We start from the raw sequence: 71,306 nt of genomic DNA on the forward strand, positions 1-71,306 counted from the left end.
CAATGTGATAAGCCTGGATAAATATTTGAACTGCTGATTGAATAATCGAGTTCACACAAAGCAAATTCATGTGCTTAGTTTTTTTTGTTCTTGTTCTGTATGAAGAGAATATTAGAGGTGGCTGCTTTAATATTTTATATAACATACCAAACTGATTCATTAACTATGGAGAAGGTATGTTTCACATAGATAAATTGGACAATGACTCCAGCGAGCTGCAGACGTACATCAGCTGCTGCAACTCAGAGTGGAGGAGGGATTTTGGTTAATCTACAGGAAGCCAAACTACGTGGGCTTCCAGTCTGTGCTGAGCCCGGGAGAGTGTCCAAGCTACCATCAATCACGCTGTGAGGCCTGACAGGAATGTAAGTGAAGAGAGATAAATAGGTCTTACAATAAATCATGTATAGTTCACAGTACTACTGTTTTCCAAAGCATACTATAGTGTTTCAGAACACTTTACTGAAGGTCCACTTATTTGCCAGGAACTGGTTTAGTTGATGATAATTTATTCATTCCTACTTATATGTTGTATACTGTGCAATTAAAAGTGCAATGCAAGATAAGAAATTTTGGACTTGCAGGTTAAAACTTCGTATTTCATGTTTTGGGGTCTTATATACCATCATGTACATGGATGTCTTAGAATATGTCTGTGAAAATTCTCAGTCATCCAGGTCATAGTTATTCCTTAGGAGTCAAGTCAACTGGACTTGTTGAAGGTACTTGAAGACGTTTCGCCTCCCATACAAAAGGGTTCTTCAGTTCTTCTTTACTTCAGTTCTGAATATGTGGTCTTAAATATCCTTTTGTCTCTATGGTCTCTCCAGAGATTCCTGGCTAGTTTTTTTTTTTATGCAAGACAAAATGTAATCAAATTAAACATTAAAGTATGAGGAAAAGTATGAGGACAAACCTCATGAAAACCTTAATGAAAACAGGAAGGCATGTTATTGTAAATAGTTAAAACTACAACAAAAAAAAAAAGAACCAATCACAGCTGACATAGTGCGAGAGGCAGGGTATATCCTGGACTGGGCCAACACATAGAGAGAGACAACCATTCACACTCATAATCACACCTACGAGTAATTTAGAGTCACCAATTAACCTAACCTGCATGTCTTTGGATGGTGGGAGGAAGCCGGATATATATATATGGGCTACCAGTACATCTTCATGAGAGGCGAGTGCCCCAGCTATCAGTGCTGGAATGGCTTCAATGACAACATCCTCTCCTGTTGTCTCATTAGATATGTAAGTCCTGGAAAATACCTTAATGGTACCTCACCAGATCCCAAAATGCAGTCCTACTTGTGGTTCCTAAACTCTTCAAAAGTAGTGTGGGAGACAGAGCTTTCAACTATCAACTTCTTCTCCTGTGGAATCTTTTTCCAGCCCTTTTAGTTAGGGCTGGGTCAGGTATTGGACCAGCCCCTAGTTATGCTGCTATAGGCTTAGACTGCCGGGGGACTGCCCATGACACTCCGGGCTCCTCTCTCCTTTTCTTCTCCATGTCCCTTTAATGTCTGTTACTAACTTGCTATCTTCCCCAGAGCCTTTTTGTGCTTTCTCATCTCTCAGGCTCCTGTGGATCCTGGTCCTGGTTCTCCTGGCTGTGGTTCTCTAGCCTCCATGGATCAGCTGCAGACACTATTAGTCATGCTATTAAAGAATATAACTAATAACGAAGAATATTGTTCTATCTATCTGTCTGTCTGTCTGTCTGTCTGTCTGTCTGTCTATCTGTCAGCACAAAAAGAGAATAAGTAGAATTTCATCATAGATTTTTGAACATGGACGGTAACCGTGCAATCTTATTGGATTCATCCTCTTGGGAGCATTACATTTCATGTAAATACCAGAAATTTTGAAATCTGTTTGAAATCCCTGAACATGAATTACTTATTAACATTCATAACTGCAGGCTTGATCGCTTGTCAAAAAGTGACAGTAGAGGAAGTATTCAGAAGCTTTACTACTTCAAGTAAAAGTAGCAATACTGAAATATGTGAGATGGCGGCTATTATTGCAAAAGAACCCCTTCAAGTTCTGCATCACCCTGTCAGGGTTTGTTTTACAATACTGACTGACTTACTGTACATTATCCAGCTTATTACGCAACTTCGTACAACAATTTGACACAAAATACTGACTTAAAATGCAATTTTGTCAATTTAAAAATGATTCAACTGCTGTTAAAATCGCATCCATACCAACAGTCTGTCATACATGGAAATGGTCTGCTGTACAGAAATAACAGTCTGTAGAATACCAGACTGGCCAATCACAAACAAGTATTCAACATAGCCATGTAATGAGAAAATACAAGTCCTGCGTATTAGCAAAATGTACTTTAAGCAGGAAAGGTGATAACTAATAATCAGAAAGTGTTTACAATTATTAGTTGTCAGTGAAACAGACATATAAGGTAACATCAAAAGGACATTATCACTCCACACTTCAAATTAAGTACATGTACTTAGTTAGTCAAGTGTCACTGTGCTGCGCATACTGTCACTGGTGCTCATAACAGAGCTTGTATTCTGTAAGAGAATGGGGAAGGAACATAAAATATTGGAGCAAAGGTAATTTAAATAACCCTGTATGAGTGCAGGAAACTGTCAGGATATAATGGATACAGCATGGAGGCGTAAGAGCAACCTTCTCACCAGAGTTAAATCAATACAGTTAAATCCACATTAAGATTTATATAAACATTGCTCTGGATTGGCATATTATCTTAAAGCCTAACAGTAGCTTTGTAACTTAAGTTCATCAGATTGTGTATTAACAATATCTTTGTAAGTCAATACCATCCCTAAGAAGTCAGATGTTTAGCATTAGTCAAAACTATTACTTGTGTTATTACGAACAAACTTACACTAACTGAGTCAAAGCTATGAGATCACATATTAATATTTCCCCCCTTTATATGCATTGGCTTTCCGTTTTTTCCTCTCCCTTGCTATTCTTTTATGGCAAGTATTGGGGCGCTTTATTAAAAGTCAAGGCAAGTAAAGTGAGACCATAAAAAGAAACAGAACTAGCATAGTTGTAAAAGAAAGACTATAATAAACACAACCTGCAAACATGTTTGATAAGAATTATAAGATGGCAGTATCTCATTTCCTGACACAGGAAATGCTATGATTATATCATGTTTGTTGATCTGCCAGAATAGAAAATAAAAAAATCAGTGATGTGATAGGGACACAGTATTAGACTCATGATGGCCGAGCAAACGGGAGAGGTTGCAAATGAGTAACAGAGCTGCTGAGCTCAGCTGATGTTTGAACTGGAACTTTATCATCACGCACAGATCTGTTCTGGCATCCCCTAGCGCTGATTAAGCAGTTTCTGAAGTAGAACACAAACAATCACCGCACCCTCCACCTGAACAGGTCATTCAGTCTGAAGTCATAAGATGGGACTTTTACTTTAAAGTAAGAACTACCAAATAGATTTCATCATTACCAACCACATTTTAAATTTCATATCATTCAATCATTGACGGCTCTGTGAATAAATCACATATTAACATCAACCCTTCTTTTGCCTTATTAAGCACAAACTCTTTAAGTGTATCAGTGCTATCCAAGAAAACACAATCATCCATCCATCCATCCATCCATCCATCCATCATCTATACCACTTATCCGGAGCCAATCCCAGCTGACTTCGGGCGAGAGGCAGGGTACACCCTGGACTGGTCACCAGCCAACACACAGAGACAAACAAACACTCACAGTCACACCTACGGGCAAATTAGAGTCACCAGTTAACCTAACCTGCATGTCTTTGGATTGTGGGAGGAAGCCGGAGCACCTGGGGAAAACCCACACAAGCACGGGGAGAACAACAACTCCACACAGAAAGACCCCAGGTTCAAACCTGGATTCGAACCTGGAACCTTCTTGCTGTGACGCAACAATCACATTTTTTCTAAATAATCCAGAAGATTCATGATAGATTTCATGAAAATTGAAAAAACAAATCATGCCTCTTTGCTTTTTCTGTTTACATTGCCTCTGTGTTAAGACAAGCTTTGTGATGGTCAAAAGTTAATGCAAGGTTACATACTTTTAGGTGTCGAGACAAAAATAAATGAATAAAAGGACCAAAATGATGATTGAATCTATTATTAGTGGGTGTTGCAGTCTGTAGAACTCGAGACAGTATAAGGATACAATAACCACACTATAAGTTGAGCATGTTTTAGGATATTGTGTCCTAATCATATCTGCTTGCACCCATGGTTTCATCGATTAGTTGCATGCTAAGGATGCTATACAGTTACCACTTTCAGCCTCACTGCTGTCCTATGAAAGCAGTAAATACTAAATGTAGCATATAATCAGGTGACACACTCAGAGATCTCTCTGCTGTGACTGCAAATGAGTTGGAGAAGGATCAAAGTAGAATTAAAAGCGGATAAACTGCTCTGCCACCCACTGAGATAAGAGACTTCATGTGTTGCTGCTACAAAATTGCAAACTATATCAGATCTCAGGAGATGTAGTACAGTATTTCTCCTCATTAAGTTCAAATGAAGTTCAAATTTAACTTTATTATCCAAAGAAAGCAAAAAGCAGTGGAAAATTGACAAAATATTGGGCTATAAAATAACATCCATAGTATTAGTGGCTGTAATAGCAGCTGTTCAATTATACTAACACAACATTATCAATAGAATTGGATGAATTCATGTCTTCTTTTATTTACTTACTATTTCAGTGGAATGGCAGCTCTGGCCCTTTAAGAGAGCCGCGGCTCCGTGAATGAATTGCAGCCATTCATAAAAAACACAAGGGGACGGACGTCAGAGCAACGTCGAAGACGATTGGCTCCGCTCTTTGACTGACGTCGCGTTGTGGCCAATGGGAGAGCAGTACGAGGCTCGGTTTAGATCCTGCGACTCTTCATTGAAAAAAAAAAAAAAATCCACAGCCGAGTTTTTATTCGAGGAGCTGCAGGGGATGTAGGGGAGGAAAATCTGCGTCTGAGTTCATTTTTCAAGAAACTTCACTTTCACAAGTGAGTACTAATTATTCCATCACTTAATAGAAACTAGCGTACTGCGTGGGCGTGTTTTGCTTTGTGGTTTTTGCGCTTTGTTACACTCACCGGAGCAGATACGGGTTAAGAGGCGATCGCCATTTTCCTGTAAATCAGAGGCAACATTGCGTCCATTTTTCCGCATCTGTCAGCTTTGCAGAGTGATGTTTCCGTCTGCAGCAGCTGTCTTTACGGCCTCCTGGCATCTTGAATCTTACTCTGCGCTCAAATTTCTCAATGGTGGACCTGGTCCCCCCCCCCACCCCACCTCTCCTCCTCCCTTCTGCTGCTCCTCTTTCCCTCCTCCTTCCTTTGGAGAGGATCAAGTTTCACTTCATTGAGAAAAACAAGGAGGTCTCACGACACATGCGTTTCTTTCTGTGCGTCACACTAAACTCCATCAAAACAATTTTTTTAATGTGCTTTTCTTGTGTTAACAGGCAACACCATGAACATGTCAGAAATATTGTTTCATTTTGTGTTAAAGCCAAACTTTAATTGCAACTTTTTCTTATTAACACAGTATTCTTCAAACAAAAGCAGTTGTAGGGAAGTTTGGGATAAAGAAGTATGAGATAAAGGTTTGAGACCATTTTATCTTCTGATAGTTTGCTCAGAATTTCACTCGTACAACGCTGGATTTAATTTGATCAACTTATTAGTAATAACTATAATATTAACAGAATTTTTTTCACAGCCTCACTTCAAACCAGCTTTTTTTTTAAGCTTTCAACTGCATGTATCATTCAATTTCTGCTCCATGTCTCACATGAAATCTGAGAGATGAACATATGCTTCCCTTATGTCCACCAGGGTGAAGATTCCTGCAACATGGACGGCTTTTACGACCAGCAGGTCCCTTTTGTTGTCCCAGAGAGTGTGAGTTTTGAAGCACTGTACACAACACATTCATCATCCTGGGTGAGGAGTCAACCAAGGGTTGGATTTACAGTCTCTGATCGCTGAACAGTTTTGTTGTTTAAACTTTTAGAAATGTCACATAGAGGAAGGAGAGAGATGTCTCAGTGACCGGAAAAGGAAGTTCATGGAGACAGAGCTGGCTCAGGACACAGAGGGTAGGTTGATTATGGCATCATATCCATATGTTAAAGTGTTTGCTCTGTTTATTAATAAAAGAAAAAATTTAGTTTAAGTCTTGCTAGCTTTTCCCAGGGCTTTCAACTGCATCTTATGGCCTTCCTCTGTGGAGGGAGTGTGCTGGACACGAGACAGAAATGTTATTCCCGTTACTAGGATCTTAATATAATAGTTTCTGTTATTTAATTTAAACTAATGGGTTAAATTACTTTTAAACATGGTGGTGCTTGTAAAAGTTATTTCACTTAAAGTAATATTAATTGAACATCTTGAATATTGTTATACTTGTGAAGCTGCTTTTTTGTGCTCATATGGTTACGTAACTTAAAATTCTAAAATGAACTTACAAATTACATGCATACAGTCTTTTTACTACTAATAATACTTTGGGAAAATGACGGTAAAAATGTGGTGTAACCTTAAAAACTTGGTAGCAAGGAATTAAACTTACTCAACATAAATACAAAATGTCTTTTAAAAGCATGCATCATGTTTGGTACAGATGTGTTCATTGCTCCTCATGCCAACCTTGTCATTGACCCTTTAATATAATTTCATAACCATTTTGTAGAGCTCTTCCAAGATCTGATTCAGCTCCAGGAAATATGGATTGCAGAAGGTGAGATCTGCAAGCATCATGAAACAAAAAACTCACTATTGAACACTGCATGCACTTCTCTGACTTAAATGCTCCCTCTATAGGGAAAAGGGTATTTGGCAAATGTAGGAAATAACTAAGGAATATGTAACTCTGGAAATGCACTGATACTGTAAATGTGATGAAATGAGTCATTTGATTCCCTGTCTTTTCCCCTCTGACAGCTCAGGTTCCTGATGACGAGCAGTTTGTCCCAGATTTCCAGTCAAATAACTGTAAGTAGCTGCTTTATAGCGCATTATAGCACAACAGGGAGTGAATAAAAGATAGAATAAAACATTCTTTATTCATGCTACAATGTCCTACTGACGCAAATGTGCTGTTTACTCGCTAAAAACTACCATGCCCAGCTATTTTAGGAAATGACCTAACCTTTTCTAGAAATGAAGCTATATTTGTGACCCAGAGACAGGAAGTCAGAATGTACTAAGAGATGAACTAACACATTGTTAGTTGCCACAAAAATACTTAGACATAAATCCTATCAACAGAATGTACTTAAGAACTTTTTGCATTATCTGGTAGATAATATAAATAGTATTCAATAGTTACATTAACAGGCAGGGTTTTGCTACTGTTGTCCTTAGATAATATTTTATATTATCATACATTCTTATGCAAACTCTGATAGTGGAGTAAAACTACAACATGGTGACCCTATTAAGACGTTCTACACGTTTTCCTGCTTTCTAACCAGCCAGCAGACAAACCTGGTGAATCTGAGAGTGAATGACTGAAACTGACCTGCTCTCCAGGGCCAAACGTGTAAATGCAATTGTGTTTACAGTTTTAATGTTGACTGGCAATGGAGCATGTGACCTTCACACTAGCAGTGGATCTGGGCCAACAGAATGACGGTAGTCATATACCACAGGAAATGGGGGTCTATAAAATGACCTCCGGCGGATCTACCTGTACCTTACAAATGATAACGTCACAGATAAGACCTGAGTTGGGGAAATGGTACATTCACTGCTGCTGCCAAACACATACTGCATGTATTTATTGCTGCTCAATAGCTACCTCAACAGAATAACTCCTGGTGTCGTCACTGCTGTTTGCTAGTGAGAATCTTGCTGCAGATTTCAGGAAGGCTGAGATCAGATAAAAGGTTTTATTCTCTTTGGTGCGACACCAAAAAAAAAGCACAAGACTTGAATGTGAGTCTCATGCTGGAAACCAAAGGCAGCAAAGAGTGCAAGATCATTGTTTAACCCTACTATCACATAAACGGAGAGGCTGCTTATCTTTCATAAGGCATTGATTTTATCTGTCAGAAAAAGTCTGTCAAATTATTTGTCGTAGTCAATTTCTGATGCTTTTATACACCACCCTAATTCTGTTCACCTCAGCTGTATTGCGGGAGGCAGAGGTCTCAGCAATAAATATTAAAAACCTCACATATAGGATAAAATAATAACTAAATATAATTTTTGAGTGGATCTAAATAAAAAAAACTGTCTGCATGGCCAGATGCTACTGTAGTCAGTGAAAAATGCTGGGCGAACTTATTAATCATCCCACATTTACAAAAATATAGAAAACTACTGAATGTTGGGTTCCCATTGTGTGTGTGTGTGTACGTTTGTGTTTGCAGTGATGTTTCAAGGACCGCCTGTCAAAGTGAAGCGAGAGCCCAGCCCGTCTAAAGACATGTCTCCCTGCAGAACACCTCAAGCTGACATGTGCCTTTATAGTTACAGGTACAAAATTAATGTTGTAGACCACTGCTATTAAGACGATCTCAATAAAATATTGGGTAAACCTTTTAATTCTTCTTCCTGTCAGCTCCTTTCTGTTTGCTCCTCTGTCCTCAGTGCCTGTAACAACACGCCAGCTGGACTCAAAGCTCTTTCTCCAGCCTCCACACCTGTACAGCCCAGTTCCATCCTTTCTGCTGGACTTCCACCCATACAAAGGCAGTTACAACCTCCTTCCCGGCAGCTGACCAATAATTGCCTCCCAAGCCTTGTACCTGCCGTGAGCCCCTCCCACCACCACAACATCCCACAGACTAACCAAGACCAGCAGTTTGCTCTGCCTCATCCCCCCATCATCTGCCCCAGTACATCCTTTAGCAGAGAAAAAAGGTTGGTTCTAATTCACTTTTATATGATGTAAGCTGAAAAAAAAGAGTTTAAATCCTCAAACCTCCACTCATCTTTGTCCACACTCCAGATTTCAGCGTCAGCTCTCCGAGCCCTGCTTGTCTTTCCTCCCTCTGGAGAAAACGATGAACACGCTGTACCAACCCTCAGACCATGATAGCCGACCGCTGTACCAGCGCCACCTTTCGGAGCCCCTGGTTCCCCATGGCCCCCAAGGTTTCAAACAGGAGCGGATCGATCCACGATACCCAGAGACGGGGCTCGCTGGACGAGTAGTGGCCCGGCCCCTGACTGCCTTCAACCAAGTCACAATCAAACAAGAGCCAAGAGACTTTGGCTTTGACTTAGGTGTGTATGTTATCTGCTACTTCTTTATGATAGTTAGTGTTGCCTGTGGCCTAAGACACTTCTGTAGCAGAGCTGCAGGCAGAGTAACTTTCTTTTTTCCAGCCTCCTTAATATTATGACTATGACTTACCGCGCAGCTTGGCCACAAGGAGGCAGCTAGGACATAAACGGGCAGTTGTGGTGGAGGTCTAATCTCCCTGGGAAGTTTCCAGTGCACCACCTTCACCACCTCAAAGGACCATTTATCATGGAGAGAAGATAACCTCCTGGATATTATATTTGGCCGGCTGAGTAATCCATCAGCATGGTAGAGAACAAAAGCACCAATGTTGAATGGAAATAACAGTCTGCAATAAACAGAAATTACAAGCAAAGTACAGTATGTAATTGTACAATAAGCCTTATGTGCTCTGCATAAACCTAGTATCAAATTAATTATTCTTATATGGTTTAAACATTTTAGCTCAGAGTGATGTGATTATATTCTACCACAACTGAAACAGCAGCCTGAAGTCGTGAGCACGATCTGACATTTCCATAATTTCACATGATATCTGAGTAGTAAGAATCAGAATCCTTGTGGTCAACTTACGTGAAAAAGTGTCTGATTTTCAGTGCACTGTTTGAAAAATTACATTTTCAATATGTCTCCAGTCGCTAACAAAGAAGTGGGCTAATCTAAGGTCCATAAAAGTCAAATCACTCATCAAAACATCTTAGCCAGAGAATGGCCACAGAATTAAGAGTCTGGGCCCAACTCTAACATTTTATTTGCTCCACAGGGTTTGGTCATGACAGAGAGCCACATTTGTACTATGACGACGCCTGTGTTGTGCCAGAAAGAGTGGAAGGTAAGTGAGGGAAAACTAGAATGTAAACTGTAAAACTGACTATTTTCATGCCCAGGAATAGAGAAAGATACAAGTTTTGTGTCCTATGACTCTTTAAGCAGGCAAAGTGAAGCAGGAGGGTTTGCCGTACCAGCGCCGAGGTTCTCTGCAGCTCTGGCAGTTCCTGCTCACACTGCTGGACAACCCAGCCAATGGACACCTGATTCTCTGGACAGGACGCAACATGGAGTTTAAATTAATTGATCCGGAAGAGGTCAGTTATTGGTGGACCCCACGCAGGTTCATTTAAAATGATATAAATCCAGGTGTATGCTTCACTGAGAGTTTTTTTCCTCCTGTCTTGTGTTCAGGTGGCTCGGCTCTGGGGGCTCCAAAAGAATCGACCAGCCATGAACTACGACAAACTGAGCCGCTCACTGAGGTACTACTACGAGAAGGGCATCATGCAGAAGGTAAAGGCAGGCCTTTCATCAGCTCTCTCCTCCAGTACTTTTATAGCATAGTATTACTTGATCAAGGCAAATTGAACTACAGGGCACTCATGTTTTAACAATCTTAATTCCATTGTGCCTACTCTTGCTATGACCCTATTAGTTAAGGCAATCAGAACATTATCGTAGTACAAGGTGGTAATCTGAATGTTGCAGTGTCTGTAAATAAAGTCACTAAATTATTGTGGCATGTGAGGATGAAAATGCTCAAATTATCATTCATTTTTCTCATCACTGACTGGCTTGTCCTGCAGGTGGCTGGAGAAAGGTATGTTTACAAGTTTGTATGCAACCCCGACGCACTTTTCTCCATGGCTTTCCCAGACAACCAGAGGCCAAGTCTGAAAGCTGACCCCGACACCCTCCTGCCTCCCAATGAGGAGGACACCCACACCCTTCCCAGCTATGAGGAGGAGGGCCCATATCTGGCTGAAGGAGGGGAGCAGTACATCCATGGACTGACTTTCCCTGACAGCTTCCCTTACTAGACCCCACAGCCTGGCACTTGGAGGCAACATGAGGAGGAGCCTGAAATACTGTTTTTCAGTACTTCAGTTTTTGAGATTTTCAACATTGGATTATGAATATCTCTTTTGACAAAAGCTCTGTTTGCAAAATTATGATTCAGCGTGAGGCTGAAAATCTCAGAGGATCTCTGAGGAAGATTCTGAGGAAATTACTGTAGCTCTTATTTGGTTATATTTATTATGATGGGTCTAGATAAAGTAATATTTTGAGAAAAAAAGTAATGAAGACAAAGTCATAATATTTCAAGTTCATTTCAAGTTGTAATTTCACTCCAAAATGTCTTAACAGCTTGAGGACATGGTGATATAAAGGTCAACAATTTGAGACTAAAGTTTACTCACAAGGAAGCTCAAAATATTCACTATTTAAACATTCAAGTTGTAATTCCATGAGAAAACAAGACATCATAAATGAGAACAACGTTGTACTTTGACACAAGCTAACAGGCATCTATAATGTTTCCAAAATTCACTTCCTCTATTTTTTTTTTCACAAAAATCCCAATTTTATTCTTGAAATATTACAGCTTTTTTCTCTGTCTCTCTAATATTTCAATTTCATTCTTCAAATCACAGGTTTTTGTCCTGTAACTGTACTCCTGTCAGTCGATATTCCGTAGCATGGCTGTCACTGTAGTCCTTGCATATATGAACTCTGGGATCAGTATTTCAACCAAAAAGTATCTCAAAGCCATGGCACTCTTTTACTAATTTACTTTACTGTTTTTTGGGTAAACGTATACTGCTTGAAAGGGACACTTGTACTTTCCAGATGTTATGGTCCATGTATATTGAAATGTCTTTTGTGTCCTGTTTTCAAAGTTAATATTTTTGGCATTACATGGACAACAGTACAGTTTTATGATAGAGGTACTGCTACTATTTTTAATTCTGTAATACTGCCACTATGATCCTAATAATGAGCATGGACTTTCTTATAAACAGCTCACCAGTTATTGTACTGAGATAGTTTTCTGCATTTTGTACAGTTGATTTGCTTCAATGTGTAGAAAGGGTTTATAATTCTATATGAATATATTTTTGCAAACGGCTGCATTTGTTTGACGCTGTACCATAAGCTGTAGAGTTTAGCCTGCTAATGTATTGCATTAATTTCAGCCTCTCAAAAGAGGAATGACTTCTACCCTTTGAGTCCTGCAGATAGAAACTGTATGTAATAATGGTATATTTTGCTGTATGATCACATGGAGAAAGATACTGACACCTGTGTGACCTCTACCCTTAGAGTCTGTATGTGTGCCTTATGTTGATCTGAACTGATACAATAAACTACTTTATTCTTCTGTTTTGCCTCCCTGTAGCTCATTTAAAGAGTATCTTCACAACCTCAGGGTTGTACAAAAAAAAACCAACTCCTTTGTTCCTCCACAGAGACCATTCACAGAATTTCTGATTCTTGTAAAGAGAAGCATTTTGCATTACAAAGATTTCTTTTTTTATAATAGAGAAATGATGTGTTGTGTTCTACACTTTCACTTCTCTTTACAAACAGCAGAGGATGCTGCTTCCCCTTCTGGAGTGACAGAGCTTTGGGAAACTGAACAGCTTGTCAGAGAAGTTGACCATCTGTATCCATAAACTCCATTTGGCACATCTGCACACAAAATAATTTACCAGTGAGTCTACAGTCTGTACTTTCCTCCTGCTTTCCTTTGTCTTGTTCATTGTCTATGTCCTTAAAGTTCATGGAAGTCTGGAGCCAATCCAAGCTGACACTGGACAAGAGGCAGGGTCCATCCTGGACAGTATATTATATGTAGTGTATTATATTTTGACAGTCAGTCCATCCACACATTCACATGTAAAGGCACATTTGGAGTTATGTGAGTTGCTTAACCTTTAGTACTGTGGGACGAAACTAGAGTTATATTAGTTAGAGTTAATTGGAGGAAACAAATGCCAGCAAAGGGAGCACATGCAAACAGACAGGCCCAAGCAGGCCAGCATGTTTGAGCCCAGAACCTTCTGTGCTGTGAGACGACAATGGTAACTAACTAATAGGTAGTTATCCTCCCTCCCATCTCCAAGCCAGGTTAGAAAACTTGCTCCAGTCCAGCAGACAGACGTAGAACAGAGATCAAGCAATAGCTCAGTAACTAGGGATGTGCATTTCAAGCAAAAATATAATTTGATAGTCATTGCAGAAGATTATCTGAATAATATGCACACAGGTGCAGAGACTAGATGTGCTCAGCACTGGTGCCTGGCAGTAGATTATACAAACTAAGTAACAAAAAAGCACGAATGCTTACTCAATCTGAGTCCTCCACTGAGAGCACATCACCTCATTTGCATCATGGACAGTAGCTGCCATGAGCCAGAGGTCCATCAGAGACATGAACAAGAGATTAGGAACTGACACTTCCAGCCCTGGAAAAAAGGGAGATTCAAACCAGCTCAGGTCGCTGACTCCTCTAATGACAAGGTACAAGTGGAAAGTTTTCCTGGAGCACAGTCCCACCATATAAGTAAGGTTCTAAAATCATCCTCCGAACAAAACATTAAAGATTGTGGTACTGTCATTGGGCCTCAACAACTGTCTTACACATCAACAACCTTTAACTATGACCAAATACTGAGAATAGCTTGGGTGAAGAGTAACAATGGTTAATCAAAACTAAACATTCACTTTCTTCAAATATATTAATGACAGATATGTGATTCGAACCATGTTAACCTTCTTTCATGTCCATATCTGGACAATGAAGAACTTGTATTTGACAGCTTATGTGAAAACGTTTCACCTAAAGTGTCGAAAATAGACTTAATCGCTCAAAATGAACATTTACAATCTCCAGACTAATCAGTCACAGAAACTTGATTCAAACCATTTTAACCTGTTGAACCTGAGCGGAGCCCAACTGGGCTCTGCAGGCGAGTCTTTTAAAACACAGCGGCCAGCAGCACACTCATCACGTACGAACATATACATGTCACTCGGGGTTGTTTCTTTACCTCATTGATGAGTCTTCGTTGTGCTCTTGGGGTCATGGGGTCTTGGGGCACCCACTTCTTGGAAGAGTAGCCACAGTCCCAAAGTGTCTCCATCTGTAGAGTGTTTGCCTAACTGTAGACTGGTGAATTTCTAAAGTCTTTGAAATCACTTTGTAACCCTTTCCAGCTTTATGTAAATCAACAATTCTTGATTGTAGATCCTCTGACAGCTCTTTTTGGCGAGGCATGGCTCACATAAGCGTATTGTTCTCGCGCGGAGCAAACTCAAAGTTTGAGTGTTTAAGTTAGCTCTAGTTCACACCTGACTCCAATTAGCTTTTTTGAGGTAATTAACTCAAAGGGTTCACATAGTTTTTCCACTAGCATTATGAGGTTTTTATGGTTGTTCTTAATGAAGACATGAAAGATCAGAATTTATTATTATTGTTGTTATTATTTTAGGCACATTATATTTGACTTAGATTACAATCAGATCACATTTTATGGCAAATTAATGCAGAAAACCATGAAATTCCAAAAGGTTCACATACTTTTTCTTGCCACTGTATATTGTTTGTTGTTAAAGATGGAATAAAGTGTTCAAAGGTGCGACTGAGTCACAGCCTCAGTTTGTACAGAGCCACGATGGAATGAGGACAGGACAGGACTTGCAGGAAACTTGTCTGTGGGCACCGCCTCGTGTGGATCCACACCGATGACGTCATGAAACACCATTAGTGTCTCAGACGGTCCTTTTTGCCTGAAACGTTAACAGCGGGCAGACTGGACTTCCATACACCCCCACACTGATACATAGCAGCTACTGTCCCCCCCACTGAATCAGGAGTGTGGTCACAGAGACGACATCTATGTTCCTCTGATGAAGTGCCCCCACAGATCTCTGGTTAAGACTCTGCATGCAAAGCTCATCCCCTCCGTCAGGATGAAGTCTGTTCCACAGCCCTGCTGTGTGTGATGTCAGACCCCATGACTTCCTGTGCTGCAAACCTTTCTCATGGGACGTGCACATAAAGCCCTGTGTAAACCTCAGCTCTGCAGCCCCCCCCCTCTCCTGATGGCTGTCTGATGTCCAGGGGGGTCCGTCACTCTGTTTTACCCTCCAAACGTGTATAAAGTATGAGCAGTGAGCTGGCCTGTCCTCACAGCAGATTACAGACACAAGGCTAAGAGGCTTTAGTGTCAGCTGTGTGTGTCTGTGTGTGTGTGTCTCTGTGTGTGTGTGTGTGTGGGGGGGGCTTACCTGTAGCAACCTGTCACATCTCATCTGTTTCCACATTCAGAGGGACTGAAACACAACGTGTCTGTCTGCTGGATCACAGTACACACTGTGTATACAATATGCACATACATGAAGTACCTGCTGTGTATAGTATATATAGTACATGCAGTATACAGAGTATATGAAAGGAAAGAAAACTAAAGACTAACTGCAGCCTGTTGTTCAGGACAGGTGGTGATCACTGATCCTAGACCAGCGATCTGATGTAGAATCCTGCACTGTCCCTGAAGAGATCTGACCTCCTTTGATCCACAGCGCTGTACATCCAGTGACGACATGTCAAAGTTAAGAGGCACTACATCCACACCTGATCTGCTCACAGAAACTCATGTGGATAAGAGCAGACATTGTTCAGGTCCAATGGAAGGAGAAAAGATATGCTCCAGTCTTAAGATACTGATTATGAACAACAGCACATCTGTGTGCTCTAACTGTTTCCTGCCCTGTAAATGCTAAATGCTCTGTATCATCTGTCATTTCAACCACTCAGAGCTCTTTTACATCACATCCTCATTCACGCATCATCCATTCAGGAGGAATCTAAGCAGGAGGAGACTGTTCTTTCACACACATTCACACACTGAAGCTGCTTCAGGAGCAGGTTGGTGTCTTGCCCAAGAACACTTCAACATGTTGACCTTCTGATCGAGGGACGACCCACTCTACCGCTGAGCCACAGCTCTGATCTCACCCAAACAAGTGGGTCTTGGGTCTGGACTTTAAGGAGCCCTCTGGGTCCTCTGGGTCACGGAACGATGTGCTGTGGACTATCTGTGACGTCCTCTCACGAAGTCTCTGCAGTTTGGGTTTCAACCTGCTGAGCGAGGACTTCCTCCTCAGGGGCTTCTCTCTGGGGCCGTCCGCCCCCTCCTCACAGTCACAGCTTCCGGGGTTGAGCAGCCTGCGGGGCCTCAGGTTAGACTGGAGAACCTTGGAGAACCTCCAGCGGCCTCCATCCCTGTGGTCTGCTCCCTCTGGGTCAGAACGCTCGTATGCTCCTATGATGTCCTGTATGTCCACACTCACACTGTCGGTGAGGTACTGGCAGGCCTTCCTCCCGCTGTAGTCTCTCATCTCCACGTCAGCGCTGTAGGCCCCCACCAGCAGCTTCACCACCTCCATGTGGTCGTGCATGGCAGCTACGTGCAGCGGCGTGTAGCCCGTGTTGGAGCGAACATCGACACTGATGGGAATGTTGTGCTGTTTGGAAAAGTTGATGATGAGTGCGATCAGCTCAGGCTTGCCGTGCTTGGCCGCCCAGTGCAGGCAGGTGAAGCCAGTGACGAAGTCCTTCCTCAGGACCAGGCTGGGCTCAGCGCTCAGGAGGGGGCACAAGCTGTCCCACTCCCCATCTGAAGCACACATCATCCACTCATGCTCCAGCGGGTCCAGGGTGGCTGAGGTCCTGTCATCATCCAGGTTGTAGGAGACCAGCGAGGCAGAGTCGCTGTCACTCCTGGAGGACAGGTGACCCGAGCTGCAGAACACCATGCTGCGCCTCACCTGGGGGGAGCTGTTCATCATGACCTCTATGAAGTGCTTGCGGCTGCCTTTTGGGGTGCCGTTTCCATCACTCCCAGACAAACTGTGCGTATCCAGACGCTCCTCGCCCCCCCTGTCATCTGACTGCAGCTGTGTGGGTCTGTGGCCACCCATCACACCCACCTGCTCCGTGTCCTTCGGGCCCTCTGGGACCAGAGCCTGTGTGTGTGTGTGAGCAGGCTCCGGCAGAGAGAACATGGATCCCTCTGCTGGCAGAGGCGAAGCTTCGATCACTGTGATTTGTGGTATGTGAGGCTCTGCTCCCAGCCGGCTCCTCCTGGACTCCCTGAGCTCTCTCCGGAAGCTCTGCCTGTTCCCCATCTCACCCTCGGCTGGACACCCAGTCCTGTCGTCTGTCCTGTCTGTCCCACACTGACAGCGGGAGAGAAAACATGCGGAACTCTCACCTGGCTGCTGTCACTTCCGTAACCTGAGCCGCCAGGTAGCGTCTGCTGCTGCGCCCCGCCCCCCGGCACGAGGTCAGGCCTCATCCTGTGCGTCATCACCTCTAACCTGTCCTCACTGTACCGGGTCCGGGTCAGGACCAGGACCAGGAACAGGAGCTGGTTCCTAACTGGGCCTGGTTCCGTTTCTTCGGAAGTCTCGTGTCGGACAGTGGAGCCTCAGGCAGACATATTTAACTCTCAAACAAAATGTTGTCCCCCCCCCCCCCCCCAGCTCTCCAACAGTCACAATCACGTGGACCCCCCCCTCCGAGTTCAACATGTAATTCATTCATGAAAACACAAGATATTACATCATGTAGAATAACCAGAGAGCATGCCATGTAATATAATAATGCTGTAATAATAATAATAGTATAATAATAATGAGTCTGATGTCTGATGTCATTGTAGCACCTTCATCTGATCAGTGGGAAGAAGCAGGTGAACACTGAATTCTCTGGAGGTAGTTCCAGCTAAGCCCCACAGTGAGAGCACGTGAAGGCCTGGGCCCACAGCGTGCTCCTGTCCTAGTGGTTCAGGCTCCAGCACTGAAGCACACTTTCACTCTGGAGCATTTATTTAGCAAGTATTCACTTTTTATTAAAAAGCACAGATCACACTCCACAGTCATCATGCTGAACAAGCACGGCTCTCAGCTCGGTCAGGACGCCACTTCTTTCAAAGACGTCAGCGCTGGAAGGATGTCATCAAGGCGACTCACTCCTAAAACACACACACATATCAATAAGTCTGACTTATTTCAGGAAATTCAGTTTCATAAAGTAAGTGTTTCTAAGTAAGTGACCACAGAAATGGCTCCAGACCAACGTGGTCCTGGTAAAGGGAGTCATGAGGTCCAGGTGTGAAAGTGTTCCCACCTTATGGCGGCCGCTCTGTTAGATCAAGCGACAACCACCAGAAGATGGTAATGCTCTCGTCTGTCTTGTTGAATGTGATCACGTCTTAGTCATCACATGGTCACAACCGAGTAGGCTTTATGAAACAGACTGATCCCAGTTTAGTTTGCTAGACTCATTAAAGATGGCTTCAGACAGTAAGCCCCCCCCCCCCCATCTGAGTCTGCTGGATGAAACACACCTCTGAGGCTATAAACAAGTCATTTGCAACAGATTTTTGACTCTCAATCTCTACGACAAGGCCTTTCTGGACTGGACGTACACTCATCTGTCACATGTGGTGCTCTGATGAAGACCTTAGAACCAGGAGTACGATGCAGCTGGCATGGTGTGTGTGTGTGTGTGTGTGTGCTGTCACGTGTACCCAGAGTGTGCAGGATGTCTGTGATGAGGCCGTGGAAAGCAGGGAAGAACTCCTCATGCTGCCTCACTTTGACAATGACACTGGAAAACAGAAGCATTGGGGTTACTCAAGCCCTGAGCGTCACTGGCCTCCAGCCGGCTCATATTCCAAACAATAGGGGTGAACCTGTCGATGTCAGCATCTCCCAGCAGAGTCTGGAGTCCAGGCGTGCCTTCAGTGGACGAGACCAGTCTGGCCACGTGGTTCACAAGCTGAGCGGGAGGAGCCCTGCTGTCTGACACAAAACCACAGCACTGTCACTTCATGTCATAGCCCAGACTGACTTAACAGCACAGAGTCTTCTAGCAGGAGGTTACCTAGCTCCAGGACGTCTCGGAGGTTCCTCATGGTGTTGGTCATCTCTCCCAGCCTGGTGTAGACCTCGTTCATACGTGGGTACACTCCGCTGAGGGAGCTCACGTCAAACAGCCTCTGGAAGTGAGACACCATGGAGCCCAGAGTGTGTGGAGTGGGGCTCCTGAGCACCTGGCAGGACCAACAACAGCACCCAAACACACGTTTAAAAGGAGAGCTTTCCCAGGAGACGACCCAGTCCTGGACCTGGATGACTCCGAGGACCAGCAGCCTGAACAGGCGGTGTGGCCTCAAGCAGTGTTGTACCTTGCCATCATCTGTCGAGGTGTTCTCCAGCATGCTGTCCACCAGCAGCATCATGTCCTCCACCTTCACAGCGTCTGCAGCACCTTGGCCACCATCACACGGCTGCCAGGGCATCAGTCTGGCAGCCAGTTTATGTAAACCCTGCTGCAGATCCTACACACACACACACACACACACACGCACACAGGATTGTCTTCAGTTAAAAGGGTGATTCAGGATGGACTTGGGCACTTCAAACTGTAACAGCATTACTTCCTGCTGCAGGCAGGTGGTGTTTACCTTCAGCAGGTGGAGCTGCTGGGCCCAGACCTCCAGGGTGGGGAGGAGGGAGTGAAACTGAGCCTGCTGTGAGCCAACACAGGAGGGTTTCTGTCTGTGCAGACCTAACGGAGCACTGGACCCGGTCACAGCAGTGCTGATCTCATTCAACAGCTGGCATTCAGGGGAAGACATTTTAAAGAAAAACCCTGCTAATCAGATTTCACAACACAACAAGGACTGAAGCACAGAGGAACGAAGGCAGCACATATTGAGCTGAAAAGCTATCAGGCCTCGTGGAATCACGGCGTGCTTACATGGCGATAGTGGGCACACACAGCAGCTCGCTCACTGATGCTCTCACTCGTCTCACTTGTGTCGCCCTCAGCAGGCCACCTGTAAACACAGTTAGTACTGGGAGTGGGTGCTGTGTTCCTGACAGGGTGACCTCAGAGACCTGACCTGGGACTGGGGACACACTGTCACACTCTACAAGCAGGTGGATGTCACATGATGCGTGATGATGATGTGTACGGACTGTTTGACTGACAGTGGATCTTCATCTCAGAGAGTCTACAGGACTCACAGCCACCACTAGCTGACTAAAGGCTCCCCGTGTCCTGCTGATGCTCCTTCCCTGCAAGCAGAGCTCACCTCACCTGGCTCACCATTGGGGCCAAAACAAACCAAAGGAGCAGACACACAGGCACACGTCCCCCATCAGAAGACACTTCCTCGTCTAACGGGGTTAACATGGTGCACACAAGCACACTTCAAGGCCCCATCCGATACACTGTCTCATCCCAGTGTGGGTGGTGTGAGCAGCGGGGGCCTCAGTGGTCTCCTACCTTGTGCTGTGGTGTTTGCTGAAGCCCTCCAAACGGTGCAGTTTGTGCTTGCAGGACTTGACTTCTCTTAGTGTGGGCCTGCACAGAGGAGCAGTCAGCATCAGTGCCCACATGGCAGCGCGCTTTAGTTTTAAGCTGCATCAGCACACACCTGCTTTCCAGCTCTTGCTTCAGACGCTCCACCTCCCTCTTTAGCTCCTCTATATGACTTTTACTCTCCCTCTGCTGCTCCTGGAACGCCTGGGGGGGAATGCAGGGGTGTTAGCTACTGCAGCAGGGGACAGTCATCTGAAAATGAACGAACGCTCATCAGGTTACCTTGAGAATGGTTCTGAAAGATGGAGTAACACTGCTGGGGGCCTCCTTGACTTGTGTCTGAGGAGCCATTGGAGATGCTTGTGGTCGTCCTCTGACAGATCTGAGGTGAGATGAAGAGCTTAGTACAAGCAGAGGAGACTGTGTTCACTGTACGCTCTGCTCTACACACATACTGTGTGCCTAACATTAAAGGAACAGTCCAAAACTGGGCTGATGTGCTTGGCTGTTGTCAAACCCAGCTCTCGATGAGGTCAGAGTGTGTGCACATCCAGCAGGGGGGTGTCCATGTGTCTCTTTTTGCTTTTTAACACAAACAAATGTTTCCCCTTTGGACATGACTTATTTCAGAGCCCTGACAGGGTGAAACTATGCTACTCCTAAAGAAGAAAAATTACACTAAGGGTATCACGTCAGGTGTGTGTGTGAGTGTGTGTGTGTGTGTGTGTGTGTGTTGGGGGAGGGAAACAAAGCAAAAACGGAATGAAACTGAAATGATTAAAGAGGCACTGGATTATTTACATGCTAGCACTTTGAGATGTGCTAATGTAAAGTGCACTACAAATAAAATGCATCATTATTATTAGCAACTGTATATTTTTTAGATGATTTTTTTTCTTTAAATATCACGTAATCAACACATGCACAACGATACCTTGCTGGACTGTCACCCCCCAGGCTGGGGGTCTGTGCTCTAGTATACTAGTCACCAACACATCCCAGAGTCTCCCTGACAGACAGCATTCACTCGTTCCATTTTCAGCACACAGTAATGAGTGTTTAAAGTCAGAATGGATTTCACAGAGCATGCTGCTCTCTGTGCTTTATCCATGCACTAAGGAGACACTGCATTATCCTTTGAAGTGTGTCAGCGGTCAGTAAGAAGACACACGTCGCATGTTACCTGAGCTCTTCCAGCAGCTGAGTCATTCTAGTTTCATAGAAGTCGATGACAGCCAGCACCCTGCAGACACAAGCAGCAGTCAGCAGACACACGACTCAGACCACGGTCATTCATGTTATTTCACTTCCTTTGGTCCAGAAGACCAAAGGAGCCTCTGTCAGTCAGACAGCTTCTCACTGCTGCTCGGCTGCATAGCTCTGCCGGCCCACTTGGTTGCAGATGTGCTGGAACGTCTGATTCTGACGAGCCAAACGTCGCTCTTCTTCTTTGATGGTGAAATAAAGCTTCCTCTGAAACTGAGCTGCTTCCTCCCTCTGCAGAGACAGCTTCTGCTCCAGAGCCTCACAGCGTTTCTACACACAAACAACAGATTGGATGCTGATCATTATATTCACCATCTATCAGCGTAACAAACCGATTCAGCGCTCAGCGTCCTCCTGACAAACACACTGTTATCCAGGCTGACTTTTTAAAGCTATGCAATCCTTAAACATTTAGAAAACGAGGTCATGGATGAGCGGAGAAAGCTTACTGTGGGGGTGTGCTGACATACCAGTGCTTCCTGTTTCTCCTGCTGCAGCTGCTGTGTGTGGTTGTGCTGTTGGACGGCCTTGCCGAGGCAGCGGTCCTCCAGGTCCTGGACTCTGATCTTCACCACATCCAGCAGCCCCTCCAGCTCCGTGGCCCTCTCAGACTGCTGCGCCGCTCGACTCATGTGCTCACCAGCCTCCTCTCTACACACACAAAAGGTTCATTCTCGCAGTGCTTCATTCCTCTCATGGGGGCTTATGGGGTCCAAGCATGCTACATTTGAAGGAAGGGAAAGGTTCAGGACCGCTCACCAAAAGTCATCCAGGATTTGGATGGTCACATGTGTGTAGGAGGAGTGTCAGTCACTCATCTGATGCTGATGAGATTAGATGACAGGAGGACAGGTGGTCCACACACACTGCACATACATTATTAAACAGGTACAGAGGCATAATGGCCACAGTGAGACAGACTGCAGGCATGTGGACACTGACAGACGCTCAGCTGGGCCTCTCCAGGGCAGGAGGAAGCCTCCTCTGATGGATGTCACTAAGTGATAGACAGGATGACTATACTGAAGCCTTGATGCTGCTATTAAACTTCATCACAGTTTGACTGAGCATATCTCAGAATGTCAGGTTATCCAGGAGATAGTTGTGATAATGATGCAACAACACATCCAGAAATAAAAGATATACTATATTTCCAGGAACTGTACAGTGACATCACTGAGGTGGTTAAGCATAGATCCACAGAACGTGTGAAACCACACTAGTGTCTTATTGCTGTGGCAGTAAACTAATATACCTGCAAAAGCTTCTCTGTTGGCATCAAAACCCACATTTATAAAGGGAATGAGTGACTGCTTCATTGCTCGACTTACTTAAGTTGGTTGTTGGACTTGATGAGCTCCTGGATGAGGGTCTGTCTTCTCTCGGAGTCTGTGAGCATCGTCCTCAGAGTCATCCTTATCTCTCCAGCTGACTTCTTGTCCAGCAGAACCAAATCTAAGAACACACGGACAGTCAGAGGCTTCACTGATGACGACTGTTCATATTTTATCAAGAAACTGGGACCACTAACTCTTACCTGAAAGGTTCTTATTCTCTGTGGGATCTGCAAAACACACTGGCTTAAAGCCATGATGCTGCAGAAGTTTATTCACACCATCCCATTCTACCTGCTCCTGCTGCAGCACAGACAAACAACCAGTGAGAAAAAGGCAGAATGGAGGTCCAACAAACATCAGACCAATGTTGGAGAGACTGGAGGTCTACCTGGAACTGCCTGCAAGTCCACAGATAAACATAGGTCTTATTTCTTGATTGGGAAAAATGAGCCCTCCTGCTGTCCGTATCCATTCTAGAAAGTTGTGCACTCGGTGCAAACGTAGCTCCCTCACAGCATCACTAACCTGTGCACGACTTGAGTGGCTCCTCAATGAGTTGCTCACTCTGATCAGGCTCAGCTTAGAGGAGCTGCCCCTACTGCACCACAGCAACGAATGAAACACACACACCACACCACACCCCCCCCACCACCACCACACATACACACATACATACATACACACACACACACACACACACACACACTTTCTTCTTGTTGACTCACCTGCTCCATCGTTCCACTCTGCTGCAAGAAATAAAACCATATATATGTTAGTCTTCAGAGAGATAAAGTAAGCTTTACCTTAAGTATCTTCCTCACAATGACCGAATGGACGCAGAACTCTATTCAAAAATCTGTCCATTTAAAGCTCCTGAGCTGTTGGCAACAACACACATCTACAAACTAAGGAAATAATATCGTGTAGGAACGATGAGGTGATTCTGGTGAATTCGGCGAACAAGGGACCAACTTTTAAATTCCTTTAAATAACAAAAAACTGCCACATTTTGATCATCAAGCTCCCTGCACATGAACACAAATGTCCACAAACAGTTTTATACATGAGGTCATCATTAGCTCTGAACGTTAGGCTGATACTCTGCACAGCTCGGTTAGCTTGTGATGCTAACAAGTCAGCTGGGACTGGTTGCTGTTAGCAACGTGAAACATACAGTATTGATTACCAGGTAAGTTACCAGTTGTGAGGGTGGCTGTGCTCAGCTGGCGAGTTTTCCGATACAGTAAAAGTGCAGAGAGTTTAAGTAAGTTACTATTTAGTCCCCATTTACTTCACCGTCCGCCTCTTCCGCCTTTCAAACAAGGGCGCCCTGACGTCATCGTAGCGAACCAATAGGAAGGGGCTGCCCTTTCTTTTTGACGAGTGACTGTCCTGCGGTCAGTTATTATGAGCATGTGGTGGTGAGCAGGTCAGAGGTCAGCAGCTGTTCACATTCAGTCCCAGGAGGTTTACAGCACAAAGAAGACTAAATCTTAAAGGACAAGATGTTTTTGGGACTCTGGGGACTTAACATGTACGTTTGTTTCAGATAGGTGCTGCATCACTCATTCATTTGACTGCACTGCATGCACCTCTGCAAGAATATGTTTAAGACTATGTCTGATGGAAGCAGACTTCTTACAGCTGCCTCAAAGCTCAGAGAATCACCAAATATAAAAAATAGCACTTTGGAAAATGGTTGGCAATGTGAAATATTACGTTTCACATACGCTTTTATTTACGCGTTTATCCTGCACATGTGATTACCATGTAAAACATGTATGACATGATGCTGTCAGTGCACATATAAAGTATTAGGTCTAAGTGCTGGAACCAGCCTATGAACTTCCCTCCATAATGTAAGTTGCACCACAGAATGTCACTCCCCCACACTGCTAAAGCCCCCAAAGCAGCAGAAAAACAACAACTGAAATGCTGAGTAGATTGTGAATGTACTCTCCTCTGTGCTCTGGAGGAGCCAGCAGGTCCCACTGACACTCTGCTGTAGTACACATTCACAACCACAAGATGGCACACATGTCCCAGCACTTCTCCACAGAGCACCAGTCTGCTCTAAACCAGTCACACACACACACACACACACACACACACACACACACACACACACACACACATGGCACCAGTAGTCATGCCATCATCAATCAGTCATCAATCAATGTCATCCGCTCACTTCAGGAGCTCGGCGGACTGGTGGCTGAGGGGAAGAGGTGTTTTCCCAGCTTCATGTGTTTCCTCCCATTAGACAGGAAGTCTGGGATCCACCTGCAGGTGGGCTCAGACACCCTCATCTGCAGGACAGTCGGGATGCACCAACTCAGACAGACCCACCTAAACAGTTCAGAAAAAGAGGACATAACAGGAGAAGCTACTGTAGCTTGTCAGCTGTTGGTTTTCAGTTGGTTTTGACCATGTAAACTTATTATCCTGATAGCGAGCTATTGAGCTTGGTAACATTTAACGCTGGCTCAGAGGGTCTCTCCCAGAGTTTATCTGTTCCCTTCATTCACACCAAAGAGCCTATTACCATGTAGAACCCATGAGAGTAGGTCTGAACGTGATCCGTGCTCACAGCTGCAGTAACAAATGACCAGTACAGTTTCAACTGAGCTTTAACATGCAGAGCCTCGCGTAATGGTCCTTTAACCCTAGAACACTAACGTCGGGTGATGCAGTTGTCAGTGATGTAGGGAGACTGGACCTTCACCGGATAAGGCTCACATGTCCCAGGAACAGGTGGCCCGAAGAATAACAGTTCTGACAACTGACAACTGTGTGAATGATAAAAAATAATGGAGCTGGGAACCACAATCATGTGGGTGAAAATCACCTGACGTTAGTGTTCTAGGGTTAAGTCTTCATTTAGAGCTAGAACTAAAAAGGCCAACACATACAGCCTCAAAGAGCAGACCTTAGACTGCAGCACTCGGTGACTGTCTGATGTCGCTGTGGGACACTAACCTACCTGTCTCCTCCTGTGAGAGAGTCGAGCTTTCATAGATCCACGAAGGAAAGGTCATTGTCTTTTAATAATGAAAGAAGGGAGTGAAGAGCCTGGCTACTCACTGTGTCCCTGCATACATCAACTCCACTAAGCAGAAAATTAAAATGGAAATGTACGCCTTGAACGGAGTCCAGGGTCCCATTGACCTGCGCTGTGTGATTTATGGCGGGTGACTACATCACCTCCATGCTGCCTGGACCGCTGAGCTCATTCCATGCTCCAACTCATACCCGTTCATCTCAAATAGAGTTCAGAATAGAGTGTTTAGAATATCACTTTGATCCTCTTTTATTGATAATCAGTCACTGACTCAATGTAAAAACCAGTATTCAACTGCCCCCTCAGAAGTTGTGTAAGGAACCTCATACTGTCTGCTGGATGTGATACAATTTGCATATTTACCACTGACTGACACCACATGGGATGTATATGGGGACATGAACTGATCTGTGTGCATCCATTTAATCAGATTTCACACATGCTTCCACAAACATGTTTTTTTGGGGCGCTGACTTTGGGGCAGCTGACTTTGGGCAAGAGGCAGGGTCACCCCGAAGTGGTCGCCAGTCAATCACAGGGCCACATACAGAGACAGACAAACACTCTCACACTCACGTCTACAGGCAATTTAGAGTCACCAATTAACCCAGCGTGCATGACTTTTGGATTGTGGGAGGAAGCTGGAGAGAACCCACACTAGCATGCAAAACTCCAAACAGAAAGATTTCAGGTTTGAACTGGGATTCAAATCTGAAACCTTCTTGCTGTGAGGCAGCAGTACTAACCACTGCACCACCATGCTGCCCACTGACATTATCAAATAATGAAATAGCTCAAAGTAATTTGCATGTGGCTAAGTTTCTTTCTTTTATATTTCTTTTCAAAGTGTCAGATTTCTCCACAGAGCCGTGGCTCAGGGCAGACGGGCTCTGGCACCAAGAACGAAAAAACAGTGAAAAAGAGAAAACGAGTGGAGGAACATTGATAAATAGTTACTCCTACAGGACACAGGGGGGCGCTGTCTACTCAAAAATGCAAAACACCTGAACCCAAACTTCTACCTGCTCTGTGGAATGAACTCCCTAAAAAGAATTGATTACATTTTGTTTATGATGAACACATCTATAGAGTTATTGCTAAACTTTCCTGGCTGGTTGTGTCACTACGCTGCCACGTTTCTCGGGTCGAGGAAATGACCAGTGTTGCCAACTCCTCAGTGAGGAAAGCAGCTACTGGCTGTCCTCAAAGTCGCCAAATGACTTCATCAACTAATTTGCTTCAGCCTGAAAACATGATTGTCAAAGAAGCATCTTTAAAGGTTAAAATAACTGTAATTCTGGTCGGGAGGAAGCCGGAGAGAACCTACGCTAGCACGTGGAGAACATGCAAACAGAAAGATTCCTGCAGGATGTCAACATACAAGAATGATGATGATGCACCTGAGATATTTGGTGGGATTATTTGACCTCTGCTCTCCAGAAACCTCATAAGGACCTTTGCTTCTTACATATCACTGCCAATGACCACATATATTAAAACAATGAACATAGTCTGCACATTATCACACAACGTTCTGAGACTCCATTGATGTATGTAAATAGAGATGTGATGGATGTAATGGAAAGAATAATTCAATGAAGTATGTTGCTACTAGATATAAAGCTATTATTCTTCCACCACTCATTGTAAACCAGTTCACTTGGCCTACATTGTACCTTTGAGACTGCTTTTACCATAAATCTGGTAACATTTACATTCATTACTATCACCTGTCCTTGTACACAGTTCTTACATTGGGTACGATAACTATCCAGAAAATGTGGAGTGGACATATGGAGCAGCATAAAGTCCTGCAGCCTGCTCAGATGGCAGCTGCACATGCACAGAGTCTCCTTGTCGTAACGGGAGTACAGCGCTGCCGGATGCCTGATCCAGCCCTTTTTGTATTCATCATGTGTGTACATTACTGGCTCATTGATCTTCATCAGGACCACCCACACATCACCTCCTTCGCAGTGGACATGGCAAAATAGTAGATCCCTGGTACGCTACAGGTGAAAATGCCAGTTTGTGGATTGTAGTCCTGGTTACTGTTGTGCAGGAGTTTGTCAAAGATGACAGGAGAGCTCACAGGAGGGGAGGGATCTGCGAGGCGTTACCACGGTGACAGCGTTTGATGAAACCTCAAGAGCTTCATAACTTTGTATCATCCACGTCTTGGGAATGTTTGGACCAAATTTGAGGTGGAGGTGGCTGACCTGCTGAGAGAGAGAATTTTGTGTGTGGTAGTCCCATCTGCTCTGTCCTTTGTTTGGGTTGTTGGGAAGGACGTGCATGCGTGTAGGCAGTGGAGGTGTGGGAGGGACATGGCTCACATTTGCTTTCTTAAAGAGAACCTTTAAAAATTTAGGCTTCTAGTGGGAACCATTGGGCTTGGAGCTTTTTCACCACTGCTGGGGCTATATAGCATGACATGACAGACCTGACTGGTGGCTTTCAAAGGTTTGTGGACCTTGTGATGGAGTGTGCTCAGCTGGGATTCAGTGGTTGAGCTGTGTTTGGAGCAGGAGGTGGGCCTTGTGGTGGAAACACATATCGACCTGCAGTAGGAGCATTTATTAGCAAGTATTTAACCATATTTTGGCACAAACATGAGTGTGTTGAACCAAATGATCATACACATGGACATGGAAGAAATTAAGTGCTGTGAGGAAAAAAGCAAACTGAAAGGCTCCTAACATCATTTTTGTCATAAGTAATTCTGTTAGTTATATTATTATATATATATTTATATATATATAATTATATTATTCTGTAAGTTATATGATTGCATGTTTAATTTGTTTATCTACACTGTATATGAAAAAAGACTTCAGAGCAGAAGAGGCAGATATAAAATACAGAACTGGTAAGACATTTTAAAAAGTGTTAGAAAGTGATTGAGGGAAGGGCTTAAAATTTGTTGAGGACAAGGTCTATCTCATGTGGCCCCCGTCAGAGACTAAGCCCAGGAACATCATTTGCAGATAAACTGGGGAAGGTGCAGAAGTATGAAGAGCTGTCCTCACTAATCCCACTTCACCTTGAAGCTGCTCGACTTCTCTGTTCTCTCATTTTTAGCCACACTCTATCAGCTCAAATCCCACAGCCTAGACGTCAGCTTCTAAACTTTGCTCTTGTCCATGGACCAGGAAGGGAAATGGAGCCAATGGGAAAAAACACTGTCAGGAAAGACAGGTGTGTGTTTTTGCAGGGGGACTGGCTGTCCCCTGGTGATGCACGGAGGACAGGTAATCCACTGTGAGATTATCTGGCTCTCTCATGTTGTACAGGTGCAGGTGGCTGATATGACACTCAGTAATAGGCCTCTAACAGCCCATGTGGAGATGGCGGCCAGGACAGCTTCAGATAAGAGCAGATAAACAGCGGCTGTCTGGCGTCACGTCAACAACAGAAGCAGTGCGGCATTCACCACGTTTTACACAACACCGTCGTTTTGTCATTCCACCTTCACTGTCACAAAATGTTCACACGTGGCCTGATGCAGTGCAGTGTCGGCCAAATCATCAAGAAATCAATGCGTTTTTCTTTGCGTGTATATTTCTTAATCCCTCCTATTTATCTATATATTATCTATTAGTCTTAAGAACTGAGTGCATCATGACAAGTAGCTAAATGCAGCTCTGAATGTGCATCTTCAGTGACCACAATGCATGGAAGCCACTGAAACAATAAATGGAAATATAATTGATCACGAAAAGGAGTAAATCATTGACATTAATAATTCACTTTAAATCCACAGAACATTTGGTCTGGTTGGTGGCTCCTCAAATGTCTCCTGTGTGTGTGTGTGGGGGCTTTCACTGAATGTGTTTGTGCTTCACAGTCTCCAACTAAACGAGGGACTTTTAAATGGAGGCGTTTCTGTGGCTCACATTAGGAAGCCGGCTCACACACAACATGTGACTGATCTTTATCTGAAGTTCATATGAGGCTCCACAACAGCGTTATCTCAAGACTCTTTCCATAAAGAGCAGGTCTAGACCAAACTCTTTAATTAGAGAGAGACCCAACGATTCAGGAATTCAACATTAAGGATTCAAGAACCCCCACATGAGCAGCATCAGGTATTATATGAGGACACAGTGGCAGGAAGAAGATTCATGGCACAGCACCATGACCGTAGTCCTGCTTTAAAAGCAAAGACAAGCAGACAAAATGAGTGTAACAGCATTTTAATAAATGTCTAGCTCAGTAACTTGACTCAGTTTCTACATTTTTTATATTTATAGTTTTCATGCTTTACAGGTAGAGCTCATGCATTTGGCCCCACAGTTTTGTTATGTTTTACATCAACAATGTAGTGCTTGAACCCGAAGCATACGTATGGACGGGGAGCATCGATGTACAGTGGTCCATTCACTTCAGCTTTACCTCAAAGTTCATGGAAAAAGTTCCAGTTTCCTTTCTTAAAAAGAGCCGTTCCTGGCACCTCCAGAGACCCTGAGGGGGCCGAGCCTGGAGCCTGGATCCAGGTCTGCTGAGACAGGAACACGGTCTGAACAGGCAAGTAAAGACAGCAATCCAGGAAGGAGGTAAAAATATACGAGGAAAAGAAATGAAGCTACATTAAAAGTGTAGAATTAAAAGTGAAATATGCCCTGTGCGTGTTGGAGGCTGGAGGTTCACATCCAGAGGAAGCTCGCAGCAAAATACAGAACTGAATTTTAAAACACATGACAGCTGAAATGTACAGTTGCTATAGACGATCCTGGTGATTTGGGCTTCTGTCTTGTTTGGTTTGAAAGAGCAGAGCATCACACATAAGACACCACTCAACACGCTATGGTTATATATTGAATGGTTTGAGATAGAGGGTTCGTAGAGGCAGATTACAGCACTAAAAACTAGCATCTGAGTGTGTAGAAAACACAGACAATAAAAAGGTTTGGCAGATGCTGACATCATCTTTGGCGAGCTCATACTGGTGGCAGCTGAAGGGTTACACCACAGGGTCTGGGTCGATCACTGAGGGAGAGATTCTCACACTCAACAGTTTGATCCAGTGCAACAGGCCTCATTTTAGGAGTTAGATGTTTTAGGGTGGAGCGTCTCATTCATTCATGCCGACAGGAAATGTGAGGATGAAAGGGTGTGAGGGGGCAGATGGGGACAGCAGCCATTCCTTAGCTTTGAAAGGGGAACTGAACTACATCAAGCGTCAGACTGGACCAGTTCTTTGCTGGCCCATGTGCTGGCTGGAGGGCTCTTCAGTACATATCTGGAGGAATCTGTAGCACTGGACCTGAATCAGTGGTGTTCTACGTTGGAGATTCACTGACTGGTGACTGAATGTATTTGCTTCCTGTTTAAAGCTTTACACTGCCACAGAAACAATCCTGGTGCCGAGAGCTCTGCTGGAGATCCGTGTTGTTTTTGTGCTCATCTGGACAAAAGCAGGTGAAAGCAGAGACAGGAAGAAGACTGAGGTCAAACGGTGGCGTCAGGCGGAGGCGCTCTGCTGACGACCGTGCTGACAGTCCAACAGTGATGCAACAGTAGCTCAGCTTTGAAAAGAGAAGAGCCAAAATGAATCAGCCAAGTGATTCATGATGTCCACCTGTGTCAAGAGAAGTACTGCTGTGCTGAAGACGCCGTTGGTTCCCACACTCTTCTAACCAGCTGTGTCTGCTGCACAACAACAAAGATTTTTCAGCTGTTTCCCAAAACAAAGACGGCGGCCTGAATGATATATATATATATCTCTTATACTAGTATACATGTATATCGATATTTCCTTCCAATGTTTGATCTTTTCCTACTAAAACACCACATTTATGTTTCACTGGATTCCCTGCTGCCTGGGTAAGGAAACACATTCACATGTCCTTTGAGCTACTGAGCCGCTCAGTCACCTTACAGTCCCAGAGGACAGTCACTTCTTTCAAACCGTCCTCATCGTCACACACCGACTCATCATTTCATCACTCTCACATTAAAAGGAGACTAAGTAACTTCTAACAGAGAAGTGACACAATCAGCCTTTTCTGAATGAACTGAATCCATAAGAGCTAAAAGGAGAACGCTGCCTCCAGTCCCTCCACCCAGGCCTGACAGCTGTGTCAGTCTGTCACTCTCATCAGCTCCACTCAGACGTCCTCCCCTTTGACCAGCGTTGGATAATGTGGGACAACAGCAGCCTTTCAAACATTTGCTCAGAGACCTTTGTGATGCCACAGACACTTCCTGATGTTACTTTGCAGTCTGGACTGAGACTCGGTTACAGCACAGAAGCAGCTCAGGACAAGAACAGCCAGGCGAGACCACCATGTTAGCTGGAATCAAATGGAGTCTAATTCGTGTTGAGGCAAGATCATGTTTGTACCTCAGAGCAAACAGACATCAGAGTAAACCTGCTTTTAAGATGGAGGGTGGAACTGTGGACGACTGTCCTCTAATGTCACACTGAAGTCTGTCCCTTTAGACATCTCACTGTGTGTATTCATGGCTTAAAAGAAAAGAAAACGTCCATGTGGCCTCAAAGAGCTGCTGCAGCTCACACACAGTTTGACGAACTGCAGCAGGACATTCTGCAGTCAGCACGCCACTGAGAATGTGGGATGACAGGACTGAGCATGACGACAGACCTTTAGACGTCCTAGGAATTTGGTATAATCATACATGCAAAATGAATACATCACTGTTTTCATACAAACAAGTGCCAGATAAGTAACAATGCTGTTTATGTACAGTGTCCTCCTCCGTTAGTCCTTGGTAGAAAGTTGCATAACTGACTGAATAATAACCTTCTTTAATGAGTCGTGCTGGCTGACGGGGAGTCTACGTGAAGGAGGCAAATCCATTCGGACATCTGGATTTGGTGCCTCTTTTCTCCCAGTAACATACATTCCAGTCCAAGACAGTCCAAGAGGGAACAATCTCAGCGCTGAAATGACCCAAACTGTGTCAGAAAGGGAAGTCTGTCCCAGACCTCCAGCAGCAGCACTAGCTCAGGTGGCTAGAGCAAACTGGTCCTGCTCTATAGGTTTCTTCACCCACGCACCCAGCCCAGCTTTGTGGAAGGCCCTGAAGAGGGTCTGCTTGGAGCTGTGGTACTCCAGCGCCGCCTGCTTGGCCTCGTGGTAGCTGCTGGGTCTCAGCGTTCTGATCCGCAGGGTGGAGGACAGCTACGGGGACAAGGACACCAGTTAGACAGACAGCTCCAGTGTCTCAGCCGTGAATGCCAAAGAAGAGAGGGCTCACCTCATGCAAACGTCACACTGATTATCTCAGTCTTCATTTTATATGCATGGGAACTAACTGGCTGATTCTGATGAGATTCAGGTATCAGCTGATGAACATCTTCAAATGTAGGGACACGTCCTCTGAGGTGTGCCTATATTCACCCAGCTAAGGAGGTGCAGAAACTTCTAAATAAGAGTCGCAGCAGAATTACCAGGTTCTGACTAACCAGTCAACTTCTTTATGTTGAGAGGCTTTGACAAATGTGAGGGAAATGTATCACACTGAGGGAATCAGGGCTGTGCCACCATGTCTGATTCTGGAGTGAACAGACAAGATTATAGATTACAGACTGTAGTAGATTTTTACACTTGTCACTTAGCATTCAGGTGAGTGAACAGGCCATGGGACTCTCTGCAGGTCCAGGTACTGGAGTGGAGCTATGAATGCAGTTAGTCACAGTGACCTTCTTTCTAGAGTCAAAGAAGAGCAGATGTGATACCTTGAATCTGAATGAGCTGCTTACATTAATGTGACACGTCCGATAGCGCTGTCTTTCTAATGTCAGTGTGAATGAGATTAAAGATGTGATCTGAGCTGTGCAGATCTGTCCTCACGCTGAGCTCTGTGATCTTACAGCTCCACCAGACTCAGATAGCGTGCCCACTGTCTCGCCTCACTACACCGCTGCGTGATGAGCAGAGCAGCACGTTACCTTGGCGTGCAGGCGCATCCATCGGCTGTAGAGGGCGTGTTTACAGAGCCTGGAGGGTCGACCCAGATCATCTTTCCCCGTGGTGGCATTGATCACCTCCAGGCCTTGGTCTCCCACCGTCCAGTTCACACTGAAGTTGGGTGCTTTGCCCGGCTGACGAGCCTCTGCGTTACTTATTCCTGTAGAAGGAAAGACGGCGCTCATGAACAAGAACAGAAATCTATTGAATAAAATAGACTATTAAAAAAGCCCCCCTGCTTTACTTGTGCATTGTACATAACTCAGACAGGACATTTTGAGATCGCACTGAATCACATATTACAAAGGACCTGAGAGGATCCTCACTCTGGGTCCCCAACACAGCCACCATGCAAAACTCCATTCACTTTTTTATGATTTAAACCTGAAAGTGTCCCGTCTGTACTGTCAGAGAGGAAAACATGTTATGTCTCGTCAAGTTTGTTACGCTTAGTTCATGTATTTCCTGTTTTATTGTGCCGCTCATCTGTTCCCTCTTGTTTCAGGCCCCTCGACCTCCTGCCCTGATTGTTTCCACATGTTCCCCCTCCCTGGTGTGTAGATTGTCTGTGCTTTCCCCTGTCCTGTGCTAGATGGTCTTGTGCCCTTTTCCGAGTGTTCCAGCATCCTGGTTAGTGTTAGTATCTTGTTGAGAGTGTTTGAGTCTAGTCTATAAGTTTTTCAGTCTTTGTTTGCCTCGTGTCGAGCATTTGAGTCCGTTTTCTTGTGTGTGCTTCTGGTCGTAACAAAACAGGAGACAGGTTGGGAAATCGGTCATTTGTAGAAGTGCAGTGTGTTTCTCACCACTGAGCAGTGGTCTGTTCAAACTGAAGGACGGTGGCAGGTCCTCGATCTCAGTGATCCTCTGGTACATGGCTCTGGAGAGGTGGTCGGCATGGTACAGGCTGCCCAGAATGATGCTGGAGAAGTAGATGGGCTCAGTGAAGTAGCTCATCAGAGAGCCCTGGAATCCCACCACGTTCCACCTGAAGGGGGGGCAGAAGGGACCATTTATTCAATCAGGCAAAGTGCCATAAACCTGTGGACTAGGATCCTCTGGTCCTTTGTTGCGACCCAGAGACAGCAGAGGTTAAACCTGAAGGAGCACACACACAAATCTGCAAAAATCAACATTGTTGTTCCAACTGAAAGCACTAATCAGATTCCCAAGCTATTATCAGCCTCCTGGAGAATCATCACAAGGCCTAATCAAAGCTCCAGTGGCTTAATGACACCTGAGAATGGAGCGATGGAGGATGTTTCAGCCTCTTTACACATGCACATAACGATCAGGCCTCCTGCTGCTCTGCTCAAAGACTTCCTTCAGCACCTGGAGAGGGGCTGCAGGCTGTGTGTCAGTGTGTAATGAGAGGGAAAACTCATCATGTCCTACAGCTGGATTAAAGGTGGTGTGGATTCATTTAGTCATTTCCACACTGTATACTCAAATCAAATGCTTTCCTTCACGGGTGCACGGGCCAAGAAAAAACACGCCGTTTCCTCCATACTTAGAGCAGATGCTAAATGGTCTGTATTTGTGTAGCACCTTTGTAGTCATTTCAACCACTCAAAGCACTTTTACATCACATCCTCATTCACACATCATTCATTCAGGAGGAATGTAATTTGGAGGAGACTGTTCTTTCACACACATTCACACACTGAAGCTGCTTCAGGAGCAGGTGGGGGTTCAGAGTCTTGCTGAAGGACACTTGGACATGCTGACTGGAGGTCTGATAGAGCCGGCTGCAGCTCTGCCTCCGTGCAGCCTGCGTGGACGTGGTGTCATGGAGCACATATCTGAAAATGTAGCCACAAACCATCTGCCATCCACCTGCAGCAGTGTGTGTGAGCAGGTAGTGGAGGAACACAAACCTGGCTATCTTGTCACTGCAGGACATGGTGAGCAGCCTCTCCCCCTGAAGAACCCCGTCCCACGTCTGGATGGTGTTACTGGAGCGTACTGGGATGGTTCCTTCACCAGACTCGATTTTAGTGCGCAGCTGCCCGCGGGCTTTTCTGTTTGGGTGTCTGTCTCCCTGGTCTGAAGGGGGGGGGGCAACAACACACTCTCATACTCAGCTAAACATTGTCATGAAAAACCTTCACAATCAAAGCACATCACAGCCTTGGGTTAATTCTTCTGCACTCACCCTCCACTCCGGCTTCGTGGGGGGAGAAGATGCGGGCGTCTCCACAGGGGGACGTGCTGATGTACAGGTGGAACTGGACGTTCTGCTTCAGTCTGAAGCCCAGTCTGTCTCCACACCTGCTGAAGATGGATTTGTGGTGCTCCTCTTCGTGGTTACTGACACACCAAAATGAAGTCAAGTGATACAATAGAAAGCTTGTGAAGACTTTTATGAAGACAAATAAATGTCACTTTGGTGAATAGTTGAGATTTTACTCCAGCTGAGTAGAAAACTTAAGAAACACAGTTTCATGAATATGTTCATCAAGATATACAAACAATCTCACTGTGATTTGCTGAACCATATTTGAGCAGCTCTAGCTAAGCTTTAGACGTGGCAGCTCCACATCAATCAAGACTCTTTCCATAAAGAGCAGGTCTAGACCAAACTCTTTAATTAGAGAGAGACCCAACGATTCAGGAACTCAACATTAAGGATTCAAGAACCCCCACATGAGCAGCATCAGATATTATATTAGGACACAGTGGCAGGAAAAAATGTGCTGTATCGTACTGTGACTCACCTGAGGAAGTGCTCCAGCTGGGTGTACAGGTACCTGATGAGCGACCGCCGAGCCACAATCTCAGCATGGCAGTCATTGAGGGCCAAGCCTCTATCGCTCATGTATTCACCATTGATGCACTTTGTCCCTGTAGACACGCAGATGACCTCAGCCTCCTTCACATCGGTACCTGTACAGAGAAAGTATGAAGATAGAAGTCTAAAGTGGGACTTTGATTTGGTGCCATCATAAACAAACTGCTGGACGGAGACCCAAAGATCAGCCACCTTTAATCCTTGCTTCACCACATCCACACCGAAGAAGTTTTTTTCATCTAAAGAGCAGAAACATGATTCCAGGGTTTATCTGCATCCGTCAGCTCACTAGGCCTGTGGGCCCCTGCTGACACTTTGGAGAAAGCTGCAAAGAGCCATTTGTCAGCAGTCTGCCAGTTCTCTACAGCAGACACACAACGAGCGAGAAGACAAGAGCGACTGTCTGGATCCACAGAAGCAGGATGTGAACTGTCAGACTGGGCCCAGCTTTCTGCATCGCTGTTCTAAATGGCCGAGATGTTCAGAAGTGGCTGGAACACATTCACCTCTACCTCAGCTGAAGAGATCCAAACAAATATCCAAGCAGAGAGGAAAGCTTTGCCAAAGAAGCCCTTCAGCTTGGGGAGTTTACCGAGATCACAAATACATCATCCCTGCTCCATCTAACATGAAGACAAACTGACAGTTTGCATTCCCTAATGCTGACCTCACCCAGTATAAACGATCCCTGGTGTGAGTTGTGCTGAGGCTAGTAGCATCACTATGTCCAGGATAAATGGCCCCTGGGAATGGGCTGGCTGTAGGTTTGCAGTGAAGATGTCTTTGTTCAACCTTAGACTACTGAGTCTGTCTTAACCTGCATCCTCACTGAGTACCAGGACCAGAAACATGGGGGAAAACAAGCACACACATATATGTATATAAAAATAAATGGATGAGGGTTGAATATTCTCCAAAGCAACTGTTTGGCAGACAAAAAAAAAAAACTACCTGTTGTCATGACGACACCTGCCAATACTTTCCGGCGAGCGTGTGGTGACGCGAAGTTGTCCGTCAGTTCGCTGAACTTGTCAACAACCAGACGAGAGACAGCATCTGCCAGGACCTGTGGTGGACAACACACACATGAGCATGAAAAAGAATTAGAGTAGAAGGCTGTAACTAAAGAAACCAGATTTAAAACATGATACAAATGACCAAACAGCAGAAGACATCACTGCCAAAGTGTGATGAAAAGCTCTTCTTATCTACACTGAAACTATCGCTGAATATTTCAATTAGAAATGCTGCACTGGTGTGAATGACAGGCAGGGATCTCAGCAGCTTAATACTGTCAAATCCTCTGCTTCACTGACTGCTCTGGAAGAAAAGCAGAGAGACTTGGAGAGGCTGGTATAATGAACAGCGGTGTTTGAATAGCACTCAGAGGCTGATGGTAATTAAGATAGCAGCTGTGTTATCAGAGTGCAGGGATTACAGGCATGGATTAGTTCATGTGTAAATAGATTCCCAGTGTATTGAACCTGTCCCTCCTGAAGCCGTCTTCATCTTCAATCAGACTTTCTCAGGTTGGCCATGAGAGGTGACATTTGTAGACGTGTCTTTCATTGTACGACAGGAGCTGACAAGGCAGCATCTGCAGTGTCTGATCAACCGGGCCACTGCTCATCTCTGACAATGGGCCTCTCGAAAAATATGGCAGCGAAAGAGTTATAAATGCTACCCAGTCAGTAGTAAGTGATGCTGTAGGACATGCGTCTGCCCTTTTCTTCTCCTAGTTTTATTTTCCTTAGTGTGGATGACGCCACTCCACCAGAAACAGTAAAGAGCACCTGACAAAAGGCCTCAATGTGTGTCTGCACAGAGGGTTACAGAAGAAATCAGGAGAAAACATGAATGCCATATCAAACGAGAAATCGAGTTCATCAGACAATTATTAGAATTTCCCTCTGCAAACGTATAATTTGTGCAACATTTAGATAGAAACATGCTTTCAGTCTGATGTCTACCTCTGTGCCTCTCTGGTCCAGTAATGTGTGACACTGAGACATCCAGACGAGCACCTCTGTCCCTTCATGTGTTTTATGTGCTGTAAAGTGGTCATAATGTAGCTCTCCAGTTACTGGTAAAGATACAGGGTCACATGCTGACTGCTTTTTGGTTCTTCACCAGTGGTTGGTCAGGATGCAGAGTTAGCATGTAAGCATCCGGCCCTTGAGACAATGCTGAAAACACAATCTTGGCCTGCTCTTCTGTAAACGGCATTGTGGGTTTCACGATACAAGCATTGATCAGTTCCTGTCTCATATAACAACTCCGGGGAACAGAAACCCAACTTTAACGTTGCTTAACTGTTAAATTGCTTACTTCCATACGTCTGACAGAGAATAATTATGAGCAGCACCAGTTGAAAAGACAGGGAACAAAGTTGCTGGTGCCACTCATCAAATAACATTTCTGCAGTGCTCATTAACTCTGTAGACTTTCCTTACTTTGATCATATCTGCTAAGAAAACATGTTGGAAAAGATAAGGTCAGCAACACAATAGTGTCATTTACCTTCCTCCCTGCTTACCTGTGGCAGGTGAAGCTGCAGTCCCTCCCTCGGTATGGGCTGTTTTGATGGCGCCTGATCCAGCTGCATGTTAAACAGAGTGGACAGAGCAGCCTGGGCAGCCCGGGCCTTGGCCAGCTTCTTGTTCCGCCCAGAGCCCTGGAAAATCTGAGCATCTACCGTCACTGACATGACAAAGTTCTTGGCATGGCTCTCCCCACTCTCTGACACAAAGTCATACTTGAGGCCCGGCCGCAACTCGTTGAGGATCATGACTGGATTCTTGCCGCTCGTGGGGGGGGCGAAGGTGGAGGGGGCTGGAGGTAAGGGGACCTGGACCAGGTTTGGGACAGGGGAAGGTAGCAAAGGGTACTCTATTCCCAACGAGCTGAAGGAACCATTGCTGTTGGGCGCGAGGTAAAATGGGTCATTTACAGGAGCGGATGTCTCAAAGGCATTAAAGAGCATGTCGGAAAAGTCAGCCTGGTCCGAGGTGAAGTCCGTGTGAACAGAGAGAGTCCTGCCCATGGCCATGTGGGCTTCAGATGCGTTGGGGAACTGGACGAAGGAGCGCAGGGCCTTCTCTGCTGCGCTCAGTTTGGCTTTCTTCTTGGTCGGACCTGAACCCTCGAAGAGCTGCCCGTTGACTTCCACAGTCATCACAAAGACAGGTGCATGGACCGGCCCGGTCTGAGAGAGCAGTTTGTACTGCAGCCCCGGCTTGATCTCATTCAGCTGCATGAGGGCATTCTTAGGCAGAATGGGCCCGGGCACTTTCTTACGCTTCTTGGGCCTGTACTTGGAATGTGTATGCCCATTATTGCCCTCCTCTAAGGGACGTTTCCTCCCACCCCCAGCACTCCCATTGGGGAGTTGAGCAGCCTCAGGTGCAACCCCCTCTTTGGAGAAGAGGTTGTCCAAGTTCTGATTTTCCTTAACATCTGTGCTGCATGAACCTGCGGTGCCCAGAAAGAGTAACTTACAATGCCTTCGTTGCAGGATCTTGTAAATGTAAAATTTAGAGATTCCTTTATCTCTCTTTGTAACTGAACAAGTGATGTGTGTTTCTTAATCAATACTTATGTGGGAAAATATAGTGGCAGTAAATTCTATTGGTACGAGTGAATTCTAAACACATTCATTAATAAATGACAACAAAAACATTACACACAATCAGGACCAATCTATGTACCATACATACATTTTAGCAAGGAAAAGGTCGACATTATGTGTTCCCCTGACCTGAGTATAGCATGAAACAGTAATTTCAGCCATTTGTTGCAATATTCTATGTAAAATTGAACAAATTACAGGATAAATTGTAAACTCAAAGAGCTCTTTAAATATGTACTTTTTCTTTCATTTCCTTCTGAGGACAGTCTTCTGCGTTTTAGGAACACATATCACCGTGCCCTGTTAACAAAGCTGATGGAACTTAATGTAAATTTCCATTTATAACATCCTCCAGCAAAAGCTCGATAGGTTACTCCTTTCGGTGCTCAGGACAGAAAACAATCCTATAAAATGCAGGTTTAGAGGGGTTGTAGGAAAGATGGGGGTACAAACAAAGATGTCAGCTTTTGCCAAAATATTTCTGCATTTGAATTAAGCCTGAAGAAAATGCCAGAGAAATAATGTGAAGTTATTTGAGTGATTAAACATGGCCACTGCAGACAGAAAACATCAGCTACGGTACATTACAATACATGTGGCTATAAATACAAAACAGCAATAAATACAACAAAATTAAAAGCCATTAACCACAGTTCAGGCACAGCAGCGCAGAGTTTTGTGCCAAACCTCCAGTATGTAATTTGCCAATAGCCGTTCCATTTTGGATCTGGTTTCATGTTGTAAATCACCACACTTTGTTGAGCTCCGTGGCCAACAAATCCCTCATCAAACCTTCATTTTACCATCTCTCTTAGATCTTCTCTTTTGTCTCTTCTTGACACTACAGGGATCTGCAAAGACTAAAACAATGCTGACGTATACAAACAGGTGCTAACGCAGCCACACAGCTGATAACGAGACCGGCTGACTGAGCATGGCCGATCCCTTTATGTTTTATGATCCATCATGTTTAAGTAAGAACTTTTTTTGATAACTTGGGGAGGACGAGTGCTTGGCCTCAGCCTACCACCGATGTTACACCAGATTCTGCCACCTGTAACAGTGCAGCAGAAAAATCCTTTCTCAGTCATAAAGTACACTAATATTCCTGTTGTGTTTTTGTGTTAACATACGTAAGCCTCTGTAGCTGCAGTGCACCCCTTCCCCAACCCCCCAGCAAGCAGCAACGGAAAACTGTGCCCGGACAGGGTTAATAAATGCCACTGAACAGTGACAAAATGTGTGTAGCACACCCTCTCTGTGGTTTAGGTGGAGTAATACATAGTTTTTTACTAAGATGTCTTCATCTTCATCATCTTCATCACCTCCCACTAATCAAACTACCTGAAAAGATTTGATAAGGGACTAGAAAGGATTCAGATTTGATAAACATTTTCTGAATTTAGTTTTGCTAACATGCAATACAGCCCTATGCCGAGCCCACTGTCGTTGTCAGGCTTTATGCATTCTGTAATGAGCTGTAAGTGAGCTGTGAGTGTACAGTGCCTGGACGGAGCTGAGTGCTGTTCAGTAGTCTGTTGACTACTGCAGGCACAGGAAACAACAAGCATGCAAAAGGGGGCCGGGAGTCAGACACGAGAAACACAAGAGCAGATAATGCCCTGAGCAACAAGAGGGGGAGAGTGATTATAGGTCTGCTGGGGAGGAGGGAACATATTGTCATTGTTACTCCACTGAAACAGCCAGTGCTGAGGCTCAGCGAACACATCGTTCAGCAGAAACACAGATTCTCTTCATAAATTGCAGGAAAAATCAATCCATTGGGGAATGGCAAGTTGAACTGTCCATGGCTCTGAGTGTGTTTTAGCGTGTCCAGTTGTAAGGTCAGCACTGAACGTGTTACTGGCACCTGATATTGGATTTCACTGACTTACGGTTTATTATTTTAGCGAAAGAGCCCTTGAACAACCTTGACCACTCCCAGCCTGTGGCCAACTCTCCCTACACTGCCAAGCATAATCCACATGTTCTCCCGACCGGTTTCACTTTAGCTCCCGCTGACAGGGACAGGATTACTGCTGTCTGAACAAATAAAAAGCCTTTAAAGAGGCTCCATCAGTTAGCGCTGAGGCAAAGCATCAGCAGGCTGAATCACAATGTAAAATTGGCTATCTGGTTTATGTCTTCAGGCGCAGCGACTACTTTCAGTCTCCCTGACAGTCAGATTCGTTCACTCATGAAAATGGAATTTCGTCTCAGCCTGATGCCTGATCATATCATTTTTGCAAATAAATAGCCAACTTATCAAACATCCTTTCCCTGTGAATAAAGGAGCATGTGGATGGTGTCAGGTGAAGGTAAAGCTTTGCGTTGACTTAACTTCATTTAGAAACTTGCTATATTCATCCTTCCCATAAAATCCCTTTGAGGGTTGCTGAAATAGACCTACGTTCCAAATCCAGAGGTGGATCTCAGGTGGCTTTGGGGAGCTTTTTGGTTGAGAATAAGGGGATAAGTTTAAAATCTGCCTTGAAATCTCCCAGTAGACACACCCTGACCCTGGATTAAGATCTGACTCTGCCTCTTGAAGATAATTGGATGGAACTGGATGGTTCGTTGTCAGGACAGTCTGAGAGTCCACAGTGAGAGGAAGCTCAGTGCTCTGTATTTACTTTAACTATGTGCATGCATCCCGTGACCTGGACAGAACCAGGGTTCCAGCATCATTCTCAGAAATAGAAATGTTCATAAAAACGCGTCTACAGACTTTTGTAAACAGTCACATTTCACATTTGAACATAGATATCTTGTTTAGACTTGAAATAGAAAAATGGACTCACTCATGCTTTCTTCTTTGTCCCCTTCCAAGCTGAGCAGCCTCTGTTGGTTTCGAGGAATCCGAGCTCCAACTCGACCTGGAGGCAACACACACAGTTGACAAAGTTCAGTCAGAGACAGTCGTGAAGGAAGTGGGCAGGAAATGGTTCCACAGTTAGACTTGGCGGAAAAGGAATCACAGCAGCAGTGTGGATTCTGCCAAGAGAAACAATGTGAAAACATGTGGCACATACGGAGGAGCCTGTGGAGGTGGAGTGTTAGGACCTCTGAGCACATACTGCCTTCTAGTTTCATGGCAGTGTGTTTCTAACTTGGAGTCTTCAGCCACAACCGACGCTGACTCAAGTGACCTAAAGGCTTCATACAGCTTTGTCACAAAGGCAGAAGAGCTTCCCAACACCTGGAAACACGCTGGTCAATGAACGATGCACGTTAGCTCCAACACTGCTCCACATAATCATTAGAGATTACATTTCATGTGATGTTAGAGATCAGCTTTTCATTAGTAGCAGCATCATTAGCAGGAACACAGTATTTCAGACCTGTGAAAGCTCACAGTGGATCAGACTAATAGATCCAGGTCAGCTAATAAAACTTTGACAGCAAAGTGCCATGAAACAGTCTTTTTAACCACACCCTATAGAAGTTTAATGTTTGAAGATTGGAGAAGGTTTTGTACTTTTGTCTTTTGCCATCTGATGACAAAACACTTCCTTGCTTGGGATTTGGCTTCATGAGATCCATGCCAAGCCAGAGAAGAGATGGGTGACTTTCATCGTGCCGTTAAAGCCAATAATGGGCTTTTTCTGACAAACCTTTGAGAAATCTAACACTGACATCCCCTGCTAGGACCGATCCAGCCGTGTTCCCTCAACACCTCCTTTGCTCAGGTGTCACAACTCATCACCCAGCTTATTCTCCCCTTCGGCTAGCCCCCTCCACCTCCACCCTGCCCTGAGCTACTCCTGTCAGACAGAGGCGCTCGTCTCTCAGGCTGATAAGCAACACTGAGCTACCATTATTTCCTCCAGCCTAATCAGGAAGCTGTCACTCAGCGTGCCATCCCTGGACATAAACAAACAAACTGAGGACGGCAGACGTTGTGCGATAATTACTGTCGATTTACCTAGGGGAAGACGGGTCTGGGGGGTGCTGTGGTGCTGTAAGATTATACAGGAATCGAGTCAGGTTTTAGACCAACCTTGACTCTCAGCTTGTGTTTATGGGACAGTGGGTGCACCGAGGCTCCGAGAACCTTTTACTCCTGAGTGTTCCACATGTAACAACACTTCAAAATAAATAAATTACTCAGAAACTATGTGCCCTTTTTAAACCAGAGAGCAACAATGGCCTCACTAAACATCTGAAAGTAACAGAGAAATGCAAACAGCTGCGCTAGATCCTCATATGAGTATGTGTTTCAGCACCACGGACAGCCGCCCTGTTACACTAACCCAGCAGTTCAGTGCTATACTTCCTTTAAGTTTGAGCTCATGTGACTTTTAGTCACTATGGGTCAGGCTCCAAAGACACTGGATCCTACATTTCCCATATTGCAACATAGAATCTCTCATCTGACCCTCCCTGCCTGGTAAGCTTCCATTCTCACACCGACATCTGCAGGTGTCAGGCTGGTGCAATGAGGAGCAAGCTCTCCGTCTAGTGTTAGCAGACAGATGAATGAACACAAAGTGCAGTCAAATACAAAAGGAACCCAGCTGCATGAGCCGAGGCAGAGGTTAGGGTTAGTAGAGGAAAAGAGCAGCAGGTGGCGCCTCTAAAAATCTGTCAGCTTAGATTCACAGCTGTCTAGCTGGCAGATCCAAGCATGAGAAACAAAACTCTATCTTACCTGCTCTACACGTGACTACTGAGGAAAAAAACACAACAGCAGCACCTATTCACCCATTCCCTACGAACAATGTCTAAGTGTGGGTGCACAGCAGACTGTGAGCAAACTGACAAACTGATCCCTGCCCAGTCCCAGCTCCGCCATCTTTTACAACGTCTGAGTTGAAGCAGCCAGCCTGGGGCGATGACATCACTGGGGAGGAACACGAGACCAATCACTGCAGAGAAACCCCCCGCAAGGCGGAACGGCCCAGGAGGAGAAGGCCTGCAGCTCTGGAGACACAGGAGATGTGGACCACAAGGCTAAGAACAGTGCAGAGCAACAACAGCGGCGTAAAGTCAACCCATCAGCTAACTTTGTAACATTTGACGGTGAAGAAACTTTTGATGTGTGCAACACGCCATCACAGCCGAAACTATTTCATGAGGCTGTTTTGTTGTCTCTGTAGGAAATCCACCCATAGAAGTTGTTGGTTCCTAATGTTTGCTGTACTTTGTAGTTACAAGTGTGAAGACCTCAATTAGACCTAATGAAATGGCTAATCAGCTTTCCTCTAGAGGAGAGCAGAGCGAGACTCCCAGCCAATGGGACTGACAGGAAAGGCTCCAAACTCGGTCTGTATAATCACTCCTCCGTGGGCAGATATGGCCTCCTGCCCTGCTGCCACTCAGCTGTGTGCCTCCAAACGCTGGAAATGACAATGTTATCAGGATGCTCAGGCTCCATTGTGTGAGACAGGCGGAAGGAGAACAGGGCTTAGGTTGCCTTTCTCAAGATAATGGAAGAAGAAAATTAACTCAGAGGAAGTGAAATGTCAACAAATGTAGTTATCAGAAGGCTTGTCACCGAAACACAAACTTTTGAGGTTTTGAAAATTGTATAATGCTCATTCAAAAACCTTGTCTCTCTCATGATGAACTGTCTGAATCCCACACAGGTTAAGGTGAATTGCTGCCACTTGCAACAGGATGTGGTTTATCTGATGCAGACAGTGCTTTGTGTGCACCGTTTCATACAGACATATTACTGGAAGATTATTTAGTGAGCGGTAATACATAACGCCATCAAGAAATGGGAAAGAAAATGAGACTTTGGAGGATAAACAGTCGGCAGGAATGGAAAGTGGCACGTGTATTAAAGGATTCTGCGGCCTAACATCCATGTTGTATAGAGAATATGTTTGTCAGACAGGCAGGGCAAATACAAATGTGTAGCCTACTACCACACTGCAGCCTCAGATCACACAGCGCAGCACGCTGTTGGGCCTCACCAAATGAAGTGAAAGGCTGCCAGGACAAGAAGCCAGTCTGAACACTCAGTTGGTCTTTTTAATTGGTTAGTGGATCTACCGTCTGCCATGGCTTTGTTGCTCCCTCCTGCAGGGGTGAGAATTATTAAAATAATACACTCCATATATTCGTGGACACGAGACAGGAAGTTGGGGGCACGAGCCAGCGTCAGCATCTGTGCAGCCCTCAGGACACCCCATCAACAAGAAGAGTTTGGATACCAGCCATCAGCGGTAACTAGCGACTAAGCCGACAGTGATAAATGGATTCTGGAGCCTTTTTCTGGTGCTTGAGGCGAGTTCCAATGATAGCCACGAGAGAAAACAACTGCAAACAGCTGTCAGAAAACTCTTTTAGTGGCCTAATGCAGATGGATCGATCTTGAGGAGAAGCAGACAGCGAGGAGGGAGAACGGTGACCTCAAACTAGTGACACAGACAAAAAAAATAAAACTTTCCTGAACATTGCCAGCAGCGCTGAGCTGCTCTCACACACAAACTCCATTTTCTCCCCATGAAATGGCATTTTGAGATGTGCAGAAATTGGACCCTGACCGACAAGGGTGTGACACATTGATTGGCCAGGGAGGGGTGATGAGATGGAGGAGGGGGAGTCTGGAAACACTGGAGGGAGGTTTGATCAGGTGGAGAAAATGTTGTTTATCCTTCTACCTGGAGGAGCTAACACCCCATCATCGAAGGGCCTCAGTCACAAAACAGGACCTAGAGTTTGGCAGAATGTAGATGTATCTCAACTGTAGCAACGAGGCTGAACAAGACTATCACTAAATTAAGACATTTCAGTAAAGTTTGCTCAATTCAACAAGATAATTGCCTGACCTTTTCAGCTGGGAGGGTACAAACAGAAAGCTTATTAACCTGCACCTTTCTGGAAGTTCCTGTTTTAAATTCACTGAACTTTTCACAGGCTTCTGGAGCTGGATGGAAATGTGACATTTGCAGCAGATTACAAGAAAGTCATCACAGAATCTGCCTAATGTAACTGCAAAATCATTCTATTCAATCACATGATGAAATAAGTGAATGAGGCAGCGGGCGGCACACAAAACACACAGCGGCTTCGTTTTCAGAGGGAACGGGCGTGAAAAGTAACGGGAGAAAAAAATGGAAGAATCTTGTTAACAAGGTGGAAAAGTGAAGAGAGTCTGGGCTCAGGACCTGTGGACACCCACAGTTCTCTATGACACACACCCCCGGCCTGTTCCCAGCACTGTGTGTGTGTGTGTGTGTGTGTGTGTGTGTGTGTGTGTGTGTGTGTGTGTGTGTCCACTCTCCAGACAAACAGCTCTTTTATCAGCACGCATTTGACTGAAGTTGGTGTTCTTGTGTAATTCTTGTTCTTTCTTTTGTCCACTCAGACTGACTGGCCCTGCTGGTTTGTCTGTGGGCCCCACGTCCACTGTGTGCTGTGGATGTGAGCTGTCAGCTTGATGCTGTGGTGACCATCATGGTCACTGTCATAACTTAAAGCAGTGAGTTAGTAAGTGACACTGAGCGCCTCTGTAGCACACTGCATCCACCCTGCTCCCAGTTCACACTGTTAATTGCAGCAGAGGTTATTTTCCTTTTTCCCAAAGGAGCTCCAGTCGACGCACCGTGGAACACTGCATTCATCCCCCTGAAAGACACCCCCCATACAAACAGAGCATTCCCCTCTCTGCTGTGGACATGGCACTGTATGAACTGAGCAGCAGCAAAAGCAGTGCTGTGGCACAGCCTCTACTAATCAATCATCTGTGGTCAGTCGGTGCTGCTCTCAGAACGTCACACAGACCTGGAGAGCAGCGTGTTTTCTCTGATGTGGCACCAACACAGCTCAGCTACAGGAAATTAACTCCTCACTGCTTCCCAAGGACACATCTCAGACTTCATCTACATTTTCACAGGGACTCTGTGAAATCTTGGTGACGGCTTTAATTTGCTGTGCGGCCATGGCAGTAGCTGGGGGGGGGGTGGGGGCTGGGGCCAATGCTTTATCACTATCACACACTATTGACACTCACTTAACCAACAGGGCTTCCATGCAGACCACCACACAGAGAGGCCAGGAGCAGCGGCGGCCTTCCCATAGCCAAAGCAATTAGGTGGATTATCTGGTCCCACACCGCAGAGGGGACAGTCGGGGGGCGCTCTGATAGCACTTTGTAAATGAAACCACTAGTGAAATAAAGCTCATGCATTTAGCTCCAGGTCATGTGAGGATGGTGCAGATCACCTGGAAGTGATCATCTCCCTCCTCAGAGTGTAGACTGGATCAGGTAGCTAGTTACTAGTCACACACTTTCTCAGACTCACTCCAGTATTCCACCAACAGTCACTTCTGCAGAGCCTCTACTGGCACATTGTTTTCTCATCTGATCCATTGTTAAGATTAAAAATAGGGATTAGCAGCTTTAACACTCATGTTTTAGTGCACACAAGAGAGCAGGCTAGAGGGATACAGCAGGTCAGAGAACACAGGTACAGGCCCTGTGGTCACATGACCACTGTAAACACAGCTCTTCTCTTTGTTTCCATCACCTTTCCCACTCCGTCACACACAAATTCAACCAAAAGTGAATACTCCTTTCTGGAAACACAGAGGCTTTGTTCATGCTTGAATGTTTGAATGTAAGTATGCATAACCTTTTAATGTAGGCCTCCGGTCTGCCTACAGACGCTGTGTAGCCGGACTGCAGCTGTGGATGCTTACACAGTGCAGCAGGGTTCCGTTTAACATCAGCACAGGTAGGCTGGGCCTCATTCGCCTGAAGACTGCGCTGACTACATGCTTGTGACAGCTGTGCTTGTGGAACCAGTAGAGCAAGAATGTTTTCCCACAGCAGTTCATCTCCTTACGGCGATCATTTTGCAGCTCGCACAGAGCTCTGTGACGCTGTAACAACGTATCACCTTCACGTCAGAGACACCACAGCCAGAATCTGTGTGACCACAAGAAGTCAGAAAAGACCAAAGACTGGTTGTTCGAAAAAGTGACCAATGCTGTCACTGTCGCCTCACATGAAGCTGGCAGTGCGCCTGCTTCTAGCAGGCCCTTGGGGACAGCTCCAGGCCGCCAGGTGCTTTTGGTGCACCTGGTTGGAATGTCAGGTCACATGACACCCGCTGGTCTAAAAAGGCTTTTCCCCATATTCAAAGGGAAAGAGCTGTAAGGACAGGTAAATGTTTCTGAGTGTTACAGCTGCACCACTGCTTGGTTTGATTAGTGAGGTTAATACTGATGACTTGAGAAACAGTATTTGTTAATAAAGACTATATACTATAAGTCTATACTATACTATATCCTCCACCAGAGGGTCTGAGGTGACAGGCTTTGACTTTGCTTGAGCTCAGTCATTTTCCTGACTTTGTTATTCCTCAGAAGGTCTCAGGAGGTCGGCATGAGAGATTTCAGGTTTCCCTCACACTCGCTGACCCTCCTCCACCCCATTCTCTCTGCATCACTGGCCTCGGCGTGCACCACAGATGGCTATCGCTGTACTCCTCACCCCAGCCAAGGCCGGGCCAGGTCCTCTGCTATCTCCCAGACAGGTCGGGGCTCTGGGCTCATGTTGAATTTCACACCCCGCAGCCTCAGGATTAGTGAGACCTGGAGGTGATGGACGGACAGGTGGAGGTGGAGGGGGGGGGGGGGGCGGAAGGCTGGAGCTGTCTACTGATGCCTAACAAGCGGGGTATGTCTCTGCACGCCTCGCTGGCCCTGTCCATGCTCTGCGCTGTGATTGGCTGCGACAGTCAGCACATTGATGCCATTTAGTGCTTTGTTTGGAAGTTCTCTACAGGTGGACACGTGCTCACATAGATGCAGGGGGTGCAGCGCTTCATCACTGCTTATTTATGATGCAATTTGATCTAAATCCGATCCAAAGATGTGTCACACATCCCCTCATGTCTTCAGATCTTCTGTACTGGTGGAGAATCTGCTGTTACACTAGATGTTTGTTCAAAGCAGCTGTTTTACCTCCATAAGAACATGTTGACTGCTGATGAAGTATTAGTAGTAACACTCTGCTATTTCCACTCGGACACTTTTACCATGGCTGTAAAAGCGTAGTAAAGAGTCGTTTCCTCAGCAGAAATCAATTCAAATAAGCATCTTTTACATTTTGTAGGAATCATTAGAGAAAACAGGCTCATGCAAGTGCAGCTTCTTCTGCATTGCTTTGTTCAGTTTGGCTTATTTCTGACACCTGACCAGAGCATTGCACTTTGGCAAACATGGTTTGTCTTTATCAGTGGCAGATGGGATGATCATCTGAGGCAGCTCCTCTGATAAAATGAGCAAATTCTAAACATAAATCTGGTCTTCAATTATCTTCAATGAAAAGTCAATATTAGAAAACGTGATCTTTACTCTGCCTGGCCGATGGGACCTTTTGATGGACAGAGGGGGTGGGGGAGAGGTGTTGTGTGTGTCGGGGCCCCCAGTGGAGCTCAGCACCCTGAGCCTGGGGGTTTCAGAGGAGAGACTGGGTTATCAGCCGAGCTTCAGGCCGAACCCGGCTGCAGGGCGAAGGGAGGGGGGAGACGGGTAAGGGGAGGTGGGGAGCGGTATCAACTCCTCCACATCACAGCGCAGAGGCTGTTTGCCAGACAGAGATCTGCGGTTTTGGGCCGACAGACACATCCCTTAGCGGCGGCGTGCCGTACACGCCTCACAGAGCACATCGGCTTATACCTCGTCTGAAATTCACTTTTGCTCCCAGTAGATTAAACTCACACTTCAGTTCATCTCACAGCACCTCGCTTAGCAGGGACACGGAAATGATGGGCTTCTTACTCGCCCCGCATGCAAAGTATGTACAATGGCTTCATTTTTTATACATTAATACTGTTTACTACACTCTCCATGAATAACTGTTGCTAAATTGAATATTCCCGAGTGGGATAAAAAGATGAAAAATCACAGTGCACCTGCTGCTTTGGCTTTTCGTGCTGATAGCTGAAATTTGAATTAATGTGAGGATTAAGTGCACTTGAATTTTGCAGCCAGTGAAAATATTAGCAGACGCTTGCCATCATGCACAGAGCCAATGAAGCAGGATGGAACAGAAGATGAGTGAGGCAGAGCTGCTCTGTTCATCAGGGTGGAATCTCAAGAGCAGTCACATGTTCAAGCAGACACCACGACGAAGCCTTAAACATGCCTGACACTCACTAAGTGTTGAGGAAATGCTTCTGCAAAGGGCCCACGGTCTAATGAGCTGAGGGAGCGGACCAAAGTGTGGCAGAGTGAGACGACAGGAATGCTGAGGCCTTCTAACCAGCAGGAATCAAACGGAGCTCATTGTCCAGAACACTTATCCCTAACAGTCTCAGGGGGTTGGAGCCAGTCCCAAGGGGATGATTAGATGGTCTCTAATCATCAGAGATTTTAATAAACATGTCTGCTGTCCTACCGAGCCTTCAGTGACAGACTTCCTAACCTTGAGGAGTCGATGACCGCTCCTCCTCACACACACTAGATCACTAGATCTTGTCTCTGATCACATGTCTGCTTTATTTGAGATCTCTGTCCCTCATACAGCTAAACCGTGTGCTCACTGCTGTTCAGCTCTGTGCTGCTGAGCCTCCCTCAGGCTCGTCCCTTCGTTTTAGTGCCGAGGAGCTCACCTCACTGATAAACTGTCAAATCTGAAAAGACACCATTAACAATATTCTTACAAGATTGGATCATTAGATCTCACCACCTTCTTAAAACCTCCCCCACTCCTCCTCCCCCAACCCTCCCTCTCATGATCCATCCATCACTGTCACTTGTTCTGCTGTTTTTAACAAAGTTTGAGCCTGCATCTCTCTCGAAAGAAATTATTGGTCATATGAAACATTTTCCCACCTTTAAAAAAGATTTTAAGACTGTTGGACCAAACATCCAGAAAATTATGAACAGCAGCTCACTTCAGGCATCGTACCAGCTAATTCTAAACATGTAGTAGTTCAAGCATTCAACAAACATCCTTTCTGGACACTTCAGTCTTTCTCCTGTTTTAAAGCCCCTCACAGCACTCAATCTGCCACTTCAAACTTTTCATGATCTTTTATCAGCTGCCGACTGGGAGGACTCTGCCATTCTTATGCTTTTAGGTCTCACTGCTACATTTGAACCATTAGCCCCTTTTCCACCAACATTTCCAGGAACTTTTATTACCAGGAATTTATTCACCTGGTAAAAGAATTCCTGGTAATCTGTGTGGTTTGTTTCCAGGCTGATGACGTTCAGCTTCTTCTAATCTTGCATAAGTTTCTTCAACTTTTCACGAATCTGTTTCGGTGTGTGTCCTACATTTACCTCCTCCAGCGATTCTTCCACAGACTCGGTCGTCCCGCTGAATTTCTTCCTCTGCAAAGACGCTGAAAAGAGCCTGGACCTCGTCATCCGTCCGCTTCTCGTAGCTTCTCTTCTTTTGCTCCATTTTGGTGGAAAAGGGGCTACAGACCAGAGGATTCTTATTACGTAAACATGATGTTGGCCTGCTGGAGTGGTTCAGTCTTATCTGACAGATGTCTTTTTGACAGCCTCAGTGACTGTGTCCTCCTTAGCCCCTCAGGGTTTAGTTCTCAGCCCTATCCTTTGTTCCCTTTCTCTGCTCCTCTTAGTTTCCATTCTTAAAAAAAATGTTTAAATTTACCAAATTTACCTGCTCTTGAGAGGCTCTTTAAAGCCATCACTGGACTGTCTCAAGGACATTAAAGCTTGGATGCCCTTAATTCTTTAAACTCTAATAAAAGTAAAACTGAAATTCTGATATTGGGGCAGAGAGGTGGCTGGAATCTAGGATCCAACTGAGCCCTACTGGACCTTACTGGGTCTGACTGAGCCTTACTGAACCTGACTGAGCCTTACTGAACCCAACTGAGCCTTACTGGACCGACTGAGCCTGACTGGTCTGACTGAGCCTGAATAATTAGTCATTACTTTAGTGTGTGTTCCCTGAACATACACACACATTATATAGAAACCATCTCAGCTTTGTGAAGTCTGAGCAGTGTTCAAATGTTGAAGCTAAGCCTCATTTCAACTTCAGAGCTTTAAGCTTTACGCTCAGGTTCAGACTCAGCTCCTCTTAAATGTGACCTGCCCACTCTTCAGTCACTTGCTGTCGATGAATGATGATGAATCCGTAACCACACGACTCTCCCCACAGCCACTGCAGCACACCGGAGAACTCCCCAGCAGCATCAGAGGCTCTACAGCTGTCAGGCATCTCACTTTAGGCGGATCATGAACAGTCCAGCTGTATTATTGAGGAAAACAGAAATATTCCTCTGCTGAGACCCTTAAAACGTCTGCCAGAGCACATTTCATTTCTCATTTCACATTTCTCAATGTCAGGCCAAAACGTCCCAGAGAATGTAGATAAATACATGCAGAGTCTTGTGACATTGTAAGGAATTCTTTTTACAAACCCTATCACCTGATTGGTCGAAATGGCCATTGATGGTAAGGGTAACATTACCATGATTCTTCTGATTCTGAACTCTTGTCAGTATAAAGACGCTTTATTTGACTGTTAATCTTTTACAGTTGCTTTATCAGTATAGTACTTTGGACTTTGATGACAGTCAGTAATCATGAACATCCAGACTGATGCTGACAATACTGGCAGTAATAATTCCCCCAAGCTCCATCAAAGCACAAAAACAGTGACAAACTGGGCTCTGACCCCTGGGGTAGGAGAAACTGACTGTTTTGTGTAGGAAACACTTGAAGGAACAAAAGACAGCGATGACTTGTATAAAAGCACCAAGAGAAAAGTGTTGTGTCCGTCCAAAAGATGAGCAGGTCTGATTCTACACACACTCAACGGCACATTATATGACTTGCTTTCTATATATTATTATTATTTTATCTTTAAAAATATGTTTTCTATGTGAAATACTTGCTGTTTGAAGCGTTCCATGCTGTTCTTGTCCATTTAAAGACGTGTTCAAAGCTTGTCTTAGCACCTACAACACTAACATTCAGAATGAGGAGAGTGAGGAGAGAGGAGAGATGAGATGAGCTCAGCCTTGAATGGTAGACAGTGGAGAGCTTTGCCTTGTTCTCAGCAGCACAGACCCATCACAGCAGACAGCAAGGAGCAGCTCTGAAACACACCAATCAGATCCAAAGAGAAGCCCTGAGGGACTCCTCTGACCTTCCCGTGATGAGAGTAAAATCACACTGTCCAGAAGTCAAACTAACGGAGTGGAGGAATACCTTTGCGCTCGCAGCGTTTCTTCCTCCTCCTCTTGAACCTGCGGCGGATCAGGCAGGAGTAGGCTGCACTGCTCTGACAGCTGTCCAGCAGCAGAGCCATGGCTCAGGCTCTCACAGGCTGCTCCCCTTCCTCCTCGGCTGCCCTGCAGCTCTGATGTGCTCCTGGAGCTACGTGTAGACACACAGCACCCACACAACTTTGGACCGCGGAGGGGAGGGAGGGGGAGGGACGGGGAGGAGCAGCCAGTCTACCATGAAGCAGGCAGAGAGCTGTTGGCACATGGACTCACTGTGGTAAAAGGCTGTCAGATAAATGGGCTGGGATATCTCCTGCTCCTCCCCACTCTGTCTCTCCCCCTCCCCCACCCTCAAATCCACACTCTGGGCTCTGATGAACTTGGCAAGCGCTCTTGAAAAAATACCAAACAGTGCCTTTTTGAACAGGCATCTGACAAGTGCTAAAGACTGAGAGAGCACGTCCTAAAGGTCTGCAGCATCAGACTGACAGCTCCCACATTCACTTCAATGAGCCCCATGAGCTGGCACAGCTCTTCCATCAGCTCTAAAGAGCTATTTAGCCTTTTTAGCCCCGTTGTTTTGGTTTGCAGTGAGCAGATTGGTTCAGTATCACAGCTGTCATCAGTCTGGTTGAGCAGCTTTAAGTGAAGAAGCCCCCTGTACCTCCCTGTTCAGCAGCACTTAGGAGCTACACAGCCTCATACTTTCCATGGAAGTGTTGCATTTCTGCTGTGTTTTGCTGCAAGAATACATCTTTAACATATCTAAATGCCCCATTAGCTGCTCTAAACATCACACTTCTTACTCCAACAGTACAGTTTTTAAAGTGTAGAACATGCACCGACGAAGGGAGACCACTCTTCTCTGAGGCTACAACCAGTAAACTACATAATAATGTGTCTAGTGTGCAGTATGTGTGTATAGTGAGTGTGAATATAGTGTGTGTGAGAAAATGTGCACTGTCCACACCAAAATCAGCACCGTGTCCTGGAGATCAGTGGCTGCGCTTGGTGATATGTCAAATGGATATAAAGAGTCATGGTAATGAGGAGGAAAGTAATGAAGTGATGTCTGAGATCCTTTTATGAAAGATTTGGAAATGACTGTGGTCAAAGAAGACTGTGTCAGACAGCATCACCAGGCTGATGTGCCCCACAGGGTTTCCACACTTACTTTATATATACACAACATAACGATAACGCTGGGAAGGTTAGATGCACTCTTATATTTTACCTCCCAGCTGTTGTGCATTTTAAAGCAGATGGATGGTAGATCTGTGTGGAAGTGGACCAAAGAAGCCCACTCATACATCATGTTGAAGGAAAGTTGAGGCGATGCCCCCACAGTGTGAAAGTCAGCACTGCCCCCTTGTGGGCGACAGTGAGATGGTCACATCACAGCTGAGAGGACCCTCGCAGCTCCTCTCTTCATTACCCAGGTAGTATTATGGTGACCATGACGATGATTACTGCAGCAGTGAAGATGAAATGTTAATGATCCCCTCGGGAAACAGACTTCCTCTCAGCAGACATCCAGAATGGAGGCACAGGTGGAACTAATCATATTAACAACAGCTGCGTTCGGTTTCGGTCTCCTCCACTTCCACAGTGGTGCTGTTGTGCTGAACGCCATTAACACTATTAGTCACATCTGTGCACAAGGAAACAGAACCCTGAACAAGAGGTTAGAAGTATACATGAGCTCATCTGCCTCCACAGTTCTCTTAAGTGTCAGGCACACCTGCATGGTCTCAGTTCCACACCTGTGCACACCATCAAGGCTCTGGACTTCTCCTCCATGGACTCAGTGGAACCTCTGAGGTGGGGACGGATCACCACTAACTTCTTCATAAGCTCCTGCTCATTGATTACAAGTCAAGTTTGCTCACTGAATGTCAAGAAATCCTCTGTAAAGTCACTCAGAGAGCCCTTCCACACACTCCCGTACCAAAGGATGCAGTGTGTCAGCGAGGACTGGCCCACTGTGCACAGCAGCACAGTCACTTCTCCTGCCCTGACCTCCGACTGTGCGCCCAGTCTTGTGGCTTTGTGACCTTTGCTGTGTGATTTGGCTTATTGGCTCTTTGTCTCTGAAGGTTAAAGCTGGAGGCGGCCACATTTTCTGAAGCCTGGGAAGAAAGCGCAGAGGAGGTTTTCTCTCAGACCACCTGTGGAGTCTTTGAGCAGTGATACCTAAACTAAAGCGCAAATCCAAGCTTTAACGCTAGAGCTCTGCCGGGCCACCAGCCAGTCTGTGTGTTATTATACCATTAATTTTCATTGCATTCAAAATGAAAGCTGTTATGAAATAACAGTATAATCAGTATAATAATCAGTCCAATCAGACCGGCGGTAAGAGAACACAGGGGAGCTCATGCAGTTCTGGCCTCAGGCCACAGGGTGGTGCTACTGAGGCTGCTGACTCCTGCTCCTTCCTAAAGGTGTTACTGCAGCACACAGGATCTGGATCTCTACTTATTCAGCAGAAACAAACTGTATCACTTTATTGCTGCAGGGTAACACAGTCCGGTTTAAAGGGCCATTCCACATAAAGGCTAGACATGGAGAGTACTGCTGTGGCTCTGCACCAACTATGAGTATGAGGAAATCACCCTGATTCAAAGAACTTTATTGTCATACCATCACACATTTACATATGAGATGGTAGGTCCCGGTTATGAGCCACAATAAATATATAAAAATATATACATAACATAATAAATAAGAAACAAGCAGCCAAATTTAGCTTAGCTAAATACGTGTGCAGAAATACAGTGTGAGGTAGTCCAGTTGGCCAAGGCCTATATTGCACCTATGAGATTAAGTGGCCGTAGTGTGGCTAGTGTGCGTGTGTGTGCATGGGGGGGGGGCTTCCATTAGGAAGCTGTTCCTCAGCCTGGTGGTCTTGCTCCGGATGCTCCGGATGCTCCGCAGCCGCCTGTCTGAGGGGAGAGGGTCAAAGAGTGTGTGTGCGGGGTGGGTGAAGTCCTTCATGATGCGGATGGCTCTCTTCCTACATCTGTTGGTGTAGATGTCCATGGTGGTGGGCAGGCTGCTCCCCACAATCCTCCCTCTGCAGGGCCTTCCTCTGCACGGTGATGCTGCTGCTGAGGATGCTCTCCACCGCACATCGGTAGAAGCTCCTCAGGACTGAGGATGTGCTGATGTCATAGTGCTGACATCAGCACGATTGTAGCTCAGGTTGGAAACATTGAAGGATGTGGGTATTTACCAAACAAAGAGGATCTAAACAAGAGTTGCACCATGGGAAATGTAGGACCCAGTGTTTTTAGGGTTTGACTCAGATATCTCTGCCTTTATCTGCCTCCTGCAAACGTCCCAGTGGGAACACAATACTTTTTCTTTAACAGACATTGGTGTGTGGAGTCAGCTAACCTGGTAAATGTCGTCTTCGGGGTCTGGAAGGACTTCACCAATACTGGGCTCTGAAATATAAAAAAACAGGCATGTTAGCAGCTAAATAAAAGGAGATGGTGTATGGGAGCAGTCTTTACATCACACACCAGGTCCGGTCCGCTCTGATATGGATATACTGCACATGTGACACACATGTGAGCAGCCTGTAGGTGGAGCTGCTCTTCTTTATCTCCACACTGGGCCGAACAGACCGAACTACATGTGACATTCCCTCTTCCAACACTGCCCCCACACACCCCACACACACATTCATCACTGCTGAAGGAGCTTGTTGTTAGGAAGAGGCACATTCCAACATGTCAACATACAAGAACAACGCAGCAACGCAGGACGTGATCCAACTGAGAGGCTCACACACACACACACACACACACACACACACACACACACACACACACACACACACGTTGCTCAGAGGAGTGCTGTGTGTCCCTCTCACAGCTCTGGTACCTTCAGGGTGTCCCAGAATTTCATTCAATGAGTTGAGTTTAATCAAGTGAAAGAAAAGCCTGAGAGTGAAATTCCATTTTTAAATACAGCAGAGGGAGGCTCACAGCGCGGGGATACCAGGGACATCCCTGACAGCGTGAGGATCTTTGGGGGGGCCTCAGGACAACCAGCCCATCTCCTTCTGCAGCAGAGACTCAGCAGCACCAGAGGGACTACATCTCCCCGCTGGCATGGGCCATGCTGGCTAAGTGACTTGAACATGAAAGCAGGAGATCAGAATGTGTGTAGGTCTGTGTCTGTAGGTCCCCCCCCCCCCCCCCAAATCTCAAATGTCTCTGAACTACATCCAATAATGACCACATAAGATCTGTCCACTGTCCTCGTCTCTCTTCATCCTCAGTCGGCTAAACGACGTTCAAACACTGGTGTTTCATTAGAGATGCCTGGTCACTACAGTCAGAGCTGCGTCGCCGTGTGAGTCTGTGTTCGTTAGTATTTAGGTCATATGTGGGGAGGACTGAAACATGTCAGACTTTCTGGTCTTCATTTGAATCATTTGAAAACTGCTGTAATTATAAAATAATGTTCAGTTAGTGGCTTTAAAGTCAAGATGTTGACTCAGTGTCTGACTCAGAGGCCCCTTCAGTGGAAGCATTTCATAATGTGGTATTCTTTTCTCGTGGTCTTGTACTTTACTCATAATTTGGCTTTCTTTTCTTTGCTCATGTTACTTTTCCTGTTGTACTTTCCTCTCTTTTTCTTTCTTCCCTATGAATAAGATGTCAGGCTGTCAGTGTGTGAATGGGTGAATGAGTAGTGGAAAAGACTAGACTATGCATGTACAGTCCGCTTATGAAGGAAATGCAGGTCGTATGCTTCTGTTGAGGTGTTACTGTGTAACAGGCCTGCAGTAGGAAAGGAGTGTTACTTCACTTGGTCTGGCACATGCAGCACACTCCATCTCTGACACCCAACAGCAGCATTAAGCAAAGAATGTGTGCAGCTACAACACAGGGAGGACCACTGTCCTCTCCTCCAGCACTAACAGAGACCAGAAGCAGCTCAGCTTCTCCTTAATCAGGGTCACTCAAATCCAGGAAGCCCATCACAGGCGGGCTTGTGATTAGAAGCAAAGAAATGGCTCCAGTGAGCAGATATCTGTTTGGAGGTGACATGGGACATGAAAAACAGCAGCAGGAGCCAAGGCACCACACCATCTCAGTTCCATCCACATCCCTGTGCTCGCTTTGCTCACTCAGCCCGTTCCTGTGTGGCTGCTTTTAGAAATCTGATCATGTGTTCGTGTTGCTGGACCTCCACAATCTGAAAATGCTGGCGACTACATGTTTCTTTGTCTCCTGAAGAGAAGGGCAGCTTTTTATGAACTCAGTTACCCAGAGTCCTTAGGTTTAAGTAACAGTGTGTGAAGTGTACCCCCCACGAGCCCTGGCCTCCTCTGGGCTCTTTGTGTGGCCTGTACGAAGAACACCACATTAGTTAGATTATATTTTGTGGCTGTGACACTGCTGTGCTTTAATAAAGGCTTTGGAGTGCACATGCTGCACATGTCAACCTCTCCTCTGCCAAGAACTTCAGAATCCTTAAACAGCTATCAGTACTGTTAATTTGGTTGTTAAGTTAATTATTGCTCCTAATAAGATCAGTAATAATCAGTAATTATCCCTGAAAATGATTAATAATAATTACCTCTGATAGCTGAATTTAATTAAAATACCCCAGAAATGGCACAATTCCAACAATGTGTACTACGACTCTTAAAGAGAGGACCACACACACACACACACACACACACACACACTCACACACACACTCACAGACACAGACACACACACACACACACACACACTCACAGACACACACACAGACACAGACACAAAGACAGACACACAGACACACACACACACACACACTCACACACTCACAGACACACACAAATACCCATCCGCACACACACACACACACACACACACACACACACACACACACACACACCAAGCTTGTGGTCAAGGTCTTAAAGGTCTAAACTCTCATGGTTATTCAAACCTTGCAGGGGTGTGTGTTCCTGTTTGAGTGTGTTAGCGTCACCACTGTAACCTTTCCACGAGGACACACAGCGCTCCCTCACTTTACTTACTTAAAGGAGCACTTCACCCACACAGAAGACCCTGATCATGGGATCCTTTTTTAACCCCACCAGGGAGAGAGAGCAGGGATCTGCAGTCTGCCTCCAAATACACCGACTGACCCAATCACAGGTTAGAGCTGGCTGTCAATCATCAGGTTTCACCCCCGTTTTAGAGCATCAAATGTCTGATTAAAACCAAACTGATCAGGAGAGAGGAGGTCTCGGCCCGGACATCTGTTATCTGTTACCCAGATGTCCGTCAGATACACCCTGAAACGCCGGCCCGCCCTCCAGAGGCTGAATGGCCGTGAAGGTGGCGCGATGCACTGCTACGCTCTGACAGCAGCTCTCCTGAGGATGAACTCTGTGATCACTGCTGTGTTTCTTTGTGCTGGGAGCTTTGCACAGACGATGAGTTAGCATCAGCATACATAATGAGTTGGTCTGTATCATTAGCTGACATTATATTTTCTGCCAAAGAACTCTGGGATCTCCGTATCTAGTGGAAAGGAAACATCTGAAGAACTCCCACCTGCTGCTTCACAGAGACGAGAACAGCAGGCACATTAAAAGCTGCGCCTTTGTTTCCACCTTGAATTATCTTTATCCTTGTTTTGCCTCAGCTTCCCTCCTTCCCTCCTCTGATTTCTGCTCCGTCTGAGACAAAGCTCTCAGCTATTTTTACACAAGGAGAGCACTCTGATCTCATCCCAGCACTCGTGTTGCCACTTCTCGGTGTTTGGAAGGTTAAATTATGGCAATTATTTTTCAGGTTTGCAAAGCACCTGTGGATGGCCTAGATACAGTGAAAACAAGACGACTGAGGTGTGAAGTCAGTGCCAGCGGTCCCCAGAGTCTGCACTGCTTCCTGAAGCCTTGACAGCAGACAGGCTGAACACGCAAAGCAGCTTTCATTTGGTTTTTTTTGTAATTACAAAAAGAAAAAAGGACAACATGAAATTGCTTGAGACAGTCAGTTAGAAGCTGAAGTGGACTTCAGTCATTCCACACGAGCACCGTTCCAAATAAGGCACCGTTTGCTGAACTGATGGTCTGACCTGGCAGCCCTACGTATCTACCGTGAATTGATATGTGTTAATAAGCTGCCCACCTTTTTTATGTGACTGGGAGACAAGTGAGGATCATCACGTGTGTTTGATCCAAAGCTGGCAACCAGTGAATGAGGTGTTCCACCTCGGCCTCATCCCCTGTTAGTCAAGAATGCTAAACAATTACCCCGGACACCGGTCTTATCGTTTTATGGTCCTAACGAATAAAGAAAATGAAGGTGAGTTGAAACTGCTGTGTGAGCTGAAGTGCATGGTCCAGCCCAGCTCCAGTGGGTCCGATAATCTGGATCCACTGCTGGTGAGTGTCTGTCTCACTGGGTCAGACCTGTAGTGATGATCAAACAAGCAGCCTGTCATCTCATTCAGCCAACAGTTAGCAGAGTCTGTGTTTGAATGCAAGAATTAATTCATTAAATATCACTGTCCAAGTCATAACATGAGCCAGAAAAAGCTCCTTACAGGAAACAGAAGGCCAACAGATGTGCACAGAGGTTATGAGCTCCTGAGCTTTTGTCATCTGGCAGGTTTAATCACTCTGGTCGTTACATGATGAATAATCAGTGTGGACCCCAACTACAGTATAACTGAATGAAACATGAAAAACCTTCGAGAAGGAGTGTGAACTTCAAAAATAAAGATATTCATTATACTGTGTCAGTTCATTTTGGACGTGTATGTTTGAATCCACAGAACAGTTGGTGATTTATGTCTCTAAAAGAAGGAGACATTTAGAGATACAAGCTTCTCGGGGGGAAACCCTTAACTGTGCCCCCTTTCTTCATCCGTCTGACTGATTGTGTGTGAAGGATCCTTCAGAATAAAGGTATCATTATCAAGCCCCTCTTGGTGTCTCGTCCTTTCAGGACTCTGTCTTCATGTTGGGAGCTTTTATCTGTGCAGCCACTCTGCTGAATGAGTCCCCAGAGTGTTGTAAAATTACACCGGCACACAGGCCCTTCGATTGGCTGTCTCACTGTATTGTGAAATGTCTGTCTTGATGGAAGCAGCCGTGCTGAGGGGACACTTTGCTGATGGGGCCCGACACACACACTGCAAGCCCATACACACACACACACACACACACACACTGCAAGCCCATACACACACACACACACACGCACGCACACACACGTGTGCTCACACATAACCTTGTGTCTTTTACTCTCACTCCCAGGCTTTATTGACACTGAGATGAGAATGACAGTATGGGGGCTCTCTGGGACGCTGTGCTCCAGGAACAGGAGGACATACCTGTGACCTTCAACAATACAATATAGCACAGCATCACAGTCACAGACTCTCCATCCCAAAGTCTAATCTGCAGGAGGGCTGAGTGGATGCTCCCCCCCCCCCGACCACAGCTCTGTACTCCGTCTGCCCCACAGGCTGCAGCAGCTTGTTATTTTCTCTACAACTACTGAGCAGACTACTGGATATTCATGGTCACTCCCCTGCTAATATCAAAGCCTAATGAGTAGACTGGCCATAGGATCAATCCAGTTTATTCATCCTGGGTCTTCTTTCCATACTTTTGTCCATCCTTTCTCTCAGTTCTGGTAAAATTGTACTCCCCAAACTTACTGCTGAGATCTGGGAGCATGATGGAGGGCTGCATCTCAAATAATGTTTTCAGACAGATCAAAACCAAAGAAGTAAGCAATAAACATCATATTCTCCATATGGAAAGAGCACTGTGCTGGTTTAGCATCGCACTCCTACACTCACGATGGACCGGAAACCCTGCAGCACAACCAAACATACCTACTTTTTTTCCCCCCTCTCATTCTTTTTCCTGGTCAAAACCAGTGCCTACATTATCCACAATGCAACCGGGCCTGTCACGATAAGTACTTTATGGTACGATATATACAGTTATCCTTTCACTTTGCACTTGCTACCCTACTTCAAGCTTCCTTTAACTCATCTCAGCTTTAATACATGAGTGACTGTTCACCTCTCTGCAGTGAACTACTGCAGGGAAAAGATGCACCAGGAACAGGAAGTAAGTGAAGTGAGTTTATCTATAGAACAAAAGAGTTGAGAGGAGTACTGAGCTGCTGCGGTGGAGTCCAGCACCACCACATTCTTAGAACTAATTCATGCCAGTAACCCTGACTCAGCTTTCTCCTCACCCTAAACAAGCTTTAATTTGATCACAAAACCGGGCGTATCAGTGACATTGCTGGTTTATTAGCTAATGATTTCCCTGAGAACAGGCCCATGGGCCTCAGTGATCAATGTTCTGTGAAACAAACCCAGGACAAGCAGCAGTGACCAAATTCAAATCCTCTCTTTGTCTCTCAGGTACTAGAAACTACAGCAGCCATGCAGCTAAGTGACATCAGTCACTGCATACCCAACATCATGATCACCATCATTCCCTTCGTTCTGACAGTCACACACCCAGAACTATACTAAACATTAGCACACATAAAGGGTCCATTTAATAAAGTATAAAAGACATGAGATGTGTTTAGCTTTAGAGAAGCTGGCTGGATGAGCAGCAATTTTCTGCTGCTAAACTCAGATTAAACTGAAGTTATTCTGCTCGGCCCCAGATACCTTAGAGACACCTTAGAGACACCTTTTCTAACAACATAACTACTCTGGATGGCATCACTCTGGCCTCCAGCCCCACTGTGAGGAATCTAGGAGTTATCTTTGATCAGGATTTGTCCTTTAACTCCCATATTAAACAGATTTCCAGAACTGCCTTTTCCATCTATGTAATATTGCTAAAATCAGGCCCATCATATCCATAGATGATGCAGTAAAATGAGTCCATGCATTTGTCACTTCTAGGTTGGACTATTGCAACTCGTTATTATCAGACTGCCCCAATAAATCGTTAAAGACTCTCCAGCTGGTCCAGAACGCTGCTGCTCGTGTTCTGACGAGAACTAAGAGAAGAGACCATCTTTCTCCTGTACTGGCTTCTCTTCATTGGCTTCCAGTAAAATCTAGAATAGAGTTTAAAATCCTTCTCCTCACCTACAGACAGGATGTACGGCCCCACAGAGTTACAACTGTAACTTTTAAGTTCATTTCAAAGATGTTAACTAGTTGAGTGGTTTATATCTAAGAATACCTTACAGCAACAGGCTGAATCTTCACTTGGAACGCGGTGACTGAATGCGTTAGAGGCCAAACAAGTATCAGCTCAGACAGCGTTTATCCGCTGAGAGTGACGGTCCACACGCCCCGGCTGTGTCCACAACTGCAGACAGACCGTCTGCGACCTCTGGAACTCCTGTCTGTCTGCTCTGTGTGGCCGCCGGTCATGCCAGCAGAGGAGGGGGAGGGAGGACGAAGGCTCAGCTCGTCTCCTTGACATGTTGCAGCTGACTGACAGTCACAAGCTGGAGGTGAGAGATGCACGGCGGCGGCGGCGGCTGCGGAAGCCTTTACGGTTTCACATACTCTGCTAAAGATCTGCTAAAGCGTGGCTTTCTGACCAACGCTGGGATTGTGATATAAAGTGGGATTATCTTGTGTCATGTCATTTCAAAGATATGAGGGGGAAGTGCTTATTACATGTGCTATAATTGATATTCTTCAACATTATCCAAATATTACCACATTCAAACGTGGAATTATATGTAGTGATAATATCTGCATGCTCTGGTAATTCTTTAATGATAAATGGTAACAATGAGTCACATCTTTTAGACCAACAGAACGCTGCGTCCTTCAGCTTCTTGTCAGTGGTCATTCTGAAAATTATGATTCAAATCACAGCTCTTACAATTTCAAAGTTGCACTCATGCAAATCATGATTTTATCATAAAAACAATGAATCGTTCAGCCAACTGCTAAATCATCTGTCCATCGGTCCAAACTCACTATGCACTGCACAATGCAATTCACCCAAATCCAACACTAAAGTATTATTGCAGGTCTGGATAAATGGAGTGCCTCAGTGTGTCGTCTCATATCATGTACATATCAGACAGACAGCCTCTGTCCTCCACTCTACACCCATCACAAAGTCACCTTGTTTCCCTGCAGTAACAGCACCCAGGGGTCCAGTCGGCCCTCCCTGTCACAGCGTGGCCCCTGCTGGCCGCCGTCTGACGCTCGGACACAGAGCTGCACATACCGCCCCCTCCCAAAATAAGCTTGCGACAGAGCATCAGCTGCTTTGACTTGATTCAGGCTGACATCGCTCCAGAGACAGAACAGATTATTTGATTCTAGATTCCTGGTTGTGAGTCCAAATCAAATTTATTATCTATTATCACTGATACGGTCAACTCTGCTGTTTCTGGCCTCTGCCCCCAAACTCATCAGGATACATTCAGTTTTTAAGCCCACTGCTGAAATCTGCCCTGATACGCAGCATTTCATCCCTCAGCGAGTTTATTTGGGCAAATCCTCAACCTGCTATCAGCTCTTATTCTAATTCCCATGTGGATGGACCACAGAGACACACACACACACACACACACACCCTCAGAACATCAGCACATTAAGACTCCTCATAACTGCGTTTGTTGCCTTGTCAGAAATGATTACACCAAACATGGATTGGCTCTGCAGTGGTTGCGTAAGCAGCTTGTGTCCTCAGCCAACCTCATCCTCATTGCTGCATCCGACTCCAGCGCTCCCAACCTGCAGCGCCGGCTTCAAATCCACCTCCAGGCTCCCACTTTTGTCACAGTGTGTTAAAGAAGTGGGGCAGGAAGAGGATCAAGGTTGGATGTCTGACAACCTCACGTGGAGCGACGATGACGCTGACAGCTTCATCCCTGAACATATAAGCTGCATCCTGGCGTGCAAGGTCACATCCCGCAGGGTGCAGTGATCATTACCATAGTCACAGCGCACACCAACGCTATTAAAAGGATTTATAGTTTTATCATTTTCTACTATTTTATTACTTAAATGCTTGTTTCCATCCACCTCTGCTGTGTGACAACAAGTTGGCTGGTTGATGGAGATGAACAGCAGGTAGAGCTGATGCTCAATTCGTTCCATTAACGGAGCAATGTGTAAGATAAAGCCAGAGTTTGACTTGAAAACGGGCTGTGTGTCAGAAACCCACTGACAGGGACAGGAGATGTAGCGGAGCAGAACAGTAGTCCTGGCAGTCGCCGCCCACAGCATCTCACCACCGCCAGCGAGACCAAACGCTGCAGCGCTAAGAGCTAAGCCGAGCTAAGCCAAGCTAAACTAACCCAGCATGGAGCGCCGGCTCCTGGCTAATGTCTGCTCTTTACACAGACCTGATCCACATCTGACTCACCTGAGCATGTGTGCCTATAAATGTGCATACCATTTTTATTTGATTCTGTTCTGTTATTTTCTACACAGTCTGTTCTACATGAATATGGCACGAAGGAGCCTCAGCTGTCATTTCACTGTGCAACCCTGAGCTGCTAAATGCCAAATCCATGAGTAAATACATTGTGAGGACACTACAGGTTTATTAGGGGAGGAGGAGGTGAAATACTGGGTCCTAGTTGTTAGGAGCAGACAACCAATTCTAAAATATTACACCTTTAAACGATGACAAAAGTAGAGGACACAGGGAGACACAACGCTTTTTTAAACAGTGCCACATCCTGGTCCAGACTGTGGAGATCTCTGATCTCATTGATGGCCACATGATGTGGACAGACTGAATATGGATGAACGAGTGAAGTGATCAAGGACTGAATCAAACAAATCCTCCCAGGGATGAAGAGCATGTGATGTCTGAGATCAGGCCCTCTGGACTTCAGAGGCAGATCAAAAGGTGAAGAATTGTTCTACCTGCACACCAAAAACACAGTCAGGTGTGAGCACGGGCTCAGGGGAGCCCTGAAAGCACGTCAGCACTGGGGGGAGGAATGAGCCACAGCCCATCAGCATCGCTGCCTGCAGCAGGGGAATGAAACACCTTTCAGCTGCCTCCTGGTCCAGCGGAGCAGGTCTGTATGTGGTCCTGTATTTCTGCATGGTCTGTATTTGTGCACGTCCAACATCTCAACACAGATCACAAAGTGTGATGCAGCACAGCACTGCCGTTACAGGCTGCTTTAGATCTGCTGCATTCATCACACACACACACTCCGCTGTGTGGGGCCTAACCCTAACCCTGCACCTGAATGCAGAAGTGAGCAGCCAGGCATCGCAGCACTGATGCAATGACTCCCATCAATGAGGGCCAGCGTTCTCTCTGCTTCATTAAAGAGGCGACTTGTGAAATATCAAAGTCAGCTCGACGGCAGCACAGCACAGACCACACAGGGGCAAGCCTGACCTCAGGCTCATGAAGACATGAGCAAGGAGAGGGAAAGAGAGAGAGACGGGAACAGCAGAAGAAATAGCGCTGACTCCAGGAAGGATTCAGGGAATACTCACATCAGCGTCTCTGAAACTGAGGCAGCAGAACTCAGGCGAGCGGAGTATCGACACAAACGGCCACGAGGACAGAGTGAAGATGGAGAAGAGGAGCTGAGTGTGATAGATTTACACACACGGACCGAGACCCACTTTACATCTGAAGTGGTTTTCAATCAGACGGAAATAAAAGAGGTTTACTGCTGCCGGCAAAAAGGCTGCTGGCAGTGAGCGCTGAGCATTTCATTTCAAGTATTATGTTAACCATGGAGACACAGACCTCTATAACTAATACTAAATCTGTGGAGTGCTCCTTTAACTAGGCCAAGTCTAATGCAGCGGCTCTGATGACTGGGCTGTACCTGTGACGGGCCCCCGGAGCTCACAGACAGAGGACCTGACCTGACTGGTGTGGAAAGGGCTCAAGGGGCACGTGAGGCGAGAGGCTTCACTGACTGCCTGATTTTTGTGCTTCCACAACATACCTGTGGTCCCACTGTTTCCTGTCCGTCCCTCCACTTCGGATCCCGGTCTCCAAAGAACCCAGCGGCTGTTTTATTATTTCTGCAGTATGTTGTTGGATGTGTCGTCCTGTGAGATGGGGGCACAGATCTGTGGCACAAGCTTTAGCAGCATGTGGTGAGAGCAGAGTGCGAGCAGGCTGCTGCTTCTTCATTCATACCGTGCATCCACGACACACATTGTTCTCACGAATGTCGCTTTTCATTTGTGCGTCTTCTTTCCTAAATCACACACTTTACTCTTCTTGTCCAGGACACACAGCGACACACACTTCCTGCCTCTCCACCCCCGTCTGCCCTGCAGTGTCTGATGCATCGGATCACGTTGGCTCACAGCACACCCCACCTCCAACGCTGATCTGAGGCCATCTGCTGTGTCGTCACACACTTTCACAGTGACACAGATTCATTCGTGCTTTCACGCGACCTCTGGTCTCTGGTCATGACTCACACCTGCTTGGTGACTGAACGTCTACTTCCTGGTCAGAGCCCCGACCTGATGGACTGATCTCAGTACAGCAGGTCATTTGCCAGCTCATCACGGCATGTAAGTTCTTGTATGGCAGCGTGTGTTTAGACAACATCTAACATGTCATAACGGTCTTTAGTGAGATGGCAGTACGCTGTTACAAGAAGTAAAGCTACTGACACGGTAGCAGCACGAGGATCCACACGCTCCTCTTTCCTGAGCCTTTCTGAGCAGAACGAGCCCCGTCCTGCTACAGAGTCACACCTCCCCGACTTTGAGCACACACGAATGGAAGTGAACATGCATTCTGTCAGATGCCTTTTTACTTCTATTTTTGTGCATGTAGGCTAAGTGGAAGACAAGAGCAGAAAAGCCTGCGGCACGCTGAGCTGAGCCGTGCACAGGCCAGAAGTAATCGCAGCACAAATGAATTTGCCAAATAGGCGTTGTGTTGCAGCCAAAGGCAGTTTTCCTCACTGGGGAATTACACGGGGTGATCCATCTTCATCCCACAATAGTCTTTTAATGTGTGCTGCATTATTTATGCCTGATTCCAAGAATGGGTGTTTAACGAGTGCTTAAGATTAGAGTCATGAATTCACTGCCTTAACAACCTTTCTGGATAACTAAGACTGTGCTTTCAGACATATTTTCTTTCATCATGTCAGCACTGTGTGATGCTTTTTGCATCAGTGAAACATGTAAAGTCACTTGGAATGACATCAGACCAAAGTGACAAAATAGAGAATCACTCTTCCAACAGGACACTGAGTTCTTATCTCTGAGTATTCCCCAGCGCACAAATAAATCTCTATTATTGATATATTGATTTAAACACTCACTTTCCATTAAGCCCGGACTCCCACAGCTCAGCAGACAGAGCAAACCAAAAGCACGTATGCACTCTACATGGAAGCAGGAATTCCACATATGTACAGGACATGTTTGGGAAGATGAGGGCTGTAACATTTCCACAAGGACCAGGACCCTGATCATGTCCTCACCAGCTGCTGGTCTGAGTCCAGCGCGGGGCCTCTGCTGTCCCTGCCTGTCTGCTGAGGTGGATACTCCTCCACCTCTTCCAAAGCTCAGGATCAGATCAGCTCTCTGGCTTTCTGATGCCTCCCTGGTTGTTCATTAATCACCTTTCCTTAAAAAGTTGGCAGAATTGATGGGCTCCGCTCTTCAGACTGAACACTGTTTGCTTCGACAAAAATTACAAAAATGCAACTTTTAGAAATGCACTTTTATTTCTGGACACAAAGCTGGCAGGCTGTGGTCTGAATACTGAAACTGTTCTTGTTTCTCTGAGGACAGGAGGTCTGTTTGCTGATAAGCCACATGAAATGTGGGTGTGACACAGATGACTTTTGTCCTTTGAATGATGTCCTACTGTGTGATACAGCCATCGTGTTCATAAACTGCTAATTCTATCAGTACAATTTAATTATTAATCCTTCAAATATTGCGATACACAACATTTTAGAAGTCGTGCTCGCTGCGCTTTCTGTCACCGGGAAAGTAACGCCAAACTCGATCGAATAAACTGCTAATTTAAGGACAACTTGATTATAGGTGTGTCATCGGTGTGTTATGAATTATGTTAAGATCCTGTCTGGGCCAATCTGTCTGACCCTTCTATTCGGCGTGCAGGTGAGACATAATGCAGCCGTGCATCAAATAATACAACTGATTTGCCTGTTTTCTTCCGCCAAAATCCACAAGCCTGAGCTGTGCTGAGCAGCATCGTCCTGGTAGTGAAGTTACAATTCAACAGAACAGAACCGCTGGTTTTCACCTCACACACATGCCGCATTCATCCGTGGGTTTTATTCAGGTAAATCAATCATGTGCACTGTTTAGCGAGCTGTGTGTTTAAAATGTTAAAAGACGAAAGGTCAAATTGACACATTTTTAAATGGAGTTTTGACTTTGGGTAGACAGTCTCTCTAAACATGTAGACTCGAGCAAGAATGATCTATCAACAGAGAAATAAGAAAGCGACCCGTTAACGGGTACTTACGGAGAGCTTGTGGTCAAAGGGGCTGGAGCTCCCTGATGCAGGTGATGCCGCGTCCGAACTCCAGGAGGACGCGGTAATGGTGGAGCGCAGCTCTGCGGGGGGAGGAAGGGGAAAAACCAAAGACCACGGAATCACTGGACGATATCATCCAGGCAAGGTCTGTCCTGTGTGTCTCCAAAACTGCCTTCTCTTATTGGACCGCAGGG

At 45.6% G+C, this 71,306-nt stretch overlaps 4 protein-coding genes across 5 annotated transcripts; 1 reads left to right on the plus strand and 3 right to left on the minus strand.

The window, feature by feature from the left end:
* Positions 1–4,956: 4,956 nt before the first annotated feature.
* On the plus strand, positions 4,957–11,158 carry LOC139223678 (ETS translocation variant 5-like). Of its 2 annotated transcripts, none has more exons than XM_070855650.1 (12): positions 4,957–5,037; positions 5,872–5,937; positions 6,050–6,134; positions 6,728–6,775; positions 6,979–7,029; positions 8,412–8,517; positions 8,632–8,904; positions 8,993–9,270; positions 10,053–10,121; positions 10,220–10,374; positions 10,472–10,573; positions 10,867–11,158. In XM_070855650.1, the coding sequence occupies exons 2-12, from the start codon at positions 5,890–5,892 to the stop codon at positions 11,098–11,100; spliced, it is 1,449 nt and encodes a 482-aa protein (XP_070711751.1). In that variant the 5' UTR covers positions 4,957–5,037; positions 5,872–5,889; the 3' UTR covers positions 11,101–11,158. The 2 variants fall into 2 exon arrangements, with proteins under 2 accessions (XP_070711751.1, XP_070711753.1); XM_070855652.1 differs by having other exon boundaries at positions 10,223–10,374.
* Positions 11,159–15,957: 4,799 nt separating this feature from the next.
* On the minus strand, positions 15,958–17,257 carry LOC139223748 (ankyrin repeat domain-containing protein SOWAHC-like). The gene has a single exon (XM_070855736.1). The coding sequence runs from the start codon at positions 17,255–17,257 to the stop codon at positions 16,082–16,084; it is 1,176 nt and encodes a 391-aa protein (XP_070711837.1). The 3' UTR covers positions 15,958–16,081.
* Positions 17,258–17,789: 532 nt separating this feature from the next.
* On the minus strand, positions 17,790–24,385 carry cep70 (centrosomal protein 70). The gene is made up of 17 exons (XM_070855734.1): positions 24,267–24,385; positions 23,794–23,814; positions 23,269–23,368; positions 23,063–23,186; positions 22,202–22,382; positions 21,826–22,001; positions 21,649–21,708; positions 20,748–20,847; positions 20,581–20,669; positions 20,430–20,507; positions 19,899–19,977; positions 19,603–19,755; positions 19,324–19,476; positions 19,020–19,188; positions 18,829–18,937; positions 18,664–18,743; positions 17,790–18,105 (listed from the first exon to the last, which is right to left on the minus strand). The coding sequence occupies exons 2-17, from the start codon at positions 23,800–23,802 to the stop codon at positions 18,044–18,046; spliced, it is 1,722 nt and encodes a 573-aa protein (XP_070711835.1). The 5' UTR covers positions 23,803–23,814; positions 24,267–24,385; the 3' UTR covers positions 17,790–18,043.
* Positions 24,386–33,100: 8,715 nt separating this feature from the next.
* On the minus strand, positions 33,101–54,742 carry LOC139223729 (double-stranded RNA-specific editase 1-like). The gene is made up of 10 exons (XM_070855714.1): positions 54,643–54,742; positions 43,284–43,358; positions 39,391–40,325; positions 37,806–37,920; positions 36,781–36,949; positions 36,219–36,373; positions 35,941–36,109; positions 34,870–35,051; positions 34,048–34,226; positions 33,101–33,277 (listed from the first exon to the last, which is right to left on the minus strand). Exons 1-10 carry the CDS (start codon positions 54,740–54,742, stop codon positions 33,101–33,103), a joined length of 2,256 nt encoding a protein of 751 aa, XP_070711815.1.
* Between the last annotated feature and the right edge of the window lie 16,564 nt (positions 54,743–71,306).

The sequence above is a fragment of the Pempheris klunzingeri genome, chromosome 24 (assembly GCF_042242105.1).
Source record: "Pempheris klunzingeri isolate RE-2024b chromosome 24, fPemKlu1.hap1, whole genome shotgun sequence".
NCBI classification, from domain to species: domain Eukaryota; kingdom Metazoa; phylum Chordata; class Actinopteri; order Acropomatiformes; family Pempheridae; genus Pempheris; species Pempheris klunzingeri.

Bases quoted from the DNA above. Each gene is read 5' to 3' on its own strand.
- LOC139223729 (XM_070855714.1), bottom strand. From the start codon at position 54,742: ATGGCTCTGCTGCTGGACAGCTGTCAGAGCAGTGCAGCCTACTCCTGC. The intron at 40,326-43,283 runs GTGAGTCCATTT...TGGGCACCGCAG, and splicing joins GGACAAAGAAGAAAGCATGA to GTTCATGCAGCACAGATGTT. The intron at 35,052-35,940 runs GTTTGTGTTCCT...CCCCCCCTTCAG, and splicing joins TGCAGTGACAAGATAGCCAG to GTGGAACGTGGTGGGATTCC.
- LOC139223678 (XM_070855650.1), top strand. From the start codon at position 5,890: ATGGACGGCTTTTACGACCAGCAGGTCCCTTTTGTTGTCCCAGAGAGT. The intron at 8,518-8,631 runs GTACAAAATTAA...CTCTGTCCTCAG, and splicing joins ATGTGCCTTTATAGTTACAG to TGCCTGTAACAACACGCCAG. The intron at 10,574-10,866 runs GTAAAGGCAGGC...CTTGTCCTGCAG, and splicing joins AGAAGGGCATCATGCAGAAG to GTGGCTGGAGAAAGGTATGT.
- LOC139223748 (XM_070855736.1), bottom strand. From the start codon at position 17,257: ATGGGGAACAGGCAGAGCTTCCGGAGAGAGCTCAGGGAGTCCAGGAGG.
- cep70 (XM_070855734.1), bottom strand. The intron at 20,848-21,648 runs GTAACATGCGAC...ATCTCACCTCAG, and splicing joins CAGCTGCTGGAAGAGCTCAG to ATCTGTCAGAGGACGACCAC. The intron at 19,189-19,323 runs GTACAACACTGC...TGGTCCTGCCAG, and splicing joins CCTCGACAGATGATGGCAAG to GTGCTCAGGAGCCCCACTCC.